The sequence below is a fragment of the Camellia sinensis genome, chromosome 2, assembly GCF_055761805.1.
Source record: "Camellia sinensis isolate YWXY chromosome 2, ASM5576180v1, whole genome shotgun sequence".
In the NCBI taxonomy this organism is placed as follows: Eukaryota; Viridiplantae; Streptophyta; class Magnoliopsida; order Ericales; family Theaceae; genus Camellia; species Camellia sinensis.
In genome coordinates, this window is record NC_138962.1 from 70,916,381 (window position 1) to 70,988,469 (window position 72,089).

Genomic DNA, 72,089 nt, shown 5'->3' on the forward strand with positions numbered 1-72,089 from the left:
TGCAGGCTCAACCACTAATGGTTGTTGCCTAACACTAGCCAGATACGACCTTTTATTATAAGCATTGGTTGGTTTGGAACGCCTCTGCACATCCCTGTAATATTGCTTCTCATCAACTGAAAGGCCTTTCAACCACTTATAACTCAGTCTGCACCAAGGACACATCCTCTGCATTACGGCTACCTCTAGGGAAACATCATCCAGTGCTTCTTCATTAGAGTCTTCCCTCTGGTGTAAGAAATCTTGTCCAATAGCTGGTAAATTTCTGATGTCCTTCTTGGTAGTTGTCTGATTGGCAATATGCATCTGCACATTGACCTCTTCCAATTCCTGCAGAGATAAATTCTTGAAGTTTGGTACAACAACATTAGCTGCGCTTTCTCCAACCTTTGGAAATGGATTACTGTTGATCCCCATGGTCTTTTCCTGTTTTGGCTGGGAATTTCAAACTTCCTTTCCGAATTTGTTCTTGGATCCTGTCTCTAAAAACAATGCAGTTTTTGGTCGAGTGAGACCAAGAGTTATGCCATTTACAATAGACTTTTCCCTTAAGTTCATCTGGAGATGGAAGTTTTACTCCTTTTGGTAACTTAAGGAAGTTGGCCGCAAGCAAATGATCAAAAATGTCATCTGCCTTAGTTAAATCGAAAGAGTACTTCCTATGAAGGTCTTTCTTTTTAAACTGTTGGTCAATTGTTGTATCCTTATGAATTAATGCTTCACAAATTACAGGTTCTTTCCCCACAATCTCTACTGCATCGATCTCATAATTAGGATCTCTATAGTATGTCTTGTACGATGCATTATTTCGATCATGTTCCTCCTCTAGCAATGCTTCATACCTAGACACCTTATAGGTTAGTTCCACCAGGTCTCTGAATTCAGTTGAGTCAAACTTCTTTCGAAGCCTGAACTCTAAGCCATTTTGGGCCAATCTTACGAATTATGGCTCTGGCAGGATAACTCTACATTTATTTCGAGCCCTTTTAAATCTGGCAATAAACTGAGTAGCCTTCTCTTCAGGCCTTTGACTCAATCTTGCCAAGTCTGCCATGGAAACTTCTGGCTCCGATTGGAAGAATTGGGCATGAAATGCCTTTTCCATTTGTTGCCAAGTCTGAATGGAGCCAAGTGTAAGGTTAATGTACCATACAAATGCTCCCCCAGCTAGAGAGATTAGGAATAGTCTCAACTTCATATAGTCATGATTAGTAAATTCACCACATTGAGCAGCAAACCTAGCAATATGCTCTACTGTTGATTGGTTTCCATTCCCATAAAAAAGGGCAAAATCTGGTATCCTGAAACCCCTTGGGTATTCATGTATGATGTCGACCCATTCTAGGTATGGTTTTCTGTACACAGGAGTTTGGACCCCTCGAGCCATTGGTCCACACATCTCCCTAACAATATCAGCAATTTGGTCCCTAAGGACCATATTTTGTGCCTGCTGAACCACTACTGGAGGGACAAACACAGGATTTGGTGGACAAACTTGTGCTTGTGGTCTTCTTGGTCCATAAGGTGGTACATTTGGGACTGGTTGTCCCTGTGGTGCAAGTTGCTGTTGGGGGTGTGGGTAACCCCTTTGAGCCTGTCCTGCGAAGGGACCTGCGAAAGGTGCTGGAACAGGTGTTGTGTCCCTTCCATTTGTGGGAAAACCTTCCAACCCCCGGGTATAAATTCGAATAAGGGATTATTGCACCCCCTAGTGCCAGGTATGGCTTCGAACATGAGATTTGGAACCATTCTCATGCCATTTTCTTGTACTAGGCCAGATCCACCAACTTGCATGGCTTCATTGTTAAATACTGAGGCATTTTGGCCTGCTCTAGGCCTCGAAATAGGTTTGTACCAAGACTAAGGTGATGGTCTTTCATAATTCTGATTACTAGTTTGACCATTAGAATGCCCATTAACTTGCATAGGTTGTTTATCTCTAACCAATCTTTGCTGAAGGACATTTGGAACTTCCTCTATGTGTCTTGCGTGTGTTGGTTGGTGGTTATTCATTCGATCCAGAAAGGATGTTGCCCACCTTTCCATTGTGTTCATTAATTGTTATCCCATGGCATCTACTACGCCATCCCATGGATTTGTTGGCTAAGTAGATGGAACAGTGGATGGTCCAATTCCTTGGTTTCGTCCAATATTATGAACATATGGTTCTTGTCCCGAAGTACTGGTCTGTTCGACCATAGGTTCTGAATAAATGGGCGTTTCCACATGATGTATTATCACATTATCCTCTAGATTAGGTATTTCTACCTCTCCTTCTACGCCTTCTACCAAGCGTTCATTTTCTCCTTGTCTCCTACGTCTAGCCATTTCAATTAGTCCCACTGGGCATGCCAAAAATATATGTTGGCTTTTTGGCTTTCGAAGGTTAATTTTGTAATTGCAAGTGTGCCAGCAAGGATCAATCAGTCCTTACAGAATTTTAATTGCCAACCAATTATTAGACGATTGTGTTGTAGTTCTTTCAGCCTCAATGAAGAGGACTTTTATTGGTGGCTTGATTTAGGAGAATTTAAGCACAATAACAGTTAAATAAAGAGCAATTGAAGTATTTCATTAGTATGAAAAACTTACAATGATCCAAACTCAGCCTCATAGAGGTTTACAGCGACAATCAACTTGAAACTACTCCTATGAATGAAGTGCAGTGCGGGAATTTAAAGTACATGAATTTAAAGAACAGGAAATGTAAAGACTGGAAATGTAAAACTAGAAAGAAAAATATGTAAAGTCAGACAGGTTTGTTGGATATGAGTCTGGGGGCTTTTTCTGGGGCCTTCCCTGCTATTTATACTCCTCAAAGATGACCATCGAACTGCACTTCAAACCGTCAAACTGCTCTTCCATGATCGCTGATCATGCTGCCTTATAAGTAGTTCCACTACGCCATCACTTGCAGTTGGGCTTCCCTCCTATATTTGAATTTGAATGTGAGTAACCGTTGAAGCTACGTCACCTTGCATCTCTTCGTTGATTCGCTGCTACTCAGACCTTGTAACAACCAATGCTAACTGCCATGTGTACGATCAGGATCGAAGATTTGAACAGTCCTCCCATATTACCCTTATTCTGCCACGTGTCGAATTGTAATTAACTTTTACAAAATATTTAGCCAACAAATATTAAGAATAAAAACTTAAATGTTCATTACAAAAAAATTTAACGTAAACTTTTACTAGCGATCCTAGAATTTTTTTTGTTTTTTGATATCATTATCAATTATGGTGAATTGATACAAAATTCAAAATTCAAGTGACCGACCTCATTGTGTAATTTGTTGTGCAATTATGGTGAATTAATGTGTATTGTATCTTTTATGTAATAACATTTTGGAGATGCGTTGGGGCACAACAACTACTGTTGTGCGGTCATATGAGCTCATTTTTTGACCCGTTTCGATTATTCAAATCATTCATATTTTAAAGTATATCGAATAAAATATACCTATAAAAAATCAAGCTGATTGGATATTGTTAACTCATTCATCCACTCACATTTTTATTCAATTTTATACTTTCAATCACAATTATTATTTATTTTTGTAGATACAAATTCAATTAGTTAAAATGGTTAACAATATCTGATCAAGTTAATTTTTTGGAGATATATTTTACTCTATGTACTCTAAAATGTGAATGGTTTCGATTAGTGAAACGGGCCCCGAAATGGGCCCATATCACCGCACAACAGTGACTGCTACAAATAAAAATAAAACTCATATTTAATTCTTTCAATATTTTGGTTGTTACAAATTTTATTATTAAAATAAATATATTTAAATATTACAAATTAATTCATTATTTAGACAGTTCATGACCATTATTCATGTCAGTCACAAAATTATTATCAATTTTTATATTTTAATTATTTAGTGATTAATATATATATATATATATATATATATATATATAATTGTTATGTATTATTTCCCATAAGTTTCTCATCTATATATATACTAATATATGAGTTCGAGAAGAAAGATACAGAGATTCTACCTGTCAACCCAAGTAAAAGAGTGCGAATTTTTTAAGGAGTTGTCTTTGTATATTTTATGTATTTTTACGTGAACACTGGACGAGAAAGATTGTGAGCACTTGAATTATATCTTGTAAAATGCTCCTCAATCTTACAGGTTAACTCTTTTATAGTTATCAATCTCTTGATCATTTTATTGAACAAAATTGTATTATTGAACAATATTTTTCTAACAGACTAATATCTCAATGGGTGATTCTACTTACACCACTACTTTACCTCTTTACATTCTCTATATGAGTTATCCCCCCCCCCCCAAATTTTATCCATGTGTGAAATTACCTTTAAATTAAATATATTTTGTTATCTCCTTACACCCCTTGGTCTTCAATCTCTACTCCTCTTTTTCCTTTCTTAATCTTTCTTTTCTCTTACACATTTCTTTTCAAAAAGTGAGAATCATAGTATTTTGATTAGTAAATAAAGCATTGGATGAAGAAATTGTGGTGAAGAACCATCAAAAAGTGAAATGGTGAGTTTTTTTTTTTTTTTATTTGGTAGGTTTTTGTTTCGTTTTTCTGGACTGGTGTTCGATTTTCATTTGGTTGTTTGAAATTGAACAAAATAAAATAGTCCGGAATCACATTGTTGAACAAAAAATATAAGTTTGGTAACCAACTATCGAATAAAAGATACATTTTTGATAACCTCAAACCAAATTTTTTTAATTTGTTTGGCTTCTCATTACCATGTACTTTCAGTTTCATTTATTTATATTTTTTATTTTTTTGCCTAGAAGGATTATACTTGTACGAGCACGAAATATTGTTCTCGTATAATCCTATTGGTCAAGATTGCGCTCATCCGTACGACATCGCTTTACTCCCTGAAAACACAAACCTGAGCTAGCCGGCGGGTGTGTGCCGAATACCTCTCTGATGCCTAAGTCAGCAAAAATAAACAAATAGACAAAAGCTCTGTGTATTTGGGAATCAAAGCTGTGTTACCTCTCCATAGGTGATGTTATGAGCTTTTATAGGTTTTGCGTGGTACAATCCTAGTAGGACTCTTACTCCTCCATGTAGAGTCCTTCTAGGAGTCACATTCCTGAAAGATAATGCTTATCCTTCAACACCCCCCTCACTGCGTAAACCAAGTGAGATGGTTCTACCACGGTTGGATGTCAATACGACCGAGATAACATGGCTATGCTAAAGCTGCAAACTAGACCGAGCTCCTACTAGCTCGGTTCTTCCTTTCACTGCGTGTACCTCGGCTTGACATATTCCAACTGGGTTATTTGAGACCATGCTAACCATGCCGAGCTAAGACCGAACTAACCCATAGCATGGTTCTGAGAAAAGCTCAACATTCTAGCTTTAGATGGTTTGACCGAACTAACTGTTGCCGCGTCGTCCGTGGTAACCGAACTAACCACCAAGCTCTTTCGGACCAGGCTAACTGTAGAGCTCTGTTTAGACCAAGCTAACACTTGCTAGGTCCCTTCCTCACTTGGACCGAGCTAACACTTGGACTATGGCCCACTTTACTAAGCCCTTTCACCATGGCCCATAAAACGGCCCATTATCCAGCTCGGTCCAATATACATATAAATTACCCTCTCAATACTTGTACTCATTGCAACAACGCAAGTATTGCAATATTAGTGGACTCTAGTCATGAATTCATTACAGATGAGGTTTGTTAAGTTTTTTTTATGAATATGATTTTTTCTTTTTTTTAATATGTATTGAGTTTTATTAATAATTTGACATATAAATTTATTTATTATCTTTAGTTTTTTAGTAGTCGTGAAGCATTAATTAAATGGACTTCTGACGTTGAGAAGAAGACTGGATTTGTCATTGTTATAAAAACATCAGATACGGAAGGTAATGGAAGAAAATCAAGACTTACACTTGCTTGTAAAAGAAGTGGTTACTATAGAGACAACATGAAGATCAAGGGGGAACAATTGAGGTTGATAAGCTCTAAAAAGTGTGAATGTCTATTTCTATTAAGGGGGAAAAAATTACCTACAAATTACCAAGACGAATTGTGATAACATGTTTGATTGATGGATGCAAACAATGACAAATTTTATGAATACTTTATGGATATTCGTACACTTAATGTTTTTATGAATAATTTTATAGATACTTTTTATGAATGATTTTATGGATGTGTGTTTGATTTATGAATTTTTTTTATGAATGCTTCAAGAAAAAAGTAAATCTTTCAATGTACAGCGACGAGGGCCTAGACAAATCTATTGTAGCTTAGCAACATGACATTAGAGTAATCCCATTTGTATAACAATGTATCACTAAACATGAACTTCACAAGTAGCCCAAATTAATTTCTTGTTATCATCTAATTGGACGGCAACATTATGCTAGGAAAAAAAATATTGTCCGATAACATGGTACTTGAGTAATTCAAATTAATTAGCGTTGTATTACTGAACATGCCCATCACAAATTAAAAAATCATTATTTGGAAGAAAGTCAATGTAAGTGTATAGCAACAAAATGCTGGAGAGATCTATTTTTTCCCGACAGCATAACACCGGAATAATGTACATTGTTTAGTACTGCGTTACCAAAATTAGTGGTGTAAAGAGATGTAGTTAATTTAGGGTTAGTTATGGTAATATATTAGGGGTGTAATGAGAACTACATTTTTTTTAGTGGTGTAATGAGATGGATGGTGTAAAGAGGTTAAATAGTGACGTAAGTAGAATCACCCATAATCAAACTAATGGTTGTTGTGAATTAGGATAAATTACAAATACACCCCTTAAAATTTATTTACCATTACCTTCATCTTCTTCTTCAAATTAAACCATATTCCTAACCAAACCCTGACCCTAATTTGGGTTTCTTTTGTAATAATATATATATATATATATGTTTAATTTATAATATGAATAAGAAATTGGGTTAAAAATTAAAAATAGATTAAGCTAATTTCTATGGTAATAATAAATATGGTGTTTAGCATAATTTATGGCTTAGTTTGTTATATATGTGATTAAGATAGGAACTTATGACATTCAAGTAATTTTTCCCCCTACCGTTAATAGAGTTAGCTTTGCTTTTTAATCCTAAATCAAGAGGATTCCCTGTTTATATTTTAATCATAAGAAGGTAAAGTGTTCCGAAACGGAAGCAGAGTAAAGTAGATGTTGCTCTTAAACTAATCAAGTAGTGTGCTTGGTTTACATACTACAAGGGTGGTTGATGTGCCTCTCACAGCAAGAGTTGTTATGCCATCAAGTGGGTCCGACTCCGGATCTATTATCATGATTTAAATTGTTCATTTTTTGGAAATGGTTGAGTAAATCCTTCATAAAATTAGTAACCACATGATCCAATCATATTTTTGTTTAAACAAAATGAATGTGATTTTAAAAATAAATTGGAATTTTTTAAAGACAAATATAACCAGATTATGTGACTATCGATATTCGATCAATCTAATTTTTTACGTCAATGATAAACTGAATGTGTCCTAAAAGATGAATAATTTGAACCATAATAATTGGTTTGGGATTGAGCCCACTTACTAGAGCATGGCTGGAGAGAGATAAAGAATTAATTACACATATGTCATGACCCACGGAGTTGGTTACACAAAATCTCCCCTAGGGGATGGCTGAAACATTAGAGGCTAAGGAAAGATTCTAGAAATTCCCAGAAGGTCTCAAGAACATTATATAATTCTATAGCTTGTAGATAGTTCTAAGGAGGGTGCCTATATAAAGTGGAGTATAGTTCTAAGAATGATGTCAAAGCCTCTATCTAGAATAAAAGATTCCAGAAACTCTCGGAAGGTTTGAGAGAATGCAAGAATGTTATATATAATTCTATATTTTGTAGATAGTTCTAAGAAGGGTGCCTATATAAAGGCAAGGATAGTTCTAAGAAGGATGTGGAAGCCTCTATCTAGAATAATATTTAAAAGCTAGAGTGCCTATATAAAAGGAAGGCCTCATTTGGCCAAACCATCCAAAGGTAATGTAATATAAGGAGAAAGGTGCCTATATAAAGGGAAGGATAGTTCTAAGAAGGATGTGGAAACCTCTATCTAGAATAATCCTTAAAAGCTAGAGTGCCTATATAAAAGGAAGACCTTATTTGGCCAAACCATTCAAAGGTAATGTAATGTAAAGATATCCGACAAGCTAAAGCAATCTTTAAATTAGATAATAAGACCCACACGCGTACAGGGAGATTTGAACTACTAGCATTCTTCAAATCAGATAATAAGACCTACACGCATATAGGAAGTTTGAACTACTGGACCACTGACCTCCTAGTCAAGTGTAAGAGTTATGACCAATCAGGTTAACTTCGTTGGTTGTGTTCTATTTGTGTTGTTAATATTTTTTTTTAGTACATCAAAGACAGAGTATGGAAAATTATGTACAATAGAAATTTTTTTTAAACAAAAATATGTACAACAAAAATTATGAATTTTTAAAAATTTAATATATAAAAAGTACAAAATAATTCAAAATAATGCACACCAAGTTGCTAAAGGTTTGTCTCTGTTTTATGTGTGTTTTGTAATAATGATTTGGAATCAGTATTTCATCTGTTTCTATGGTGTCCGTTTGCTTGGGGAGTATGGTCAAATATGATGCATTGGTGGGGGCTGATATTGGTGATTCTTGAAAATACAAAATACAAAATTTGTCAAAATAATCTTTTAGAAATTCACTAAAAAAAAAAAGTGTATTTTCATTTTTTTTATTAGATTTATTCATAAATATCTTAATTTTTAAGTACATTAAAATTAGGTATATTTAAAAAAATTTGACTAAAATTTAAAAAGTTCACTAAAAATAACAATATACATAAAATAAAAAACTCAAAAACTATTTTAATAACTCAAAACCAAAAACATTTTTAATTTTTAAATAAAAATTAAAAATGAGTCCAGAAAAAAATATTAAAAAGTCAATTCCAAACGTACAGAGACATTTTAACATCTAAGCAAAGATTCTGATGCATGTCTATATCTATACTATTAATAAAGGGAATACCTTAGTTGCCGTCCTAAAGCCATCCTCCAACATCTAAGCAAAGATTCTAATACATATCTATATCTATACTATTAATAAAGGGAACACCTGAGTTGGTGTCTTGAAACCATCCTCCACTTTAATGTCGAGTGTCCATTTTGTCATTGAAAAAAACAAACCATTAGACAAATAATAGGCACAAGACTCGAACTATAAACAAATAATATAATAAACAAGACTGTTACCACTTGAATTAAACATAATATCTGTAATAAATATTATATTTTATTTTTACTTATTTAAATTGGCCACACATTGAGTTGTGCTAGTATTATATACCTACGTACCATAACACTCGCAAAGTAATTGAAGGTAAACTGGGGCTGTTTGGGTTCTCTTTTTTTGAGTTCATCAGCTAAACATCCTAGGTTTTCTCTTCTTTCTCGCTTTTATTCTTTTCTTTTTTTTTATTTTTTTAAATTTTTTTATGGTCATCACTCATCAGTGTCAAAAGCTTTTAGCATCTGTCATGGTAGAACCCTAGGTTGTAGCATTTTGGAAAGATAGAATGAAAGGTGATGTAAAATACGAATTGATTTGGGTGGAGGATTTAAATAATCAAAATTGGAATTTTTTAAAGATAGAGTAGTACACATTAAAAAGGCACTTTTTGTAATCAAATTATTCAATGTAGTGTTAATTAAGTAATCGTTTTAATTATGATCTAAAGTGATATTGAGATACGCCTATGTAGTGTTTGATCATTTGCCAAAATGATTTTTGTGATGAACCCAAATGGTGAAATGAGTTTTTTTATTTTTTTATTTTAAGTTTTTCACTCTTTAATGCCTTTACTTATCTATGCAGCAATGGCATTATAATTTACATTTTTTGTTTTCTTTCCAGTACTTCATTTAAACCAAACAAAATAACAGAAATTATTTCCTTCAATTTATTTATTTCATTTCAAATCCTTTCCTTTTATTTCATTATAAAATTTTCCAAATGAATGTGATTCCAAACACAGTGCAAGTTATTCCCACTCTCCTTTCCAAACATGTCATCTCAATTCCTAAATTCTTTCTTAGGTTAAAAATGTTCAGTAGATCAGTTTATTACATTGGTCAACCTTCTCTCTTCAGTGGTGGCATGCATGCATGCCACATGCTGCAATCCAAACTAGATTATTTCTTCAACCTTCTCTCTTCAGTGGTGGCATGCATGCATGCCACATGCTGCAATCCAAACTAGATTATTTCTTCATACTATCTGTTTGTTTCGGTGAAAATTTTTTATGATGAAGAATATTTTCTCTGTTTGGTTGCGAAAGGAGGTGGTGGAGGTTATGATAGTGGTAGTTCCAATCATGCATTGTAGTCTCAGCAGCATGGCAGTTCCAATCATGCATTGCAGTCTGCAATTGTTTTAGGTACATTCCATTGACTTAGTGAATTTATTATTATGTTGTTATGACTTAAATTGATTAATAATTCTAGCCTAAAACACAATCTTGGAACACATCAGCTCTTTTTGATATCACTGAATGGATTGTATTGGATTACTTGCCACATTGTAATGCTCTTTATATTCTCTTAGCCTTTTGGTGATGTGCCAACAAGAGAGGGGGCATGGAACAAAAGATAAGACAAAGTGTGAGACAGATGATCCATACTTTGTGTTGTTGTAAAAATTGATGAATATAATCTTGATAGGGATGCGTCAAGAATTATAGAAGTTTGCATACTTAATTACCCTCCCTGCCTGCAACATGCATGAACCCAAAAAATAAACAATAATTTATTAATAAGGAGAACAGCATATTTAAGAAAGCGAAAATCATGGTGCAGTTAACACGACATATTGTTTAATTATCTATGTACTAAATCTAGACATTGAAGTTTGGATTTTTATGCTTAAATTTTGAACATTGATGGATTTTCGCATTTGTTTACCTAAAAAGTCACTACAAAAAATTAGACTTTCGCCGACCAAAATCTTAGTCGCCAAAACCAATTAGCGACTAAATTTTTTTGTCGCCAACTTAGTCGCCTAAACCCGCGACTAAACGCGAGTTTGGTCACTGAAAATGCAACATTTGGCTACTAATTTGTGTAGTCGGCAAATGTGACCCTTTGGCAACCAAAAAAATAGTCGCCGAAAAGGTAATTTTTAGCTACTAAATTATTGGTCGCCAAACGTCAACATTTGGCTACTAAAGTTGGGTTAGTCGGCAAAAGTTATATTTCTTGCGACCAAAATATTAGTCGCCGAAAGTTATAACAAAACTAATTTGAACTATTTAGAGACTAAAGTTTTAGTCGCTAATTGCACTATTTGCCGACCATGGCATTTAGTCGCCAAAGGATGCCAACTTTTATTCATTTTCCTACTACATTATTAGTGGCCAAAACATTTGAAAATAGTTTTTGGCTACCAAAATAGTTAGTAGCCAAATACTACATTAGAAATTTTTTTTTTTTTTTTAAATTTCTGAACCACCTGTATCCATTATTAGTACAACCTATACAATGTATAAACAATAAAATCCATCAATACTAAATATATATTATCAACCATTCGACAATGTGCATGCCAAAAATTCCATTCGACATCCAATTCCATTCCATTCCACATATGTAATACCAATTTCATACGACCCAAGTATATTCCAACCTCAATAATTTAGTAATACAAAATATGTAATACAAAATATATTCCCTCCATTCGACATATGTAATACAAAATATCAACCTGATAATCAATCCTAAAATTAGTAAATAAAATTGGAGTGTAAAATATACAATTCTGGTGTTGCATTCTTAAATATACATTCATTTCTGAGTTTCCGCAAGGACCAAAGAGTTATTGTTAGGATGGCTCCCCCTACCCAACACACATACACACACTACGGATGCCTGCAGTGGGAAGGGAAATAACAGGTGCACCTCACTCTCCAGATTCTCTTCTTGTCCTTTTTCCACACTATATGGGTCCTGACCAGAGCTTGTGAAGGAGAGTACAATTCATTGTTGCTAGAGCACAGCTGAAATGAGTAAAAACATAAAATGAATCCCACTAGGTTGAATTTGAAATTAGGTGATTATAAATATGATACATACACATTTATATATTTTTTTGATGGTGAATTAATTTAAATAAATCACATAAAAAACTAAATGCTCAAATACTTCCGAGATACTTGCCATCAACAATCCCCATTCTGTGTTGATTCTAAATAACTTACAATCTTGCTTTCCCCAGTCATGCTAGATTCATCGATGGCAAGAGAATGACCAGAAATTATGATTCCATCTGCTGGGACCTGGGAAAAATGGAAAGGTAACAACCTATTTTTTCTCGTGTTCATAAGCAGTAATATCTACAGTTGCAATAGTTGATTCAAATATTTTCTCTCCTACCACCTCTTACAACCTGCATAATAATTCATAAAAATAACAATTTAGCATCCTAAGGTTAATAGATTAAAAATAAAGTAAATGCTTCATGTTGTAATTGCACACCTCCAATTGTATATTTCTCTTTTTTTGTAATTGCACACCTCCAATAATGCAACCAGGTACTCATTAATTTTCCAAATTTCAGATTTGGTTTTTCCTCATGATGAACTAAATGTAGCCCCTGTGGTTTGGGCCATGTACACACAAGCCCCTGTCATTTGGAAATAAACACGTAACCTCTAATTGTTTGTGGATTAAAACACACCGCTAATATGTATTAACGGAACTTTGAATTGATGAAAATACCCCAATCTTCTTCCTCTCTTCTGAACTAAACCCCTATACACACACACACAAACACATGTATATCTATGTAAACCAACCACCAGCAATACCCTTCCCCACCACCCCTTCCTCCATTGCCACTATGGAACAATTTCCAACATATCAATACCCACAAAAAGTTGCACACATCTTGTTCGAACAAGGCATTCAGAATCATGTAATTATCGACCAAGGCATTCATCAGTACATTCATTCAAATGAACTTATCAGTAATAATTCTTGAGTAATTTATAATAAAAAGAAGTATTATTTCCCTTGAAAAGATATATAATTTTACTTTGGCCTTTAGCCATTACAAATTTAAATAATTTTACCTTAAGGCCCTACTTTAGACAATTTCTATGTTCGCTGCTGGTTTCATTGGCTCGCCCTCTTATCAAGTACATACATCTGAAATAATTCATTTTCTTACACATGCTATGAAATATGAAAATGTGAAAATATAAAAAGTACGTACACTTGCTATGAAATATGAAAATGCTCTCCACGAGGAAGAAATTCTGCGCATTATGAAAGTAGTGATAAGGAATGGAAACATCTATATAATTGATTCATTCAACCAATTTAATTTACCTCTGAGAATTGCAAAATTATCTGGGATAGCCTAAGGACCTTAAACCATCAATATGATAAGATAGCAACTCAAGCAGCTCCAGCAGCAGCTGCTCAAGCTCACAACAACAGCAGCAGCTCAGCCACGGCTACAGCAGCAAAGCAGCAGCATCTCAGCCATAGCAGAGCAGAACAGCAGCCAGCAGCTTCAAAGCAAAAGCTCCAGCAGTCATGTGTGTATTATCAAGGCTAGGTAGTTAGTTTGTTAGAATTTAACTATAGTTTAGTTAGACGGTTATGGTTAGGTTTGCTATAGTTAGTTTGTTAGAATTTAACTAAAGCTCCAACAGTCACGTATGTATACTAGAATCTTTATGAAATTTACAACAAACTCAAAATAGTGTTTTAACTGATAGGATCATGCAAAGAGATCATAAGTTGAGGAAAAGATATTATAGATTGAAGAACTTCAAGTATGTGAGTCTTATCAAGACATACAAACAGAAATCCCTGAATTAGTGAGCTCCCAAGAAGGAGGGGAGGGGGGGATGAAAAAAAAAAGTGTTAATTTCTAACAGCAAAATAACTAATGTTCATGTAAAAAACTAAACATTGCTCTTGCTAGCGAAGATGTAACAGGGTGACAGATGTTAACTAATGGCACATACCAACCCTGTGTTTGGATCTTGCGTTTGTAGAAGGAAAGTGAATATAAGATTCTACAACACTTATATACATTGTTAAGTGTATATAAGATTCTACAACACTTATATACATTGTTAAGTGTATATAAGATTCTACAACACGTATATATATATATATATATATATTTTCACACATATATATGACACAGTTTTAGATACCCAAATTACTCCTATACAGGACTTCAAATTTTTTATTCCAAGTTTAATTTTTTTCAATAATTTTCTTCCTATCTAGTATGTAATATGTTGAGTTTATGGAGCTTGATAAATACTGTACATCTCACCCCGAGTATATTAAGGTATATATTACTCGTATAGTAGAACTAGCGTAGTTAGAAATTTCATTGAATGGGATCATTCAAAAAGTAGAGTTGAGAATTTTATGACATAATTTTAATTCTACACAATCAATTAAAATTAACTTTGATTTTATCTATTCCCAACCATAACAATAGAGTGATTCAAATCAAATTACATATAAAAGTATGACAAGAGGACATGAATACTAGTCTTTTTTTAATTCATTCAACGGGACATTAATTCTTTTTTTTTTTTTTCAAAAAGAAGATAAAATTCTACATTTACTATAAGATAATTCAAAGCCCAGTGGTTTTGCCAACTGATACATAATGTGAGTTTTTACCATTATTTGTATGTGTGGTTTATGTATAAAGCAAAGATCAGAAGGAAAAATTTTAAGGAAGAGAGAGTTACCTGACAAAGGGTAGCAGGGGTGTAACGCCCTCAAAATAATAACATTAAACCCATCAGATAAGACATGCATTTACATATAAACTAACCACATTCCTTTATTTCATTGAGTTTCATTACATAAGTATTACATGTTAACATCAAAACAAAATGCCCTACGGGCTTACAGCTTTCCAAGTTAACACTTGGTTTCAACAAAAGAGTACTACTCGTTTACACATTAAGCCCTTGGCTTGAAGTTACATGTAATACATCAAAAGTAAAACAACTACACTATATCCGCCTCTAGCCTCCCAAGCTATGTCCTTGGAGGTGGCATGCTTCCTGTACCTGAAAATGATATTCCCATATAGGGTGAGCCACAGCCCAGTAGAAATACACTAAACCAACCATGGACAATGACTAAAACATTAGCAATTGATAGTTGGTCACCACTGATACAATCACATAAATTACATATTTATGTCAACGACTTACAAGTCCCAATTACTTTTCATTTTCCCTTTTTCAACAGATAAGCATGCTAGCTCTATCATCATTTCCATAGATATGTATAAAAACTATATCTCACATTCAGATAAGCATAAAAGCTATATCCACATTCTCAACAGATATGTATATCAACAATATCCACAGATAAGCATACAAGCTATATCCACACTTCACAAAGATAAGCATATGAGCTCTATCTTCACTTCTCTAGACAAGCATATGAGCTCTGTCTACGGAGTTCATCCCCTATCTCCTCCCAATACCTATCCGGTTTAGAGGTACATCCCCTATCTTCCCCTAAACCGCGGAGTACATCCCCTATCTCCTCCTCTACACATAACGTATATAAACACATCGGTTCTATATACAATCACACAATACACACAATTAATGTATTCTATCAACCGTCAAGTTCCATGACACATTCCATTGATTAGTTTCCGTTTACCTAATCATCATGCATTGTCTACAACAATCTCGACTATCCTCCACCGATAGCCCAAAGCAGTTATTTCTAAAACAGAAAATAAATGCACAAATGGATATTCAATCAACATTTCATTTCCTCATTTCTCACCAATTAATTATCCCAATTAATTAAACAATGTAATTAGGCCATTTTCCATAATTACCATTTCAACCCTTAGGTCCCATTTTCATCAATGATTCAACAATCATTCCACTTTTTTATGCCAAACATGCATCTAGGTTTATTATGAATAAAACCCCAACTTTTGTAAAATTACACAAAAGCCCCAAACTTTCACAAAATTACCAAACCAAGCCCAACATCTCAAAATACCAAAATTTAAAGACAAAACCCATAGAGAGGAGTAGGTTATCCCTACCTCAAATTCGGAGTCCCAAAGGAGAAGACGACAAAACCCAACGTGCTCCAAAACCCGAGATTTTCAGATTAAAATGAAGCCCTCGACGATCAACAACTTTTTTGTAAAGGCCAAAGGTAAGTAAATCACTCCTACTAGATCAAAACCTAGAGAGAAGGTAGAGTCTAGAGTGAGAGGCTCAACAATGGTGATTTTGGAAAAGTAAGAGAGAGAAGAGAAAGTGAAAAAGTGATTTGAAAAGTCACAATTTCGGGATTTAAACCCAGGTCTCCGCTCGAGCGTAAGACACCCCGCTCGAGCGGCCACTCACAGACTTCCGCTCGAGCGGCCAACCTCCCGCTCGAGCGCAGAATGCACTCGCCCAGCACTTTTGCAGAACCAGGACTCCGCTCGAGCTCCCAACCCTACGCTCGAGCTCACAACACTGCACAACAAGATACTGGATGGACGTAATCTACGCTCGAGCGCCAAAACCTCCGCTCGAGCTTACAGGCCAAAAATCTGGGCAACTAATTTTGGTTTCTAAACTCAACCAACCTGAAACAAACCCGCTCAACACATCCTATAACTCAAATACAAAGTAAGAAAGGATGCAAACAAGATAATAAACAACTACCAACATCCACGGACACATGTCCGGATCACTATACAACAAGGGTAAACCCGGGATCGCTATAACCTCCCCCCCTTAAAGAATTTCGTCCCCGAAATTAAACACAAGTTTTCAAAAACAAGTTTTCCTCCATTTTAAACAATGTTACATTTTAACATTCAACAATTCGACCCATTACCGGTCATCCCATCCCTTTAACAAGAGACATATCACAATATGTAAACAACATATGTATTATTAACATGCATTAACATTATGCACTATCTTTCCAATTTTAACAATATATTCAACACATATAGTGTCACATTCAACTTCCATATGAGGCAAGTTCCAAACATACTTCCAATAATCAAAACATTTTCAATGTTTCACAACTTAAGACATATATAAAAGCTCTTAAGTTCAATAAAAAGTAAAATTTAAATACAAGATTACATATCAACAAACAAGTCCGGATATTTCTCACGGACTCCCGACTCACGTTCCCAAGTGGCTTCCTCCACTCCATGATGTTTCCACAAGACTTTCACCAAAGGAATGGTCTTGCCACGCAGGACCTGATCCCGCCTATCCAAGACCCGTACCGGTCTCTCCTCATACGAGGCATCCTCATCTACCTCTAAATCAGTCCAATCCAACACATGTGATGGATCTGGCTCATACTTCCGAAGCATACTCACATGAAACACGTCATGCACTCCGGACAACTGCGGTGGTAAGGCTAATCGATAAGCAACCTCACCAATCCTCTCAAGGATCTCAAAAGGACCAATAAACCGAGGGGATAACTTCCCACTCTTCCCAAACCTCATCAGGCCTCGCCTAGGTGATATCTTCAGAAAGACATGATCACCTACCTCAAACGCCAAAGGCCTCCTCTTACGGTCGGCATAACTCTTTTGTCGACTCTGGGCTGTAACAAGCCTCCTACGGATAAGCTCAACTTTCTCCGTCGTCTCCCTAACCAACTCCGGACCCAACAAAGGTGCATCACCCACCTCGGCCCAACAAACTGGAGACCTACACGGTCGGCCATACAAGGCCTCAAACGGTGCCATACCGATGCTAGACTGAAAACTGTTGTTGTAGGCAAACTCTACCAATGGCAAGTGCCTCTCCCACGTCCCACTGAAGTCCAGGACACAACCCCGAAGCATATCCTCGAGGATCTGAATAGTACGCTCGGACTGCCTGTCAGTCTGAGGATGATAAGCCGTACTAAAGGTCAACTTAGTGCCCAAGGCACTCTGCAAACTCTGCCACAACCTAGCAGTAAAACGAGGATCTCTATCTGAGACAATCGTCACTGGGACCCCGTGCAATCTCACTACGTCCCGAATATACAAATCGGCAAGATGATCTACCGAATCTCTCACGCGCATAGGAATAAAGTGCGCCGACTTAGTCAACCGGTCTACAACCACCCAAATAGCATCACTACCCCGCTGAGTCCTCGGAAGACCCACAACGAAGTCCATAGTGACATGCTCCCACTTCCACTCGGCAATAGGCAAGGGTTGCAACAAACCCGCTGGCCTCTGATGCTCGGCCTTCACCTGCTGGCAAGTAAGGCATTTCGATACGAAAACAGCCACAGCTCTTTTCATACCCCGCCACCAAAACTGGCGACCCAAATCCTGATACATCTTAGTACCTCCCGGATGCACCGCAAGGCGCGAATGGTGAAACTCTCGGAGTACTTCCTCACGGCAAGCCTCCGGTACAAACAAACGGTCTCGGTATCTCACACTCAGGTCGGGATACACCGTCAAACCCTTCTCAACTTTCCCACTGGAGATCTTCTCTCGGAGGGATTCTACCTCAAGGTCACCTCTCTGTGCCTCTAACACTCTAGTCACAAGTGTAGGCTGCACCACGACAGAAAACAAGGCCGCAGCCTCAACAGATTCGCCCAGTAGCAAATCAAACTCGCCAAGTGCTCCCAACATCACCCATTCCCGGATGGCTATACAAGCTACATCACTAATGGTTTTCCTACTAAGGGCATCGGCCACAACATTGGCCTTTCCCGGATGATAATGCAACTCAAAATCATAATCCTCGATGAACTCCATCCATCTCCTCTGCCTCAGATTCAAGTCTCTCTGTGTAAATAGAAACTTCAAACTCTTATGATCCGAGAATACCTCGAACCTCTCACCATAAAGGTAGTGCCTCCAGATTTTCAAGGCAAAGATCACAGCTGCTAACTCTAGGTCGTGTGTGGGGTAATTCTTCTCGTGTATTTTCAACTGACGTGAGCCATAAGCTACCACTTTTCCCTCTTGCATCAACACACAATCCAAACCCTCTCGTGAAGCATCACAATAAACCGCATAACCCAACCCTCTCTCCGGAATAATCAACACCGGAGCGGTGGTCAATCTAACTTTCAGCTCTTGGAATGACTTTTCACAAGTCTCACTCCACACAAACTTGACTCCCTTCTGAGTCAGCCTAGTCAACGGTGACGCTAACCTGGAGAAATCTTTCACAAACCGACGGTAATACCCAGCCAATCCCAGAAAACTGCGGATCTCAAACACACTCTTAGGCTGTGCCCAATCTTGCACTGCCTCAACCTTGGATGTATCAACAGACACCCCTTCCCCGGATACCACGTGGCCTAAGAATTTGACTTCCCTCAGCCAGAACTCACACTTCCCAAACTTGGCATACAGCCTATGGGCTCTAAGTAACTCAAGCACCACTCTCAAGTGTGCCTCGTGCTCCTCCTCAGAAGACGAATAGATAAGGATATCGTCCACGAAAACAACCACAAATCGGTCTAAGAACTCCCGGAAAATCCGGTTCATCAAGTCCATAAAGACTGCCGGTGCATTGGTAAGTCCGAATGGCATCACCAAAAACTCATAATGGCCATACCGCGTACGGAATGCCGTCTTAGGAACATCTTCCTCCCTGACCCTCAACTGATGGTAACCCGATCTCAAGTCTATCTTAGAGAAACAACGGGAACCCTTCAACTGGTCAAACAAATCATCTATACGGGGCATAGGGTACTTATTTTTAACCGTAGCCCGATTCAACTTCCGGTAGTCTATACACAATCTCAAGGCACCATCTTTCTTTTTAACAAAGAGTGCCGGTGCTCCCCACGGTGAAACACTAGGGCGAACAAAGCCCTTATCGAGCAATTCCTGGAGCTGAACTTTCAACTCAACCAACTCTGCTGGAGCAAAACGGTAAGGTGCCATAGAAATCGGCGCCGTACCAGGCACTAAATCAATAGAGAACTCTATCTCTCGGTGAGGTGGCAAACTAACAAAATCTTCGGGAAAGACATCCGAATACTCACAAACCGCCCTCGGCAATACATGCTGGGTCTCACCACTCTCACCACTCTCAAAGCTAGCAAGTAGACTACTAAGTTCACTTCGCCCTCGCGAATCATACCCCGGTGGCAAAACACTACCAACCCGGTCTCCCAAGAAATGGAACCACTCCCCGCTCAAGGTACACAATGTAACCCTCTGGCGGTAGCAATCAATAACAGCCCGGTATGACGATAACCAGTCCATACCCAAAATAACATCAAAACCCTTCATGGGCATGACAACAAACGGAAAAGGAAGCCTATAGTCGGCGACCTCTATATCACATCTTCTAACACCCTGTTTCAGAATCAACTCACCACCCAAAGGCGATACCACACAAATAGGAGATGCTAACTGTGCTAACTCCAATTCCAAAACAGATGCAAATGCAGCAGATACAAAAGAATGAGATGCACCCGTGTCTATCAACACATTAGCAACTGAGTTGCAAAACAGAAAAGTACCACTCACTACTGATGGAGCCGGTACTAAATCCTGCGCGGTAACAGCATACACGCGCCCCGTAGGCCCCTGGTCTACCTGCTCACCTCTCGGAGCAAAAGACTGCTGCACAGACTGGGATGTCGAAGCTCCCGGATTGGCCCTCGAGGCCTGCACAGACTGAGCTGGCTGAAAACCCTGCGTCTGCCTAGAACCAGACGCTCCCGAAGTGGCACTCAACTGTGGGCAAAACCTCTTCATGTGCCCAGGTTGTCCACACTGATAACAAGTCAAGAGCTGCCCCCTGCCCAAACTCTGACTCTGCGGTCTAGCTGAAGAAGAAGCAGCTTTCTGACCCCCACCCTTCTGCGGGCAAACAGATACCTTGTGACCCAGCTGGCCACACTTGTAACAGGTGAAATCCCCCTGACCACCTCTCCCGGAGCCTGCACTCGGCACTGGGAAGGTCGATCTAGCAACACCACCCTGCGACTGCTGAGGGTTAGAACCCCTCTGCCTCCTGCCATCACCCTGACTATCCTGGCTCCTCTTGGAGCCTCTCTGGCCCTCATCCTCCTCCTGCATCATAAGCTCCATATGAGCTGCAGCGTCCACTAGGTGTCTATACTCTCGAATATAAGACCCACCAATTCTCAACTTGAGGCCCCGCCTCAACTTCCGCTCAAACTCATAGCAACGGCGTTCCTCAGACGCCACCAGTTCAGGTGCAAACCTAGACAGACTGGTAAAAGTAGCCTCAAACTCGGCCACTGACAAGCCCTGCTGATTAAGCCGGCTAAACTGATCCCTCAGCTTCTCCCTAGCTGCTGCTGATAAAAACCCCTCCTGAAAAGCATTTACAAACGCCTCCCAAGTACCACCAACACGAGCTTTCTCGTACTTCCACCATTGACCCGCATCTCCCTTCAGTTGGAAGGATGCCAAGGTCACTTTCAGTGCTCCGTCCTCGATGCCAAGCATCTCAAACGTCTTCGTTGTCTGTTCGAGCCATTCATCTGCCTTAAGCGGCTCTTTAGGATCCCCGATAAACTCGTCCGGATTACACCGGAAGAACTCCCTCTTCAAGAAGGAAGGCCCTGCCTCAGCTGCCTGATTCCCAGCTCTAAGAATACCCAAAGCTCCTGCTATCTCTCTGGCCAAGGCACCCATAGCCTGCTGACCTACTGGCTCGGCCACATTGGCCTGCCCAACTCCCTCCTGCACTGCCGGAATCTCACCCTGTAACGGTACTTCCTGCCTCGCAGGTCTACCACGCCTAGCACCTCTTCCTCGTCCTGACATCCTAATAAAGGCAACACAGAACGTTAGCACATTCATAAATGTGCCGAAACTAAACACTCACGTCCTAATGCCTGGACAACTGTAATTCACTCCACATAAGCACATAAACACATAAGCACCTATGAATTTCCTTTCCGGATAATAATAGTCCCGAGGCGTCACTAGAGTTCCGGTTAGAAACAGCATTGATCAAGTGCTTTTCCAACAAGACTCCCAGAAACTCAAGGATCCAATCAATATCCCAGAAATTAAATCCCATACACACATAGTCACATAAACATGTTATCACTTAAGCACATAACATATGATACCACATTTAAGTCTCTATCAAGCGAGACAAACCCATTGTGATACTAATCACTTCCCACGTACCCAAAGTATTCGAACCCGGTACGCTCGGATACCAAGTTGTAACGCCCTCAAAATAATAACATTAAACCCATCAGATAAGACATGCATTTACATATAAACTAACCACATTCCTTTATTTCATTGAGTTTCATTACATAAGTATTACATGTTAACATCGAAACAAAATGCCCTACGGGCTTACAGCTTTCCAAGTTAACACTTGGTTTCAACAAAAGAATACTAACTCGTTTACACATTAAGCCCTTGGCTTGAAGTTACATGTAATACATCAAAAGTAAAACAACTACACTATATCCGCCTCTAGCCTCCCAAGCTATGTCCTTGGAGGTGGCATGCTTCCTGTACCTGAAAATGATATTCCCATATAGGGTGAGCCACAGCCCAGTAGAAATACACTAAACCAACCATGGACAATGACTAAAACATTAGCAATTGATAGTTGGTCACCACTGATACAATCACATAAATTACATATTTATGTCAACGACTTACAAGTCCCAATTACTTTTCATTTTCCCTTTTTCAACAGATAAGCATGCTAGCTCTATCATCATTTCCATAGATATGTATAAAAACTATATCTCACATTCAGATAAGCATAAAAGCTATATCCACATTCTCAACAGATATGTATATCAACAATATCCACAGATAAGCATACAAGCTATATCCACACTTCACAAAGATAAGCATATGAGCTCTATCTTCACTTCTCTAGACAAGCATATGAGCTCTGTCTACGGAGTTCATCCCCTATCTCCTCCCAATACCTATCCGGTTTAGAGGTACATCCCCTATCTTCCCCTAAACCGCGGAGTACATCCCCTATCTCCTCCTCTACACATAACGTATATAAACACATTGGTTCTATATACAATCACACAATACACACAATTAATGTATTCTATCAACCGTCAAGTTCCATGACACATTCCATTGATTAGTTTCCGTTTACCTAATCATCATGCATTGTCTACAACAATCTCGACTATCCTCCACCGATAGCCCAAAGCAGTTATTTCTAAAACAGAAAATAAATGCACAAATGGATATTCAATCAACATTTCATTTCCTCATTTCTCACCAATTAATTATCCCAATTAATTAAACAATGTAATTAGGCCATTTTCCATAATTACCATTTCAACCCTTAGGTCCCATTTTCATCAATGATTCAACAATCATTCCACTTTTTTATGCCAAACATGCATCTAGGTTTATTATGAATAAAACCCCAACTTTTGTAAAATTACACAAAAGCCCCAAACTTTCACAAAATTACCAAACCAAGCCCAACATCTCAAAATACCAAAATTTAAAGACAAAACCCATAGAGAGGAGTAGGTTATCCCTACCTCAAATTCGGAGTCCCAAAGGAGAAGACGACAAAACCCAACGTGCTCCAAAACCCGAGATTTTCAGATTAAAATGAAGCCCTCGACGATCAACAACTTTTTTGTAAAGGCCAAAGGTGAGTAAATCACTCCTACTAGATCAAAACCTAGAGAGAAGGTAGAGTCTAGAGTGAGAGGCTCAACAATGGTGATTTTGGAAAGTAAGAGAGAGAAGAGAAAGTGAAAAAGTGATTTGAAAAGTCACAATTTCGGGATTTAAACCCAGGTCTCCGCTCGAGCGTAAGACACCCCGCTCGAGCGGCCACTCACAGACTTCCGCTCGAGCGGCCAACCTCCCGCTCGAGCGCAGAATGCACTCACCCAGCACTTTTGCAGAACCAGGACTCCGCTCGAGCTCCCAACCCTACGCTCGAGCTCACAACACTGCACAACAAGATACTGGATGGACGTAATCTACGCTCGAGCGCCAAAACCTCCGCTCGAGCTTACAGGCCAAAAATCTGGGCAACTAGTTTTGGTTTCTAAACTCAACCAACCTGAAACAAACCCGCTCAACACATCCTATAACTCAAATACAAAGTAAGAAAGGATGCAAACAAGATAATAAACAACTACCAACATCCACGGACACATGTCCGGATCACTATACAACAAGGGTAAACCCGGGATCGCTATAAGGGGAGAGAGTAATTTGATCATAATACCGTGGATTCATTGTGACAATGACGACAATCGAAGACTTCGTTGCAGCAGGGAGCTCTAATCTTTCATCTTCTCCTATAATGCTTGCATCTGTAGAGAAATTAAATAAACCAAAGCATCAAAATTCAAAGAAATCATCAAATAGAGCTCAACCCACCAACCAAAAACTATAAGATAATACAAGAAATAAATAAATACCCATAACCCATCTTCCCAAAATCAAGTCTTTCATTGGCAGAGCCTTCCATTGTTGAATTGGAGCAAATGGAAAGAGAGGTGAGAGGAATGGAAGGCACAGAATTAGATCATCAGTTTATCCCATTTTTCTTAGAAAGTATAGCATCATCAGTTTCCAAGGATTTGACGTCTGGAACACAGCAGATAGAATGACCATGTTCAGACTTCAAATAATATTACTTCAAATAATAGGAACCTTTCTATCAACCAAGAAACAATAATAGTCTATTCCCAAAAACTAAATTAGCTAATTGATAAAAAGAATATGTATCAACCAAGAAACAATATCTATCAACCAAGAAAGCATAAGGAAATAACATAAGTTACAACTTGGAACCAGATATTATTAGAAAAAGCAACAAACCTCCTTTATTGATTGAAGTGAGTTTCTCTTATTTATTCCCACTAAACCAAAACAAAGAATATGTTCTAATCTTCAAACCAGAATAACTTACCATAAGGATTTGTTTTAAAAGAAATTGCCTCAATTTTCTTAGCAGCCAAACAAAGAAAAGAACTGATAATTACTAGTATAAAGTCCACAACTTCTACCAGTTGAGCAACAACCTCACATTCTTAATCCCTTCTCTGTTTGGAAAGTAAGAAAATATAGCAATTTCAAAATTATTTATTCCCACAAATCCAAAACCTGCCCAGCAACTAATTGGGAACAATGTAAAAGAAATCAAGATCAAATTTGATTATCTATTCTTTTCCTAAATTTATTACCAACCAAAAATGTAAAGCAAAACCTGCCCACGAACAAGTTCAAAATTGATTCACTAATTTTTTTTCCCTAAAATTTTCTTAGCAACCAAACAAACAGAAGGAGCAGAAAAATTGAAACCTGGAGGAGCTTCGTGGCATAGTCCGAAACACCATCAGAGACAAGAACAGCCATGTCCTTAGTAGATCCTGTGACCCGAATTGACTTCCCGAGAACTCGAACACCCAGTAAGAACTCATTGCCGTATAGAAGAGTCACGTAAGCCTCGTCAGAAGACTGACGAACACAGATCGCATGCTGAAGCAGAGTGAATAGAAGCAAAAACCAACTGATAAAAAGAATATGCATCAACCAAGAAAAACAACTCACAAAATTAGGCATAATCATCACAAAGCATCACCAACAAGAGTTACAAACAAATATCATAGGGTTGTGTGTGTGTGAGAGAGGGAGAGAGAGACCGATTAGAGCCCCAAGAGCTCCTTGAAACCTGGGAGTTAAAAACTGAACCACCTGGAAGAATAAAGATGTGGTTCATAATGGAACTCTAGAACCCATGTCGAATTCTTATTCGTTCTACTACTCCTATCAAATGCTCCTTTCAAATATACCACCCAACTCTATAATGTGATGAAGGATAACCCAGTTATCAGATGCCTTCTTGGAACATCATCCCCATTAAAAAAATTCTATCTAGATAGACAAAATGATAATATTCTAATTTCTAATAAATATAACACATAATAAGAAAGCAAAAAAACAAAGGTGTTGTCAGCATGAACTCCATGAATAATACAAACATCAAGAAGGGATTGTTGAGATTCATATCCATATAATACAAACATCATGAATAATTCATCTTAATCTCATGTTCTCTTCTCTTTTCTTTTCTTCTTCTTCTTCTTTTTTTTTTTTTTTTTTTTTTGACCTTTTCTAGATTAGTGTAACAAATTGCATCAAGCTTTTGCATGATATGCAAGGATATATTACAGTATATGACCACAAAATCCATGCAGTTTCGGGCAAAAATTATTATTTAAGAGCTTGAAAATGATATCAGCAGAATTGAGGGACCTTTAAATTGTTCTTTCACCTTCATTGTTTACTGCTGTGGAACGAAATTCATGGCTCAAATCAGTGTAAATTCATCTTTTCACAAAAAATGCAGAGAAGCAGCCATTTTCTTATCAAAATTGCTAATCCTAACAAGAGAACTATCTGTATACTTCTATGGCTTTTCTTCTCTATTTGTATACTTCTCTTAATTTATTTCTCACTCTTTCATTATACACTAAATTCATATATATTAACATATTTATGTATACAAACAGAATTATACAACCAAATTTATATATACACACAAACAGATTTTATATATACAAACAGATTTTAAATCATACATACTACAAATTTATATATACACACTATGTATACACACCAACACAAACAGAGAAAACACCATTCCAAACCAATCCAATAAAAATCATATTAAAATAGAATGAATAACTAATAAAAAGCAGAGTCACAGCTACGAATCAAATCCAAACCGTTAATTTGACCTGCACATACAAAGATATTGAGAAAATATAAGAACCCATCTGGATTTGTGTGTTATGAGAGATACCCAGATGGTGTTCTGGACTGAGAGAGGCATTGTTTCAAACTGCTTTTGAGCCATCGTAGTTACGAAGAAAAGCATAAATTCAACAAATGGAAGAAGAAGAAACCCCATCGATTTGGGGTCGGGTATGTGTGAAGGTATGCAAATGGAAGAAGAAAACCCTAGAGGCTGAAATTAGGGGAAGAGAGACCGAAAGATAGAGAGAGGACATACCTGGGGATTGACGGTGGTGCTTGTGTGCGATGGCGGTGATGCTCCGGTAACGATGGAAACAAAAGCGAGAGAGAGAGAGAGAGAGAAAGACAGAGAGAGCGGGAGGAGAGCAGAGGAAGACAGAGATGTATGAGAGAGTTAGAGCATGTGGTATGGGAGTGTACTTCTTAAACCTAGTTTATTCTTTCCCGACTAACGTTTTTAGTCGCCCATAAGAAATAAAGCCTTTTCTCCGACGAAAATGTTTAGTAGCTAATTAATTTTGCCCCCCAAAATCTGAAGTCCAATTTTTAAAATTTTTAATTATAATTGCCGACTAAAATTTGGTCGCTAAAAGTAAATTAAATACCGACTAAATAATTTTTCGACTAAATATAAATTAAAAATATTAAATTATCTTAAATATTTGTCCTAATATGTTTTTTTACTGAAAAATAAAATAATATATTTTAAAATATTATATTCTTATATTTTCTTATATTTTAAAATTTTATAGCAGATAATAATATATTCTTATATATTTTAAAATTTTATAAGAATATATTTTAAAATATTATAAGAATATATTTTAAAATATTATAAGAATATATTTTAAAATATTATATTCTTATATTTTAAAAATTTTCTTATATTCTTATATTGTAAAATATAGTTAATTTTTTTTTTTGGAACTCCTGCATGACTAACTAGGCACTAATCAATTTGATTTAGAATTTTAGAACATGCAATATGTATATTTTGTCATAGATAAAGACAGATGAAGAAATCATGTGTCAAGTGGATTTAATTAATTTATTATTCAGTTGTAACTAGTTTATTATATTAAATTTTTAATCACAAAATACACCCAAAATAAATTTTTTAATTTTCATTCGGCTACCAAACAATTTAGTAGCCAAAAGTAGGTCTACAGCGACTAAATGTTATTTTGTCGCTGAAAATATATGTTTGGCGACCAAAATTTTGGTCGCCGAAGATCAAAAATAAATTTTTTAATTTTCATTCGGCTACCAAACAATTTAGTAGCCAAAAGTAAGTCTACAGCGACTAAACGTTATTTTGTCGCTGAAAATATATGTTTGGCGACCAAAATTTTGGTCGCCGAAGATCAAAAATAAATTTTTTAATTTTCATTCGGCTACCAAACAATTTAGTAGCTAAAGGTGCCCCTACGGCTACTAAAATTTATTTTAGTCGCCAATTGTGATATGTTTAGCTACTAAAAAATTTTTTAGTGGCCAATTGGAATATTTTTAGCTACTAAATTTATTTTAGCCGCCAATAATCAACATTCCCCTACAAAAAAAAATTAGTAGCTAAAAAGTTGACTTTTGCCGACTAAAATTAATTTTGGTAGCCAATTCCCACACTTTTGGCGACTAAATTTGTTTTGGTAGCCAAAAATGGTCGCCAAAAATGTGTTTTCTTGTAGTGAGTCAACTCTGTCTAGCATTGTAACTTGTGCTGGTGGAATAATTTTATCAAATTTTTTTCTTGGGGTCTGGGCATGAGCCTGCAACCCATAAGCTACTGAAACTCTCTCTCTCTCTCTCTCTCTCTCTCTCTCTCTCTCTCTCATTGTCTTACCTCATCAATCCATATAATACATAGAAACAAGCATGATGCATGGCCTTAATTCATCAATCTTTTTAATACATAGAAACATGCATTATGCATGGTCTTACCTCACCAATCTTTAGTCTAAAGCCAGGAGAAGACACCATGTTTATATATAGTTATATGCATCTACATTTGTAGCTTGTCTTACCATCCCACTTTAGTCTCTCCTGGGTGATCCAGTATGGCTCAATTGGTTGGTAATGATGAGATAGAGTCTCCGAGAGTTGAGCTAGCTGAGATAGGAAGAAGTTTGATTTGGGGTCATCGTTTCAGCGCCATAGCTCTAGTTTCAGAAGCATTTCAGGTTTGAGTTCTGTGAAGGATGATGTTGATGATGAATGTGCCTTACAGTGGGCTGCAATTGAGAGACTGCCTACATTTGAACGGTTGAGATCATCTTTGCCTGATGAAAATTGGTAGTATATAGTTGTTATAATAGCTGTTATAGCATTATAGCTTTAGCATTATATTATAGCTTTACCTTTTATATTTCTTAATGTAAAGTATACAGTTTTTCCTTTATGCTTTTTATACAGCTTTTCCTTTATGCTTTCGGTGCCTACAATTTGGCATCCAATGTATCATCTCCCCTCTATAAAGGGAGTGCATTCTCTTTGTAAATGGACACAACACAGATCAATATAGAGTTAATCATTCTCTCTCTCTCTCTCTCTCTCTCTCTCTCTCTCTCTCTCTCTATCAAACTATTGTTTCATGGTATCAGAGCCCAGTTATACAATTCTAACTTTTTTCAATTTTGGTGCTTAGTCCTATACACAGTGGCACTACACCAAACAGCTCGAAATCTCCTTACGATTCCAACGGCACCACACCTAGCGATCCCGATTTTTCTTTCCTTTGTATACTGTATTCTGGACTTGGTTCCGCAGACTTGTTTTTGTATCATTATCACTTCTAGCCTTTACTCTTTGTATTTGAGTCTTGGGTTGTGATGGGCAGGTTTAAAACGGGTTGGTTGCACTTTGAAACCAAAAGGTGATGCCCAGATTTTGGCCTTCACGCTCGAGCGGAATTCTTAACGCTCGAGCGGGCCCTTCGTTGTTGCTTCTCCGCTCGAGTGGGAGTTTTGACGCTCGAGCGTGGTTTTCCATCTTCCAGTACTTTACTCTGCAGTTCATCCGCTCGAGCGGTAGTTTTTACGCTCGAGCGTGATCCCTTGATTTTGTCCTTCCGCTCGAGCGGATAGTTTGACGCTCGAGCGAATGCCATCGCCTGCAAAACTTTTGGAAGTGTGCAATCGACGCTCGAGCGTATCTTTTCACGCTCGAGCGTGAGTCTGTGTCTGACGCTCGAGCGGGGTTTTCCACGCTCGAGCGGGGAATCGACTACATCAGTCCGTGATCTCACTTTTTGGATCACTTTTTGACCTATTTCTTTTCCCTAACTCTTTAAAAACCGCCATTTGAGAGTTTCTCTCTCTACTCTCACCTCTCTCTAAGATTTGATCTATTCCTTGTGGTCTTCTACCCTAGTTCCTTTGGAAGAAAGGTAGAGCTTCGTGAGAGCTTTCGTTTAATCTGAAAAAGAGAGAATTTGGGGCACTTTGGACTTTTGTCATCTCCTCCATTTGAGTTCTTCTCTTTGAGGTAGGGATTTCCTACTCCATTCTATAAGTTTTGTTCTAAGTTTTGGTATTTTGATATGTTGGGGTTACTTTGGTAATTTTGGGAAAAACCCTAGTTGTATTAATAAATTAATTTGTATGATTAATTTAAGGAAATTGGGGAATTTGGTTAAATTCATGAAATTGAGAAATTCATTGATTAAATGGTGTAGTTGGATAATTTAGATCACTCACCTATCGAATTGTTGATATATTTATTTCCAGTCTAGAAATAACTGTTTTGGGCTATCGGTGGAGGATAGTCGTGTTTGTTGTAGACATTGCATGTGGATTAGGGAAAATTGAAACTAATCAATTTGTTTAAGTCATAAAGTTGACTATTGAATTAATACAGAAAAATACATGTATTGTTTGAGCATTGCATTTGCATATTGTGTGGGAGGAGATAGGGGATGTACTCCACGGTTTAGGGGAAGATAGGGGATGGACCTCTAAACCGGATTATTGTTTGGGAGGAGATAGGGGATGGACTCCATTAGCATCACTATTATGTGTGCTTATTATATTGAAGTGTTTTTACATGATATTGATACAGCACTAAAATGTGTATCAAATGGGAAGTATGAAGTGTTTTGATATGAGCCTGAGTCTCGTCTGTGTTGTTGATATTGGAAGTAATGTGAATATGATATATAGTTCACTGTAGTAAGTTTGGCCAGGTTCTGAGCCATATTGATAATAATGGTAATTTAAACATGGCATAGACATTAGTGTCATAAGATAGTCACAAGTCATAATTGATTATCTTGGTTAACCATCTATTGAATGCTATAGCTTTATCCAATGCTTATATTTGGTTTAGTATTTTTCTACTGGGCTGTGGCTCACCCTTTATGGGAACATCATTTTCAGGTTCAGATGATAAGCTACCTCCAAGGACTTAGCTTGGAAGGAATTGGATTTGAAGACTCTGTTTAGTTTAGTTGTTATTTACTTATGTGATATTACATGTAAACATTCAAGCCTAGGGCTTTACTTGTATTTGAGTTAGAACTCATATTTTGTGTCCAAGTGTTGGCTTGGAAAGATGTTAGCCCGTAGGGCATTTAATTTGATGTTACATGTAATGCTTTAATTTAGTAATACTCTGATAAATGAATTAATGAATTGTTTTCTTTAATTATAGCATGTTAATGATATATATAATGGGTTTATTTTGAGGGCGTTACAGAAACGCCTTCACATACTCTCACACGGCACCAAACAGCTCGGAATCTCCTTACAATTCCAACGGCACCACGCCCGTCATAAAAAACGCCTTCACGCGCTCTCACGCGCCGCCTTTGTGCTCGGGGCGTCTCTGCTTCCGTTTCCACTCTCACGCGCGCCTTCACGCGCCTTCAGGTCTGCTCTTTCATGCGCCGCATCTACTACCGTGCACCCGCATGCGCCATCCCTCTACAGTGAGCCGCGCCTGCGCCGTTCCACTATCGTGTACCCGCGTGCGCCAGCCTGCTACCGTGAGTCGTGCATGCACCAGTCTGCTAACATGCGCCGCTGACATCATTTTTCATTCTGCTAACATCATCTCTGCACAACATACATTTCCTAGCTATTTTCGACCTTCCGAACTCACTGGTACACTCTGTTTTACCTAATTTTGCTCTTACAGGTCTATTCTACTCAACTATTATTATGGATCGCCATGATGCCTCCCATCCCAATTCCGTTATTCTGAATGGCTCCAACTATGTTTTGTGGGCCTAAGCCATGTCTTCCTTCCTCAAAGGAAAGAAGCTCTGGCGCATTATCATCGGGGATGTGACCCAACCGGTGAAAGACACTGACACTGATGATACTACTGCTATTGCTACTACTACTGCTACATATGAAGACCGACTTGAGAAATGGGACAGTAAGAATTACCAAATCATTACCTGGTTTCGCAATACCTCTGTTACCTCTATCAGTCTTCAGTTTGGTCGCTTTCAACTGGACTCTGTAACTTCTCCTACAAAAGACATTTGGGATTTTTTGAAAGACCGATACCAGACTACTGGTCTTGCCCATCAATATCAACTTCAGAGCCAACTTCACCGCATGCGCCAAGAATCCACTCAGTCCATTAATGACTTCCTTTCTCAAATGTACTCTGTTTGGGACCAGCTTGCTCTTTCAGAACCGACTTGGCCTCACCAAGAAGATGCTGTTTTATTTACTATCTATCGTAATCAGCAACGGTTAGTGCACTTTCTCATGGCTCTTACTTCCTCTTTTGAGCCCGTACGTGCCTCTCTGCTTCATCACCATCTATTGCCCACTCTTAAACAAGCTATTTCTGAGCTGCTATCAGAGGAAACTCGTCTCGGTACTCTTCAAACTCATCATGTGGACTCTGTTCTTGCCACTCTCCGTACCGTCCATTATTTACCCAGCGGACCACTGCCTGCCTCTATTGTCATAATCGGGGCCTTCCTTCAACACATCTCCTGGTCAATTGCCCCGTTAGATCTCGTCGATACTGCAACAAACTTGGTCCTGGTCATCTGCAACAGGATTGTTTTCGCAATCCATCCCGATCATCCTCCAATAGCCACTCCTCTCGTGGTGGTTCTTCTCGAGGAAGCTTTTATCGTTCCGGGAATCAGTCTCATCACACTGCTGCTGTTTATGGGAATCAGTCTCATCACACTGCTGCTGTTGCCTCTGAGGGTTTCTCTGAGTCACCTGCTCTGTCTACCTCTCTCTTTTCTCCAACGGATGTAGAGGCCACACTCAAACACCTTCTCTCCCCTTCTGGTACACCTCCTCCTACTGCTTTGTCTGTGATCCCAGGTAACTCTTCTTGGTATTTTGACTCTGCCTGTTGTAATCATATGACCTCCAATTCTACTATATTTTCTTCCAACTCTTCATCTCTTCATATTTCCTCAATTCATACTGCTGATGGTTCCCTCATGTCTGTCCGTCATGTTGGTACTATTTCCACATCTTCTTTATCTTTACCTCAAGTTTATCATATCCCTGCTCTCGCCTTAAACCTTATTTCTATTGGTCAATTATGTGAACTTGGTCTAACTGTCATATTTTCTGCTACTGATTGTTTGGTGCAGGACCCTCAAACGGGGCAGACTATTGGGATTGGCTGTAAGCACGGACGTCTCTATGAACTCATTCACCTTCATGTTCCTGACTCTCCTTAGATCGCTGCTCCTGCATCTGCTTCCTCATTATCTCCTTTTTATCTTTGGCATTGTCGCTTAGGGCATATTTCTATTAATCGCTTAAAGTCTTTGGTTTCTAGTGGACAATTGGGTCATGTAATTCCCAATAATTTCGATTGTATACCCTGTCAACTTGCCAAAGAACCTGCTTTATCATTCAATAAAAGTACTTCTGTTTCCCTTGCACCTTTTGATCTTATACATTCGGATATTTGGGGCCCCTCCCCCACTACTACTATAGGGGGATCTCGTTATTTTGTTGTTTTTATTGATGATTTTTCCCGGTTTACTTAGCTTTTTCTCATGAAAACTCGGTCTGAACTTTAACATCTTTATTATCGTTTTGCCCAAATGGTCCGCACCCAATTCTCCAAAACCATCAAACTTTTTCGCTCTGACAATGCTATGGAATATCGGGATTCAGATTTCTTTTCTTTTCTTCAGAGTCATGGTACACTGCCTCATCGTTCCTGTGCTGGCACGTCCCAGCAAAATGGCCATGCTGAACAGAAACATAAGCGTATTCTTGACACTACTCGCGCTCTCCTTCTATCTTCTTCCTGCCCTGAAAACTTTTGGGGGGAAGCTACCCTCACTGCTGTCTACACTATCAATTGTGCTCCTACCCCTATCATCCATAATCAAACTCCCTTTGAACGTCTGCATGGCACTCCCCCTCCATACACCAATCTTCGGGTTTTTGGCTCTGTTTGTTTTGTTCTGCTTCAATCCCATGAACACACCAAGCTTGAACCTCGTTCTCGTCTTTGTTGCTTTCTTAGGTATGGAATTGAACATAAAGGCTTTCGCTGTTGGGATCCACTCTCTAAATGTCTTCGTATCTCCCGCCATGTAGTTTTCTGGGAGCACCAAATGTTTTCCTCACTATCCTCCTTTCACTTACCCGTACTTTCCACTAATGTACTGTTTACTAATCCTTCCATAGATCTCTTCTCTGATGATTTTGATACAGGTTCCTCCTTTATCGAGACGCCCTTGTTCACTCCTGATCCCGTCCAACCTGCTCTCCCTGAAGGTCCACCTCTCATTGCACCACCTCCTTCTCCACAAGTTCTTCCTCCCACCGATCCTCCTACGGGTCGACCACGCCGGGTAACTCAACCTCCTATCCATCTTCGTGATTATATTGTTGGATCTGCTGCCTTTTCTGCTTATGAACCTACCTCCTATCGTGAGGCTTGTACTAATCCTCTTTGGCAGCAAGCTATGACTGATGAACTCCAGGCCTTGGACAAAACTCATACTTGGGATCTTGTTGCTCTTTCTCCTGGCAAGACTGCGATTGGCTGCAAATGGGTTTACAAAATCAGGACTCATTCTGATGGCTCTATTGAACGCTACAAAGCTCGTCATGTTGCCAAGGGTTTCAACCAGGAATATGGTATTGATTATGAGGAGACATTCTCCCCTGTTGCTCGGCTTACATCTGTTCGCAGTTTACTTGCTGTTGCTGCTGCTCGCCACTGGGAGCTTTTTCAAATAGATGTCAAAAATGCTTTCCTCAATGATAATCTTCTTGAGGAGGTCTACATGCAATCTCCACCTGGGTCCACTTTTCCACCTCATAAGGTTTGCAAACTACAGCGTGCCCTCTATGGCCTCAAGCAAGCGCCCCGTACTTGGTTTGCTAAGTTCTGTTCTACCATTCATGACTTCAGGTTCACCTCTAGCTCCTATGACTCTGCTCTTTTTATATGGACTACTCCTCATGGTACCACTCTTCTCTTTCTATATGTGGATGATATGATTATCACTGGTAATGATGAAGCTGGTATTCTCCGCCTTAAACGTTTTCTCCACCGTCAGTTTGAGATGAAGGACCTTGGTACTCTTAACTACTTCTTAGGCCTTGAAGTCTCTCATGATTCTACTGGTTCCTATTTGTCCCAAGCTAAATATGCATCCGATCTTCTGGCTCGTACTGGTCTTACCGATTGCAAAACTACCTCTACTCCAGTTGATCCTCAGATTCGTCTCACTCCTCTCGATGGGGATCTCCTCTCTGATGCTACTCTTTATCGCCAGCTCGTCGATAGTCTTGTCTATCTCACAATGACTTGTCCTGACATTGCCTATACTGTTCACATTGTCAATCAGTACATGTCGGCTCCTCGCACTCCCCACTACACTGCTCTACTCCGCATCCTTCGCTACCTCAAAGGCACTCTGTTCCATGGCCTTCACTACTCTGCTTTCTTCTCTCTTGAACTGCGTGCCTTTTCCAATGCTGATTGGGCTGGGGATCCTACGGATCGATGCTCTACCACGGGATTCTGTTTCTTTTTAGGGGATTCTCTTCTTACTTGGCGTAGCAAAAAACAATCCCTCACTGCCCGCTCTAGTACCGAAGCTGAATACCGAGCTCTTGCTGATACTACTCAAGAACTTCTCTGGCTTTGCTAGCTCCTTACTGATATGGGTGTTTCTTCTTCTGGTCCTACCTCTCTCTATTGTGACAATCAGAGTGCTATTCAGATTGCTCACAATGATGTTTTTCATGATCGCACCAAACATATTGAGATTGATTATCATTTCATTCGCCAGCATGTTACTCGTGGTACTGTTCATCTACTCCCTATTGCTTCTGCCAATCAACCTGCTGGTATCTTCACTAAGGCTCATCCTCTTGGACGCTTCAGTGATCTTGTCTCCAAACTTAACTTGGTTGATGCTTTCCTTCCTTGAGTTTGCGGGGGGATGTTAGTATATAGTTGTTATAATAGTTGTTATAGCATTATAGCTTTAGCATTATATTATAGCTTTATCTTTTATATTTCTTAATGTAAAGTATACATCTTTTCCTTTATGCTTTCAGTGCCTACAATTTGGCATCCAATGTATCATCTCTTCTCTATAAAGAGAGTGCATTCTCTTTGTAAATGGACACAACACAAATCAATATAGAGTTAATCATTCTCTCTCTATATATATATCAAAATATTGTTTCAAAAATGATGGAAGCAACGTTGATGCTCAAGGAAAAAGGGTAGTCGATGTTACTAAGCTTGGTGCTCTAGAACGAAATATGTTTATTGATAAGCTCATCAAACACATTGAGAATGACAACCTTCGCTTGTTGCATAAACTGAGAAAAAGAATAGACAAGTAAGTGTTATTTATTTGTATTCATTCAATACATTGTATGTATTTCACATCTATATACCATTCAATGGAATTAATGCTACAAGGTCTGTGTGTCAAGCAATGAAATTTGTAGTCTTAAATTTTAACTTGTTACAGTGCCATATCACCATTGTTTGTTCTTACCAAATTATTCAGTCCTGATCTGTGATGGTGGTTCTCGGTTTCATCTCTAATTGCATGTGTAGATATACTGTTAGATCGTTACCTTTCACAGATGTAAAGATGGATTATTGGGTTAAACTTTAAATTGATTGTTGTAGAGTTGGTGTAAAATTGTCGATAGTGGAAGTGAGATATAACAATCTGCGAGTGAAAGCAGAGTGTGAGGTGATTCATGGCAAACCCGTTCCAACACTATGGAATTTCTCAGGAGCATTCTTTTTGTAAGTATTTCACTTTCTTGGAGTAAAATTGTAGCTTATCATTAGTCCTGTGTAGGTATTTGCATTTGGGTAGGTTTTCTATACCTGCAAGTAATGTCCAGGTTAAGATTTAATGGATGAGTTGATTTTAGACCAATAAAACCATACTGTACCTGCCATCTAAATTTCAGTTGTATTCATGTTAATTAATTTTTTTTTCTTATGGTTAAGATTACTTTTAATAAAATTTTGTAATTTTGGATCATTTTTAACTTCAAATCTGCTGGCAGGTTGATATAAATGAGTAAGATTTAACCTGAACAATTTATTATTTCATCCCATCTTGTCCAACTCATTACATATGCTTCTGAATCTGCATTCACATTTATGTTTCCATTAAAGATTAGAAGGTCTAGTCCTTAACCCAAATATTCAGTGGTTCTTGTGTTCGTATTGTATAAGTCAAACATTTATGTGTGTATAACTCCACACACACAAACAAACAAAAAAAATTGATTCATGTCCTATCTGACTTGCTATTTTGTTGCAAAAACAAATGATTAGAGAATCCATGTTTTGGGTTTATCATGTCCAAAAGCAGGCTTTAATAAATTAGAACCGCTATTATCCATGTAAGTGCCTAAAAATTGATTAATTGGTGCAATTCACTTAATAAGATTGTACCAACCTTCCTGGTTTGAAGTCACAAGAGGCCAAGATTACTATCATTGATGATGTCAGTGGTATCATTAAGCCTGGAAGGTGTGTTCGAAGCTCAGTCTTAAGTTTTTTCACTAAAGGGTTATTCCGATCCTTTGGAATTCCCGATTTGCATTATCTTATCTTATTGTTTTCTCCCTATTTTTTATTAGTATCATTAGCTTGAGGCAAATTATTCTACGCAAGTGCAATGGTTGACTATTGAGATTAATTGCATATGTTCACACCTTCACAGACAACTTTCCTTATCATTATTCGAACAGTTACATTAATCAGTGGTTCCATCCTTTCTTGTCTGTGTCACTTACACCACTTGAATCTTGTTTCTGTGATACTCATTTATAGATAAGAAATCATGAAAAAGAAATCCATTTCACCATTTTTTTTGGTGGAAAATTTGCATGTTTTAATAGTTGACTCAAGTAGGCTTATCTTTGCTGCAGGACAACTTTGCTTCTTAGTCCTCCAGGATGTGGAAAGACTACTTTACTGAAAGCACTTTCTGGAAACCTAAGAAAATCTCTCAAGGTCTCTTAAACACACACACACACACACACACACACACACACATATATATATATATATATTTTAATGATTAGTATATGATCTTACAAAATAAATAGAAGTGCAAATCTGCATAGCTGACAATGTAGGAAAAGCTCATAGGGGCGCCTGCTTGGACTTTACAAACTCAGGTGTTTTGGGTTCTAATTGGTAATTTCTTCTTCTAAAGGTTGGTTTCAGCTATTTACCTTAAAAAATGGTTGGTTTTAACTGATTCTTATGTTTTCATACACTCCTAAGTACTGTCATTTAATCTTGAAAAGTCATCTCTCGATACATACATAACCAAACCAAACCAAACCAAGCCAAGCCTTAAGTCCCATCAAATGGGGTCGGCTACATGAATCTTTCTTTTCCACGCGGCCCTATCAAAGGCCATTTCGTTAGTCAAATTAAGTAGATTCATATATCTATTTACAACACTAACCAACGTTAATCTAGGCCTACCCCGTCCCCTAACACTTCCATCTACCGTTACAACATCGCATCTCTTCACTACTGTATTTGTTGGTCTCCGTTAAATATGACCAAACCATCTCAATCGATTCTCTCTCAACTTATCTTCTATCGGTGCCACTCCTACCCATTTCTGAATACACTCATTCCTAATTCTGTCTTGTCTAGTCTTGCCACACATCCACCTTAGCATTCTCATTTTAGCCACACTTATCTTATCTACATGTTGTTTCTTGGTTGCCCAACACTCCGTCCCACACAATATCTCTCAATACATGCATATATAGAAGAAAAAAACAATAGAAACTGTATAGCCTTACTCAATTTTGTTACTAGTTAGTAATATTCTCTTCCAAGAAAATTGCATGCCGATGGTCCCTTGCCTAGCATATATATGTTTTGAAGCACCACCCAGTTTATTATCTTGGTTACAAATTAGGGAATGAGAATCTAAGAAGCATGGACACAAACATGCGAAACGACATGGACACATCGACAAGTTAATTTTCAAAAATTAGCAGACACAACATGTGGGGCACACACAAATTTTAAGACTTATATATTTATTATCTGTGATATATAGGAATACTTCATTAAAAATAAATAAAAATGCAACATGACACTAATGTATAAAATTTAAAGAAAGAGGGATTAATAGGTATAAATTTATATAGCTTTTCTTTGTATCCTCTAAATTATTTTCTTAAAACTTATAATATGTTTCATGTGTGTCTAAGCAATGGACATGTGTGGTCTCCAAGTGTCTGGATCTAATTTAAAATATATACATGTTAGGTTTTTATTATTGGCAATCCCGTTTGACAAAACTCCTTTCAATTATAATTGTATTCGATCTTTTATTTCAGTGAGCCTACGAGTTTTAGATGCGAATCCAACCCGAATTGTGCCTATGCAAAGGATGTTTCAGAAGTTAATTCTTTCGGAGGTCCAGGGGGCAGTGCCCCTTGGTGGGTCCAGGGCAACGCCTAGGCGGGGTTGAGGGGCAACGGCCCCGAAGCAAAATGCAAAAATGCATTCGAAGTTGCTTGTCTGCTCGAGCGGCCGTTTATGCGCTCGAACGGAGAATGTTTGGTTCCAGAAGTTTGACCTGTCTACAAAAGTACTAGAAATTGGGATTTTACACTCAAGCGAGGTCCGCTCGAGCAGCCATTCTTGCGCTCGAGCAGAGATCTTGGATCAGTTTTCTATAAATATGTGGTTTTATCCGTCTTTAGGGTGACGGCTTCCAGATCTTCTTCTCGGATATTAGGGTTTATATCTGGAGCTTCTTTGTTAGTTTCTTTAATATTTGTTTGAGTTTAAATTTGGTTTGAAAAGTATACATCAAAGGATTGTTTGTTTTGTTCAATACAAAAGAGAGTGTTGTTCTTCGGCAGATTCCGTGGAATTCAGGCCTGAAGCTTTGCTGGATTCCGGAGTGGCTCATCGTCGTGATTCGACATCGGCGTTGTGGATTCAACGTTGGGTAAGACAATTCTGAGGTGAAGACAGGGCTGGAAAAGGCACATAGGGGTCGGTTCGATTCAGGCGTGGATTCGTAAGGTAATTGAGAGTACACTTGTGTAATTCCTTTATGTCTTCTTAGTGGATTGTTTTGTAACTTTTGCCCGTGATTTTTTATCACAATTGGAGGTGCTCCAATTGTGGTTTTTCCACGTTAAATCGTTGTGTCAATTTGTCTTTGATTGTTTGATTGGGATTGCTATTTACTCATTAAAATTGATATATAATCACAAATCAATATCTAGGGGATTTCTAGATTTTTCAATTGGTATCAGAGCAGGTCGCTCTATTTTTTTAAAAAAAATTATTAGAGCGAGATCTTGTTTGATTTGTGATAATGAATTCAATTCGTGAAGGAAATTCTATGGTTTGACCACCCCTACTAGCTGGATCCAATTATTCTTTTTGGAAAGCTCGAATGAGATCATTTTTAAAATCTATTGGTGAAAAAGTTTGGCAATCTCTCATGTATGGGTGGACCGAACCAACGATTACCGTTGATGGAGTAACCTTCCCCAAACCAATTGATAAGTGGGACACAATTGATTACCAAAATAGTAGCTGGAATAGTAACGCTATCAATTCTCTCTTTTGCGCTGTGACACTTGAAGAGTTTAGTCGTATTTGCAATTGTGAAGTCGCAAAAGAGGCTTGGGATATCTTACAAACTATTCATGAGGGCACTTCTTCGGTTAAACACTCAAAACTTCAAAGGCTCACGTCTAGTTTCGAAAATCTTTCAATGAAAGATAGTGAGACCTTTGATGAATTTTATGCGAAGTTGAGTGACATTGTAAATTCTAGCTTCAATTTAGGTGAAAAAAATACCGAAATCCAAGATTGTGGGGAAAATTTTGAGGTCCTTGGCCGATCGGTTTCAACCAAAAGTTACGGCTATTGAGGAGGCTCAAGATGTTGACAACCTCAAGCTAGATCATTTGGTTGGAAATCTCCAAACTTATGAGACACATAGGAATTTCAAAAAGAAATAAAAAAAATGATATTGCCTTTAGTAGTGCTCATAAAGTTGGAAAGGATTCTGATGAGGATTGTGAGATAGATTCCAAAGATTACGGATGCTTTTGTAAAACAATTTAAAAAATCTTTTTTGAAAAAGAATCATAATCTTTTGGAATCAACTCACAAATCCAAAGGCAAAGATAAATTCAAAATTAATTCTATAACCAAGAAGGATAAAGGAAAGATACAAGGGAACTCTGAAAGAGTCCAATGCTATGAATGCCAAGGATTTGGCCACTTTGTTCAAGAATGCCCTACTCGTTTGAGGAAGAAGAAAGCCTTCGCTATCACGTGGGATGATGAATCCGAGTCTGATAAAGATAAAAGTGACAAGGAAGCACAAGGTGAAGAGGGGCATAAACAATTCCTTGCTTTCATGGCGGCTTCTGAAACTGAAGGACAAATGGAGTATCCAAAGAGGCCGGTTGAGAATATCACTGATGATGAATCCTCAGGGAGTGATGATGAAGAGCTTCAGCAAGCTTATGAAAAGTTATATAAGGAATCTCTTAACTTATCTAAATTGAATGACAAACTCACTATCAAGCTCAAAGCCTATGAAAGTGAGAATGTCAAATTAAAGAAGGAGATTTCTGAGGCTAAGAATGATGCCATTAAGATTTCTAGTGATCGACAAGCTCTTTGTGCAAAACTCTTGACTTGTGAGACAGAGAGGAATGAGCTACAACTAATCTATGCAACGTATGAAGAAAAGATTGAAATTCTCGAGATGTCTCAAGTTGCCTTGGAAGAACTAATGGTCAAGAAAGAGGAAGAGCACAAGTGTGCTATGGCTACCATTAGTCTTTGGAACAGAGGATCAAAAACTTTGGACAATATCATCGGGTCTCAACAAATGTGTTATGACAAGAGTGGCATTGGCTTTGGTGATAACAAAGAGCAAAAAGGGAGTGCATCTACATCTCATGAAACAAGAACTCAAGGAAAGGGTGAACAAAAAATTCAACATGAGGGTGGACTTCTCAAACTTCCTAAAGTTGGTAAGGCCAAAGAAAAGAAGGTATACTCTGTTTGCACTTGTTATCATTATGGTATGTATGGTCATATTTGCCCTTATTGCTATGAGTTGCATGTCTCATAGAGTTTGAAGAAATTCCAACATCTCGTGGGGTAGTAGACACTTCAATGGTGGTAATGAGGTTAAGAGTAATATTAGACCTCGTTATTTTGATTTGCTTGAGACCAAACATGAACAGAGGTTGTGTTTGCCTAGACCTATGAATAGGAAGTTGGAAACCAAGTCAAGATGGGTTCCCATTGAAGGGGAAGGGAACCACATTGTTAAGACACCACCCAAGAACCGCATCTCACAACTTTGTTCATATTAAAGCGGTTTGGATGAGAAAGCTTAACTTGTGTTAATTTGCTTTTTTGTTTTAGTTTTTTTTCCTTTTGCTATTGGTTTTTTTTTTTTTTCCTTTTTGGGTCTTTTAGTGTGTGCTTGTTCATTTTCTGTTTTTCTTTGTTTTTAAAATAATAATAAATAAAAAAATCTAAAAAGATTTTCTTAGTGTGGTTTTGCAAGCTTGAAATTTTTGAGAAGTTCTTGTTGCATATTGGAATTGACGAGAATATCCATTACATGTTAATATGTGTGTGCTTTTTGTAGTCATTACTCATTTTGGAGTGTATGTTCTTTGATTAGTATGTCTCATTTTGTATACACTCTTAGATTAGCAAATATCGGAGTCTTCCGCTTTAGTGATCATTTTTCTCTATGGACTTCTGGCGTTGTATCTTTTGCTTTTCTGGAGGAATTGACCAATATTAGCATATCATGGGTGATGTTAAGTCTCTTAACCACCTTCCATCTTTTTGCATCTCCACGGCTTTCCCCTCTGTTCTTTGTAGTCTAGCCATGAGGAAAAAGCTACCTCAGAGTCACTAACCAGGCTATCCTTATTATATCCATGCTTCTCTGGTTCGATTTCCATACTCTTGAGCGTGTCAGCCGCTAATGTAACGCCCTCAAAATTCTCCCATTATATATATCATTGACATGCATTATTTAAAGAAGACAATTTATTAATTCATTCATCAGAGTATTACTAAATAAAGTATTACATGCAACATTGAATAAAATGCCTTACAGGCTTACATCTTTCCAAGCCAACACTTAGATACAAAAAAATGAGTCCTAACTCAATACAAGAAAAGCCCTAGGCTTGAATGTTTACATGTACTAATAAATAATGACAATTATCTAAAGGTAGTCTTCTTCAAACCAGAAGCCAAATCCTCCCAAGCTAAGTCCTTGGAGGTAGTTTATCACCTGAACCTGAAAATGATGTTCCCATAAAGGGTGAGCCACAGCCCAGTAGAAATATTCTAAACCACATATAAGCAATGAATAAAGCAATAGCATTCAACAGATGGTTAACCAAGATAATCAATTACTTCATTTTATAGCCTCATGACACTATTGTCTAAAATACATTTTTTACTTTCCAACTTAATCAACATGGCTCAGAACCTGGCCGAACTTACAACAGTGAATTATATATATCATATTCACATTCTTCCAATATCAACAAACAAATGAGACTCAAGCTCAATTCAAAACACTTCATACTTCCAGATTGATACACATTTTAGTGCTGTATCAATAAAACACTTCTATATAAATAAGCACACATAAAAGTGATGCTAATGGAGTCCATCCCCTATCTCCTCCCAAACAAAAATCCGATTTAGAGGTCCATCCCCTATCTTCCCCTAAACCGTGGAGTACATCCCCTATCTCCTCCCACACAAAACAATGTATGCAAATGCAATGCTCAATCAATACACGTATTTTCTGTATCAATGCAATAGTCAAAATTAATGACTCAACCAATGTGATTAGTTTCAATTATTCCTAATCCCCATGCAATGTCTACAACAATCACGACTATCCTCCACCGATAGCCCAAAACAGTTATTTCTAAACTGAAAATAACTATGTCAACAATTCAATAGACAAATAATTCAAATTATCCAACTACGCCATTTAATCAATGAATTCCCCAATTCCATGAATTAAACCATCTTTTCCCAACTCCATGAATTAATTATACAAATTAATTTAATAATACAACTAGGGTTTTTCCCAGAATTTACCAAGGTATCCCCAACATATCAAAATACCAAAACTTAGAACAAAACCTATAAAATGGAGTAGGAAATCCCTACCTCAAAGAAAACAACCCAAATGGTGAAGACAGAGATGAGTGCCCAAATACCAAAGTGCTCCAAATCGCCAAATGTTCAGATTAAATGGAAGCCCTCGACTCACTCTATCTTTTTAATAAAGGATCTAGGGTAGAAACACTCCCTAAGTGGATCAAATCTAAGAGAGAAGGTGAGTAGGGAGAGAGAGAAGTCGGACCTAGGGTTTGGAATCAAAAAGAAGATGAAAAGGACTGATCAAAACCCGCTGCTGTGTATATAAACTGGACAGGCTCGCTCGAGCGAAGACTTTGTCGCTCGAGCGACCAGACACAGAAAAGCTACGCTCGAGCCAAGGAAACCTTGCTCGAGCCAACAACCCAAAAGCTCGCTCGAGCGAAAGAAAACTCGATCGAGCGAAGAACTCAAATCCTCAGGTCTGTAATCAGACTCACGCTCGAGCGAAGGAACCATCGCTCGAGCGAAGGACAAACTAACTCGCTCGAGCGAAGAAAATCTCGCTCGAGCCAAGAATGCAGAGCTACAGGTCAATACTGGACGCCATCTCTCGCTCGAGCGACCAACTCCTCGCTCGAGCGAAGAACCAAAATCCTGGACAGCAACACTTGGTTTCTAAACCCAACCAACCTGAAACAAACCTGCCCAACACATCCTATAATTCCAAATGAGAAAATAAAGGACAACAACAACAATTATACAATGACAGAATCTACGGAACCTGAGTCCGGATACAATAATCAAATGGGAAAAGACCGAGGTCGCTATAGCTAATGAGTGTGCAAAAGAAAGAAAAAAATGTGCAAAAGAAGAAAAAAAATGTGTAAAAGAAAGAAAAGAAAAAAAAAAGAAAAAAAAAAGATTCATTGATTGAGGGGGAGCCTCCGCTTTTACTCAACAAATACCGCTTGATTCCTAGTGGTTTGACTTTCTTTAGTTGTGCTTAGAATCTCTTGCCGAAGCCCTAGCTTTCTGATCACTACTAGGATTTGAATCTAGTGTTTGTCGAACTCCAAGATTCACACGCACACTTTTTTCATGGGATCTATGCTTTTCACATAATGCATCACTTTCTTTCATGAGGAATCTTCTAGAGGCTGTGCACATTGTGTTTTCAAGTAATTGTGCTTAATCTTGTGTGTTTTAAGGTACAAATCTGAAATTCCTTGCTTACTCCACCATATTATTTTTGTCGTTTTTCTTCTTATTCACTATTTTCAGTGTTTGTGGTTGCTTTTAGTGAGGGGGAGTTTGGTTCATCTTGGATTGGTTTGGTAAGGGAGTTTGACATTAGTTGATTTGTGTGTTGCTATCCATTGCTTGTTTATTGCTTACTTCTCGCAGGTTACTAATTTTTCCATCATCTTGTCCCTGCTTGTGTGGTTTTTGATCTTGCTTTCATTGTTTAAGCTTCCTTTGTCAATTCGTGTCACAAAGGGGGAGAAATGTTGTCGGGTGCATGTGTTTTAGGATTTCATGTATTCATGCCATGTGTCGGGTGCATGTGTCTTAGTTTTTATCTATTCATGCTACATGTTCTTAAAGTCTTAGGATTTTCATCTATTCTTGCTACATGTTCTTAAAATCTCCAATTTATATCTATTCATATTTCCATCTCATGCTTCAAGATAATCTTGTCATATGTCTATTGCTTTTTCATTGGCACTAATAATTGTTTTGGAGATTGTGGCACTAATAGCTGTTTTGTAGATCATGACCTTGAGAAAGAAGTCCTCTTTTGTTGGCTGTAATGGGTTGGGGTGATTAGGATTTTATTTGTTAGGTGTGTTTTTTCACGGCGTTACCAAAGGAGGAGATTGTTAGGTTTTTATTCTTGGCAATCTCGTTGACAAAACTCCTTTCAGTTATAATTGTATTCGATCTTTTATTTCAGTGAGGCTATGAGTTTTAGATGCGAATCCAACCTGAATTGTGCCTATGCAGAGGATGCTTCAGAAGTTTCTTGTTTACCACATCGTTGACTATGTCGAGGATCGAGTTGCCCAGTCAACTTGCGGAGGTCCAGGGGGCAGCACCCCTTGGCTGGTCCAGGGCAGCGCCCAGGTAGGGCCGAGGGGTAGTGCCCCTAAAGCAAAATGCAAAAATGCATTCGAAGTTGCTTGTCTACTCGAGCAGCTGTTTGTGCGCTCAAGTGGAGAATGTTTGGTTCTAGAATTTTGACCTGTCTACAAAAGTATTGAAAGTTGGGATTTTACGCTCGAGCGAACTTTTCTGCGCTCGAGCGAGGTCCGTTTGAGCAGCCATTCTTGCGCTCGAGCGGAGATTATGGATCAATTTTCTATAAATATGTGGTTTCATCCGTTTTTAGGGTTACGGCTTCCAGATCTTCTTCTTTGATATTAGGGTTTATATCTGGAGCTTCTTTGCTAGTTTCTTTGATGTTTGTTTGAATTTAAATCTGGTTTGAAAAGTATACTTCAAAGGATTGTTTGTTTCATTCAATACAAAAGAGAGTGTTGTTCTTCGGCAGATCCTGTGGAATTCGAGCCTGAAGCTTTGGTGGATTTCGGAGTGGCTCATCGTCGTGATTCGACATCAGCGTTGTGGATTTAACGTTGGGTAAAACAATTTCGAGGTGAAGACGGGTTGGAAGAGGCACATAAGGGTCAGTTCGATTCGGGCGTGGATTATAAGGTAATTGAGAGTATACTTGTGTAATTCCTTTATGTCTTCTTAGTGGATTGTTTTGTGGCTTTTGCCCGTGATTTTTTATCACAATTGGAGGCGTTCCAATTGTGGTTTTTCCACGTTAAATTGTTGTGTCGATTTGTCTTTGATTGTTTGATTGGGATTGCTATTTACTCATTAAAATTGATACATAATCACAAATCAATATCTAGGGGATTTCTTGATTTTTCAATATATAATATGACACGTGAATATGTCTGACACATGATGGGAAGTTTCCGATAAATGATGGTGCCAGACATGCACAAGACACAAACACTCACCTTCTTAGAAGTATCCAGGCTTCTTAGGGGAAAACTTTAAACTTTGAGAGTTGATTAACAATGCAAAAAAATTGCCCTCCTGAATTTCCTATGTAGAAAGTGGATGTGGAAGATGAATTGCATTCATGATATGCTCAATTACCCACAATTTACCTGCTACCCATAAGAAACAGGATATAGCCACCGTTGTTCAATTGATTACTTAGTTCATTGTGTATGATGCGTGTATGTTACCATTGTGCACAATTACTGCTTTATGGGTTGAACTTTAATTTTGTTGCCTATGAAGCACCGACACTTCAAAACAAGTGTCATATCCGTGTCAGAAACACTAACACGGTGGGGACACGTACGGGACACGCCATCTTATTTAATTGATTTATTTTCAGGGGACACTTCGGGGAGACACTAGGGACATGCCAACTTATTTTTTCTCCAATTTTCTTTAGTGCTTTTAATGAATATTGGATGTTGAATGTTTATTATTATTATTTTCTTATATTTAAATACTTAATGGATCATCCATAAAAAAAGATATAAACTGTAAGCATTAATTTAAAAGTATTTAAAATATAGAATTAGAGTTAGTTTTTGTTAATATTGATTATTTGTGAATGTAATATTGATCTAGATAACAAATAAAAATATATAAAAACATATTTTATTGCCGTGTCTGTATCCCGTGTCCACATCCGTGCCCCCATCCGTATATATGTCTATGCTTCATACGTTGCCTTCGAGAGTTATTTTCGTACACATTTCCTCCATTTTAACATAGTTTTCGTATGTTCGTCTCTTTTTTTTCTGCAACAGGTTGCAGGAGAAGTTTCTTACAATGGATACAAATTGGAGGAATTTATTCCCCAGAAAACTTCTGCTTATATAAGTCAAAATGACCTACACATCCCTGAAATGACTGAGGGAAACATTTGGGGTGTGTTTGGTTTGGTTTTGAAAGATAAATTTTCAAAAAAAAATTTAGAGAAAGAGTTTAGAAATTTTTTTGGTTTGTTTGGTTGTATATTTTGGAAATAATTTTGGAGTATGGGAGTTTGGGATGATTTGATATTTTGTTGTAGTTGAGTAGATGTATATGAGAAAAAAAGTGGTTGAAAAGGAGAGAGGAGAGAGAAAAAGTGATTGATTGATATATGAGAGAGAGAAAGTAATTTTGGAATTTTTTTTTCCAAAATCACTAAACCAAATAAAATTTAAAAAAAAAAAATTCTTCAAAATTTGTTTCTCAAAAACAAACCAAACAAGGCCTTGATTTTTCAGCTCGCTTTCAGGGCAATGGAAGCCGAGCAGGTATGGGTGCTTCGAACACACAACAAGGTTCATTTTATTTGTAAATTCCTTATTGACTAATGGTACTAATGGTAATTGAAGTAATTTGTTTCTTGCTTGTGCAGAGATTATGATTGAGGTTAGCAGAAAAGAGAAGCAGTCAGGAATTGTTCCAAACCCTGACGCAGATATTTACATGAAGGTACTTTTAGTTTCTTTGATCTTGTGTGTGTGTGTGTGTTTTCTCTCTCATGAGCTTATCTATTGTAATGTTTTAACTATATTTCTTTTCACAGGCAATTTCTGCTGAAGGACAAAAGACAACCCTTCAGACTGACTACATTTTGAAGTACTCCTTTATCATATTTGACATTGATCTTCCTCGTTATAATTCCTACAAAAAAATTTAACTTTTGATGATTTGGCCATCATTGCCTTGGTTTCTCAGATTCTAGGGCTTGATATCTGTGCCTATACATTGATTGGAGATGCCATGAGAAGAGTTATCTCAGATGGTCAGAGAAGAGATTGACTACCGGTAGTCTTTCTGATTTTCTTTTCTTGATCTGGCCTAGGTACAGTTTGAATGCTTGAGTTTGACGGCTTCAATTGATAATTTGGTAAACTACCAATAGACCTTAATAGTTGAACTTAATTGCCATCAAATCCCATTGAAAATAATTTTTTGTGACGATATTTTTGCATATGTTGCTAAAAATTGACAATTCGTGACTTTTTTTTGTCATGGTTTTTATGAATTGTTGCTAAAACGTAACGTTTTTCTGTGATAAATTTTTCAAACTGTCATTGAAAATTGAAAATTAGTGATGCTTTTTGTGACTTTTTTGTTAAACTGTCACTAAAACTTATAATTAGTGACATTTTTTGTAACAAAATTTTCAACTGTTGTTGAAAATTAACAATTAGTGACGTTTTTTAATAGTGTTTGATGAAAAAAGTCATTAATTATCATAGGACCTATTAGACAATAAGTCCACCTATTATGACTTATACGTATGTCCCCCTAAATAATGCAACTCATACCTAGCATAACATAATATAAAATAAAAAAAGAGTAAATTTCAGCTCACGACTGCATCATATTTGGCATTGGTGATAGTCTTTGGAAAAATTACATTATCATTATCAAGAAAACTTTCAACTTCAAGGACATGAGTTGAATGTTACTGCTATGTGCATGCTTTTATTTTCTCGAACAGTAATTTGTATTGGTATTTCACAGGCGAACTGATTGTAGGTCCCACAAAATCTCTATTTATGGATGAAATATCAAATGGCTTAGATAGTTCCACCACATATCAGATTGTTGCTTGTCTTCAACAGCTAGCACATATCACAGATGCTACCATAGTTGTGGCACTTCTTCAGCCCGCCCCAGAAACCTTTGATCTCTTTGATGACATTATCTTGATGGCAGAAGGGAAGATTGTGTATCATGGATCCTGTAGTCATGTTCTAGAATTTTTCGAGGATTGTGGGTTTAGGTGTTCTGAAAGGAAAGGGGTAGCTGACTTCCTCCAAGAGGTAAGTTTTTCGTGGTCGTGGATCATATATATGCTCTTATATTCTTCTAGGGTACTTTAAAAATGGTGAAAAGACTTGCTTTTTTAGACAAGCTGATTTAATATGATATCGGAACAAACAATGGATCCAATATTTAAACTTTTACCACCTACTCGATGACCCGTATGATACGTGAATTTGTTTGACTCTTTTATAAAAAAGTGCCTGGCGGCACATGAAGTTTTGAGATGAGTTATTGGTTAACAATAACAACTGCATTGTAGGTTATCTCAAAGAAAGATCTAGCACAATACTGGCACCAAACCAAACAATCTTGCAATTACATTTCTGCTGACATGTTTTCCAAGAAATTCAAGGAATCGTCTTTTGGTAAGAAGCTAGATGAGGAACTATCGAAGCCATTTTCGAAGCCTCATAGCCACAAGAATGCAATTTCTTTTAGCAAGTATTCTCTTTCTAAATAGGCACTCATTCAAGCTTGCATGTCAAGGGACCTTCTTCTCATGAGGAGGAATTCTTTTATTTATGTGTTCAAATCAACTCAGGTTGTGACCAATACTTTCTTATTCTTCCACCCTTTATTTGTTTTTGAAATTCAACATTTAGTCATTCATGTTTTTGTGTTATTGTTAAATTGTTAATCTGTGTTCAATTGTTATTCTTTGCAGCTTGTTATCATTGCACCTTCAATTATTATTCTTTGCAGCTTGTTATCATTGCATCTGTCGCAATGACTGTATTTTTGCAAACTAGAATGAATGTTGATGCCATTCATGCAAATTATTATCTGGGTGCTTTGTTCTATGCTCTCAACATTCTTTTTTTTGATGGATTTCCGGAGTTGTCCCTGACTGTTGGAAGACTTGCAGTTTTCTACAAACAGAGAGATTTGTACTTCTATCCAGCTTAGGCATATGCAATCCCAACCACCATTCTGAAGGTTCCTATTTCATTGTTTTCAGCTCTAATTTGGACATCTCTGGCTTATTATGTCGTTGGATACAGTCCTGAGGCTGGGAGGTTAGTGTCACTTGACAAGGCTTGCATTTTATTCTTCGTTGTATATATATATTTTGTTTTTCTCCAAATATGTCTTTGATTTGAGCAAGTTGTCACTGTTTTACCAATATTTGAATCAACTACTCAGATTAGTCATTTAGCAACCTGAAGCTTTACTGGTGCTTTCAAATAAACATTCACACCATACACAAACACACCCTTCTGAAACTGAATGGGAATTTTGAATTAATTTCTATCATTGCCTTGTATCTTAGGTTCTTTCTCCAGTTCATTCTATTTTTATCTCTACACTTAGCAGCTGCATCCATGTTTCGTTTTGTGGCATTTGTCTTCCGCACCGCAGTTGCTTCTATAACAGCTGGTAGTTTGTTTGTATTGTTTGTCTTATTATTTAGTGGCTTCATCATCCCAAAATGTAAGATTTTGATCACTCTTCCAATTTGATTTTTGGATGATTATTTAAGAAGATGAACTTAAGCTAAGCTATCTTGTTGCTTGCAGCCTCTATGCCAACATGGTTGTAAGTGGGGATTTCGGGTTTCCCCGTTGACATATGGCGAGGTTGGACTTGCTTTGAATGAATTTCTAGCTCCAAGATGGCAAAAGGTGAGCATCTGAAAACAAAATTTCTCAATTTATTGGATAGACAACTCTAATCCCATCCACTTGACCTTCCTAGCCCTATCCACATTTACTTTGGCTTGACCTCCATCACTTTTCTCCATTGCCCTAATTCTTATAATGTGTAGAATAAACATATCAATTTGCCAATACCTCATTGGTCATGTTTTGATTTGCCCAAACTTGACTGTTGCATTATGTACCTTCTCTTCTAATTATCAGGGGATATTTTGAGTTCAAATTAAGTTGTCTAGTACTTTTTCATCCATAAAAGTAACTTCATTTGTGCAGCAGATCATATTATTATGTCAATCCTTGATGGCAACATTATTTGTTTTAGTTGGAGTTAGGTGTTTATTTCTGTTATTTTTCTTTCTTCTCCCAGTAATATGATATTCTACACTTTTATGCAAAATCATAATTTGTAGATTAGATGCTTATGATGATCTTGTAAGATATACAAGTTGGTACACTTTTTGATCTATGATATTAGCAAAGGTTTTTAGTCTGCTATTATTTGGCCAATGATGTTACTTACAGCTTATTTGCAAGTAAAATAGATTGCCAAACCTTCTTATTCATTCTATGCTCTTCATTATTTTGTGTGGACATTGGCGGTGAACACAACCATAGGGTAAGAAACTCTTGAAAGCCATGGATTATACTTTCACGGATATTTCTTTTGGATATCACTTGGTGCCTTATTTGGATTTATAATAATTTTCAACATTGGATTTACCTTGGTCTCAACCTTCTTAAACTTTAAGTTTGTCTTTTGACGACATGAAGTCAACATAAGAATTGCATAATGATATGTGTTTATTTCATTTCAAAATGAATTCAACTCCTGGTTCTCGTGCTATTCTGCTAACACTACTACAAACCTCTTATAGGTTGTGTATTTTTAGATTTTTCTTTATTCTCTTATAATTATTGGAACCATTCCTTCACATGATTCTTTTCCTTTATTTATCGTCTTATAAGTTTATTCCTGTTTCACTTAATAAGGGTGGGTAATCTCATTTTACAGGTCGAGTGGTTTTACCTTTTGAACCCCTCACTCTGGTGTTTCAAGATGTGCAATAATAAGTTGACACCGCTGCGGTAATCATATAAACAAATCTCTTATAAATCTTATGTACCTGTTAAATATTTAGAACTAATTGGATCAAAGTACATTGATTAATTCTGTCATTTTTCTTTGATTTCAGGCAGTGACAGAAACGGGGTTCACTCAGAAAAAACTCCAACTTATTTGTGATATTACAGGTGCATTTAGGCCTAGTGTTCTTACAGCATTGATGGGTGTCAGTGGAGCTGGGAAAACAACTCTTATGGATATTCTTGTTGGAAGAAAAACTAGTGGCACTATTGAAGGAGATATTAGAATTGGAGGGTTTCCTAAGGTTTAGGAGACGTTTGCTAGGATTTCGGGTTACTATGAGCAAACCGACATACATTCTCCACAAATTACAGTTGAAGAATCAGTGGTTTATTCTACTTGGCTGCATCTGCGTCCTGTAATTGATTCAAAAACTAAATTTGTATGACCTATATATAAGAAGTTTAATTTACTCTTTAATTCTACAACAATGTTTAAACATTATTTTACTTCTGTTGGTGCTGCACATCTTTGCAGGAATTTGTGAAAGAAGTCCTTGAGATCATTGAGTTTGATGAAATGAAAGATTGCTTGGTTGGCATGCCCAGTGTTAGTGGTTTATCAACTGAGCAGAGAAAGTTTCTTACAATAGACGTGGAGCTTGTTGCTAACCCCTCTATTATGTTCATGGATGAGCCTACAACTGGATTGGATGCAAGAGCAGCTGCAATTGTTATGCAAGCTGTCAAGAACGTGGCTGAAACAGGAAGAACAATTATTTGCACCATTCACCAACCAAGCATTGACATTTTTGAAGCATTTGATGAGGTAGGAAAACAATTAATGAACTATTTTAAGAGAGAGCTTGGAACATAATGTCAATTTGGATACTGAAATGGAATTAATTATGCAAGTTTTAAAGCTGTTTGATTGCAACTAAAGCATTTTTTAACCCAATAGTGTAAGCTTGACTCAGAAAATGATGCATTAATGTGACAAGCTTCAAGGCCTACCATACCTCCTGATTTGAAGAGTTTGGAATATTGAGTCTTTCCGTCTATTGCATTACATTACTGTTACATTTTGTTTCTTTTTGAATAAGCAGGACATTTTTTACATTAGTTTCTAGAGAACATCCACTTTTTAAAAATGGTCTTTTAATCTAATTCCATATTTTTTATTCAATGTAGATTAAGTCTAATGCCTCCTTTACATTGTAGTTAATTCTGTTGAAAGCTGGCGGATAGGTTATTTACTCTGGACCATTGGGTCAACATTCAAGCAGTGTCATAGAATATTTTGAGGTCAGTTTGCTACAAGAATACATAAAAGAGCAGAAATTGAAGTATTGATCATATTAGTTACAACCATTTCTCTCCAACAGGCTATCTCAGGGGTGCAAAAGATCAGAAATAATTACAATCCAATAACATGGATGTTAGAGATCACTTCTAGATCAGCAGAAGCTCAACTTTGCATTGATTTAGCCCAAGTTTATAAGAACTGTGTCTTGTATCAGTGAGTTCAACTGCTCACCACTTCTTTCTCTTTTGAGTTAGGATGGTCATTACAAACTTGCTTGCTGTGATACAATAATGATTGTTTTATGATAACAATTTTCATTTTTGTGATTAATTTTTGTTCATTGTGATTGTAGGAACAATAGAGAGCATGTAAATAGGTGGAGTACTCCACCTCCTAGTTCAAAAGAATTGTATTTTGCAACTCGCTTTTCACAAAATGGTTGGGGACAGTTCAAATCCTACCTCTGGAAACAGCACCTATCTTATTGGAGAAGTCCTTCATACAACTTGCTGTGTTTCACATACATGCTAATTGCATCTTTGTTTTTTGGGATACAATTTTGGGATCAAGGGAGGAAAATGTAAGTAAATCAAATTGAATGAGGGTGTCAATGCGTTTCACGGACATTTTTTTTCTTCTTTTCAAGTATGTATTGTGTTACTTTTCAAGTATGCATTGGCCTTGTTCGGGAACCCAAGTTTGAGGCTAAAATAGCCTCAAACACCAAAAAAGCCAAATAGTCTCAAATAGTACCCTAAACCAATGATTTTTATTTATATATAAAAAAATAAAAATAAAAAAAGCAGCTCGGCAGTAGGGCATCCTACACTGTCACGTTGACAGTGTAGGCACAGGCTGTCCCATTGTTGGTAAATGACAATTTTGCCCCTTTAAACCAATTTTGGAAAAAGTGAGATTAGGAACAAATTTGTCATTTCAGCATCAAACATCATTTCAAACACATTTCTTAATATAATAATCAATCAAAAAATTCAATCCAACTTCCCAAACATAAAAACTAAAATAGCCTACTAAAATAGCCAAATAGCTAAAAAGCCAAAATAGTAGTCACTTCCCAAACAAGGCCATTATGTATTTCATAGACAGGAAAAAAAAAAACCATCAAATGCAGTTCTAGGATTCATGTGAACTCTAATTACTACATTATTAGATCTGGGATTCCATTATTATTTTATTGGATAGACTTCTGTACGTTTCTAACATAAATAATCCTTTTATTTGATAGAAATAGCCAACAGGGTGTCTTCAATCCACTTTCTTCAATATTCTCTGCTACGATCTTCTTGGGCATAAATAATTCCTCATCAGTTTCACCATATGCCGCAACGGAGCGATCTAGATGTATGCTTCGTGGGCTTATGCACTTGCTCAGGTATAAATTTCTTAAATACTTGATTTTCTCAAAATGGGATCAAAGTTTTAACCTCTTAGTACCTAAAGCTTCGAAGAGTCAGTTGAGCTAGTTCAATGTTTTTGGCATTTTTCGTAGAGCTCCTGGAAATCAATAATGCTTTATGCAGCGGGCTTCTTTATCACTGTCTTGTCCTCCAAAATGCTAGCTTATTGCACTATGATTTTTTCAATCGAATACTAGAGCTAACCAAATCCACCTTGTCCAAATTTAAATGCACGTGCTAATTTTGCAGGTCACGGTTGAGGTTCTGTATCTCCTAGTCCAAGTGATTGCATTTGTGATCATTACATACCCAATGATTGGGTATTATTAGTTAGCTTGTAAGGTTTTCTGGTACTTTTATGCCATGTTTTGTACATTTCTTTACTTCACTTATCTTGGAATGCTGTATGTTGCATTGACACCGACCTTTCTAGTGGCTGCAATTTTACAGTCAGCCTTCTACACAATGTTGAGCCTGTTCTCTGGTATCTGATTCCTCAACTGGTAAGCTACTAACCTTTACTCAGTGTGGTATCTGCATTGGTTTTAGTTAACATTCCATTGCACTTTAGATTATTAATTGGGAATAAACTCTATGCTATGGTGATAATAGAATTTGCTAGGACAGTCAACTTGTACAAACCTAAATTATAACTTTATTCGCATGATACCTCAGTCTCTCCTCTAAAACTTGAATCTTTCGTTTCACACTCAATGGTCCCTGCCTTTACTATTGCAGTCATCAATGGATGAAAATCGCTAAGTCAGGTTGGAGGAAACTTATATGCTCGAAGAAAAGCTCAGAAAATCTCCTCAGAATTGTAGTCCTAGTTTATTTATACCCAATCCAAACCAATTTTCTTCCCATTAGTCCTATTACATTTGTACCCAATCCAAACCCTCCCAAATGGGTACTGCCTCGTTTGGCAAGTTAACATTTTAGCCAAAAAGTCAAAAAGTTACTAAAAAAGTCAAAAAGCCTGTAACATATATCAAAAAGTCAAAGATTCCCTTTTCTCTCTACTTTTTACACATCTTTTCGTAAAAAGCCAAAAGTCATCCCAAACATATTAGTTTTTTTTACCTCATATTTTAGCCAAAAAGTCAAAAAGTTACTAAAATAGTCTGTTCCCAAACGAGTCTTATTTTACAACTCTTTGCTCACAGTAATTTGCTTGAAATTTGGGAGTTTTCAGTCCCAACTCCCTAGCAGTAGGTACTCTGTTGCTTTTTGTAGTTTATTAAAATTCGAGGTTCCCAAGGTTTTGTGCCAATCACCTGTTTTGTTGTGTTTTCATTTTTTGTATTTTTGGGAACAAAACAATGAAAAGTTCGAAACACTCGTTATTTTAATTTTTTGTGAGAAAAACAATTGCTGAAAATTTGAAAAAGAACTTTTTGATGTCTTCTAAAAAATGCGTTATTTGCATAAACTCTAGAGATGTTGACCTAAGTTGCATTTTATATTGCTTCTTGCAGCAAATTCCCAAGTGGTGGATATGGATGTATTATCCAACTCCGAGCCCTGCGCATTGAACGGTTCGGATCATCGATGTGGATTATGTGGTGAGCCCATAAAAGTCTAACATAGTCCAATCCAAGTTTAGGCTATAGAGAAGCCTGATACTTAAAAATATTTGTGCAATAGATTATTAGCAAATCAAACCTTGTAAGTTGTATTATTGATTTCTAAAAGAAAGATCAAAGCTTGTGTCATTAATATATATCCTGTCTTGCCTCTACATTAGAGACCTCAAGGCATTCCCATTCCGATTTCATTGCTTCGTTCTCCATTTCTCTCTCCTTCTCACCATGCCCGCAATTAATTAAATCTTGTTTATTATAAAATATTTTTAAAAAGTTTGTTCTTATATCTTATCTGCATTTGAGGTGACTGCTTTGCAGCAAAATGAGCTTATTTTGGGGTCTATTGTGACGACCCAAACCATTCGTATTTAAGAGTGCATCGAGTAAGTATGTTCTACTCAATATAATTTAAAATGTGAACGATTTGGATTATCAAAATGGGTCTTGAAATGAACCCATGGGGCAACACAATAATGGTTGTTGTGCCCTCAACACAGCAACCACCCCAAAATCCATCTTATCCCAATTTTACCATTTTCTTTTAATATGAATAATAATTTTATAAATAGTTTTAACTTAATTAAAATTAAAAAATTTAATTGTAAAAATTATTATTATTATATTGAAAAATTATAAATAACAATTGGATCGAAACAATTATGGTGTAAAATGCAACATTTTTTTTGTTATTTTAAATTATGATTTTTTTTTTAAGTGTAAACAATTTAAAAGGGTCAAATTTTATTAAAATTTAAAAAGGTTATGAAAATAATACTTTGACAAATTTATATATTTATCAATGCATGAAATAGTTGATGAATCTTATATTTATAGTTTTGTTTATGAAAATTTATTTAATTTCAACAATTAAAAATAGTTTTATTACAAAATTTTAAATAATATAAATTTTTTATGAAAATTTTGGTTCATATTTTAATGAAAAAATATAAAAATTAAACAAAATATACTATTATGAATAATTAAAACTTTTTATAACAATTTATAAAATAAAATAAAAATAGAACTTGTTAATTAATATTGAAATTTGATATAACTCAATAGTAATTTTTAAAACAAAATAGAACTTATTGGTAATTTTATTATTGTGATTTATGATTTTTTTTAATATAATACAATAATTTTTACAATTAAAAAATATAATTTTACTTATATGAAAAATATTTATGATTTTTTTTATATTAAATGAGGGGTAAAATTAGGATAAAATATATCATTATAGAGGAATAAACTTTTTGAGAATATTTTATGGCAAATAGGACTTAATTGTTTATATTGAAATTTGATAAGACTCAATAGTAATCTTAAATCTTAAGAGTAAAATATGACTTATTGGTAATTTTTCCTTATTTTTAATTAACTTTTTTTTTGAAAATAATCTTTAAAAGTATGTTTTGGATTCTACTCAACGAGGCAAAATGAAAAATTAAACCTTGTTTGTTTAACTCATTTTTTTAAAAATTAAATTTCTTATTTTTAGTAAACTTTTTAAGGAATTTTTATTGATAAATCTCATTTAAAAGTGTTCCAACCCAAAAAGTCTATGAAAATTTTTTTTAACCCACCTAGTCCCATGTATTTATACTTTTATTCCATAAAGTCTTTTTTTCTTGATTTACACTATTTTCTTAGACTCTTATGCCATTATATTTAATATTGATATTTAATGTTGGGGGAGGAGAGAGAAGGAAGAGGACCAAGCCATAGGAAATTTCACATACGAATTAAATAACATTGATATTATTATTTTATATTATTATATAATAATGTGAATATATTTTTAATTGACAATACATTAAAAATAATGTGAACATTCTCTCTCATCTAATATGAATATATTTTTAATTGACAACACTTCAAAAATAATGTGAATATTCTCTCTCATCTTATGTGAACGTTCATAACACATTTTCGAAAAATTATCTCTCATCTAATGTAGTAATGTGAACCTTCATGACATGTGAACCTTCTTATTCTTAATTAACAACACATTCTTATTCACAACATGTAGTGATGTGAACATTCACATTCGTAAGTTTTAGTATGAATACTTATATCATGTAATTGATAACGCAATGACAAAAATTCATTTGAAATTAATATGAATATAATGACAATCAACATCCTGATGCATGGTATAGCGATTCAAGTTTTGACCCGTCACTCGTTATATTCCGGACTCAGGTCTTGTGGTTTAATATTGTTATTGATGTCTTTTCCTCCTTTTCCTCTTTGAATTTGAGTTTTGGAATGCCTTAGGCGAGTTTAGAACAGGTTGGTTGCTAGTTGGTCTTGATTGTTGTTGCCCAGAATTTTGGTCTTCTGCTCAAGCGGGCCTTCTTGCGCTCAAGCGAGGTTTGCAAACACTCAGTACTTCGCACGTCTACAAAATACTAGAGTGGTGTTTTCCACGCTCGAGCGGCATTTCCTACGCTCGAGTGGTTTGTCTGTTGTCTGCCAAAGTACTAGTAGTGTGCATTCTGCGCTCAAGTAGAACAAAACTTTGTGTCTGACACTCGAGCATCAACTTTTTCACTCGAGCGGACTGTGCGTTTATCAAATCGCGAAAATCACTTTTTACCCCACTTTTTCAGATCTATTCTTCTAAAAAACCTAAAGTGAGACCCTCTCTCCCTAAATACTGTCTCTCTTTAAATTTCCACCTAGTTCTAGTGGTTTCCCAACCCATGTACCTTTATTAAAAAGGTGGAGCTTCTCAAGATCTTCACTTTGATCCGAATAGAGTTGGATTTCGACATCTTTGAGGTTTCTTTCTCTCTTGGCTCATCTTCTCTCTTTGAAGTAGGGATATTCTACACTTTGTTATGATCTTTAACCTAGTTATTTGTTGTTACGTATAAATTGTGAGATTTGAGGTGTTTTGAGAAAACCTAGGGTTTGGGATTGCAATGACTCAGATTCTAATTCATATCAGATTGGTATTGATGGGTTGGTAAGTGAACTTTAAATATTATAATTGAAGATTCTTGGGTGATGTTTGGAATCTTGATTGAAGCCTTAACAAAGTGTTTAGGCAAGATTAGATCAAAAATTTGAGTTTTTGTTTTTGACCAGCATTCACTCTTTTGCCCTTTTCTTTTTCTATACTTTGAATTTGAATGTAAGGCTAAAACCATTGGAAGGCTTGTTTTCGAGGCTTCGATTTGGACACAAGAACGACCTAAAACGAAGTCTGAACGAGAGAGTTATACCTGTTTGAATTCTCAGTGCCTCTGTTGGTTTTCTATAGGGTCGACACCAATCTGGGAAGAGTCGACCCTCTTATGTTGCAAAATTTTTTGTGTTGGTTGCTGGAAAATAGGGTCGACCCCCCTTGCTTGTGCCAAATTGTCTTTTCTACCTAAAAGGTCGACCCCCCTGCTTGAAGGTTTGACCCCTGCGTGTTTTTTTTTCTTCAGATTTTAGGGTTCAAATAGGCCCTACCTTTGGGAGGTTTTGGGCCTATTATTTTATTGACCTTAGGGCTACTTCTCTACTACTATAAATAGGCTTCAAGCATGGTTTCATTTCACTTTTCTCCTCTTTCCTCTCTCTCAAACCATGAGCCTCTCTCATGTCTCTCTAAACCAAACTTTTTCCCACTTAGATTGCTAGATCTACTCATCTAGAAGCATCTTCTCACCTAGGTCCCTTAAGGAAGGTTGTAGAGCGCGCCAAGGGCTTTCAATCCATCCAAGCAGATCGTGTTTTCGTTGAAGTCGAAACTTCTGGTTTCTCTCTCTCCTTGCTTAAGGTAGGGATTTTCCTTGCTTCTCTTCAATAATATTTTGTGGATAGATGAGTAATAATTTCTATTGCATAAAACCCTCATTTTGATGAGATTTTTTATAAAAGATATGTGAAGGAAGCTAGGGTTTTTAATTTATGGAAGTTGAATTGATGATTTAAGTGAAATATAAAATGTTTGGGTTATGAGAATGTGGTTTTGTGTCAAATAGTAAAAAGCCCTAATTTATGTTTAACCCTAGTTATGAAATCTATATTGAAAATGAAGAAAGCTTCAATTGACATTTGATTTATGAAATTAAGGTTATGTTTTGTAGAGATGAGAATAGATAATGATGACTAATGGTTGAAAAATAACTATTGTATAGAAAGGTTATTTTGAAGAAATTAAGATGAGTATTTAAATCAATTAATTGGGGATAATTTATGATGATTATTGTGTTATGAAATTGAGTATGAAGATTTGATAATTTTGTGAAAAAGTTAAAAGACCATTGAAATATAAGAATTGAGAATGCTTCTAAAAATGAGTCAAATGCTCTTAGTGCATGAATTTTGTGGTAAAAATAATGAATGGTATTGTTGGTTTTGTTGGGATTATAACAACGAATGACTTGATGAATACTAGAGAATGGTGGAAAAATAATGAGTACGTGTTCTTGAGCTAATAAGTAATAGAAATGATGAATGAATGTTTTGACTCTGCCCACAATTCATAACGAGCAATGACTTAAGAAATTGATGGATTGTAATGTTGCCTTAGGATTCGTTTCCCGTCGTATTTGAGCCGACAAAGTGTGGCGCTTAATAAAGGTTACTTCTTCCTTCCGGAGTAGCGCCCGGTAAAGCGTGTGGTTTGATGAAATGTGTAAAGGTTCCGCGTTTCTTCTGGCTTGTGACCGGTAAAGCGTGAGGTTCTGCATTCCTTCCAGCTTGTGATCGGTAAAGCATGAGGTTCCGTGTTCCTTCCGACTTGTGACCGGTAAAGCATGTGGTATGATGTTACGGCTTGGTAATGGAGCCGGTGTCCAATTTGGATTGTATGGAATGATTATAACGAGATTTGTATTTGTGTTTGAGATAATAGAAAGTGAATAATCTTGATTGAGTAAAGTCGAATATATGGAATTGCATGGGTTTTTTTTTTTATGTGGATTATAATGGGCTGTAATGTGTTGTGATATGTAGGAAAATAACTCGTGGATATGTTTATACTTTTAGGTAAAGTTAATAAGGGATTCTTGAGAAGACTTTTTTTAAAAAAAATATATATTTGACTGATACAGAAACAAATGAAAGGGGTTTTTCTTTGAAAAGCTTTCATGAATTTCTTTATGAGAATGGTATTACCCATATGTATTGCAATTTGTGTATGAAAAGAACACAACGAATTTATGTTTATATCACTCTTTAGCATTTCATGATCACATGTATCTAGGGATCTTATTGTTCAGAATCAGGGAAGATTCCTACTGGACTTTGTGTTCATCCTAATTATTTTAACCATTTTTCAGGAACGAAGTTTGAAACGCCGGATTGAGGATTGAAGAGTTTATTCTCTCTTATTTGTCATAGCGTAAATGAGAGATGTTTGTTGTAATGAGGGATTCTTGTGTAATTCAATGGGAACCTTGACTTGCATTATTGTTGTATTTATTCAAGAAGGAATAATATTATTGTTACTCCATATAATGAGTAGTCGTAATTATAATTGTAGTTAATAAAATGGACTTGTACGGAAGGTTTTGGTTATATTTTCGAGTACTAAAACTTGGGGCGTGACAGGGTTCAAGTCTAGAAAGAGGGGTTTATATATGGGGTTACATAATTGATCATGGGGTTTGGTTATGTGCCTATCTTATGTTAAAATAGTTGATTTTAACCTTTGGGTCAATATTTGAAAAAATGGAGAGTTTGCCCTAAAATGTTTGGAATAATTATTTTGTATAAATAATGAAATTGGTGTGAGAAATGTGAAATTGGGAAAAGGTATAAATGAATGGTGTAGTTGGATTTGTTTAATCATTCACCGATGGAAGTTTAATGAATTATCTGTTATAAAGATTGTACATCTATATTGGGCTACAGGTAGAGGATAGTTATGATTGTTGTAGAAATTGTATGAGGATTATATGAATTGAAACTAATCACTTAAATTGTGTCATTGAATATGATAGTATGATAAGGCATTGAATGTGCATAGTTGATAGTCATTGAATATGGCGATGTTTTTAAATACATTGTATATGTAAAACATTTTGGGAGGAGAAAGGGGATATACTCCATTGTTTGGGAGGACATAGGGGATGGACTCCATTGAAAATTAAGTTGGCCGGAGTATCCAAGGTGAAAGTTTCGAAATTTATGTATGTACATAGGGCTGCAAATGAATAGAGCCGTTCGTGAACAGGCTCGAGCTCGACTCGGTAAGAGCTCGTTCAAACTCGGTTCGTTAAATTTTTTCTGCGTTCGAGCTCGAGCTCGAGCTCGTTAAATTTTTAATAAATAAGCCCAAACATTCTAAAGCTCGGCTCGTAAGCTCGGCTCGTTAGGTGGCTCATTTAATATTTATTATTTATATATTAAATAATATAAAAATATGTATAAAAAATAAGAGAAATATGCTATTTATATATTTAAAAAATATAAATGTAAATAATAGTTAACTATAGATAGTACATTTATATAATAGTGATAGTAGATATTATTATTTTAATAAAATATGGACTTTTTTTTAGTATGTTTATATATATTGTATATATAATTGTATAATCAAAGTTTTAATTGTAACTTTAGTCTCACATGTAGGTGTGAATTTATAATTTTTTTGGCTCGTTAAGGCTCGTGAACAGGCTCGAGCTCGAGTCGAGACTAAGCCAACTCAGCTCGAGCTCGGTTCGTTAATTTTTTATTGAGCTCGAGCTCGAGCTCGAGCTCGAGCTCGAGCTTGTGCAAATCTTAATAAACAAGCCCAAACATACTAAAGCTCGGCTCGTCTCGGCTCAGCTCGTTTGCAGCCCTATGTACATAGGTGCCAATCCCGAGGATGAAATTTTTGTAAAATGACAAGATTGAAGTGCTTGTGTGATAGTTATATTGATTGAGAACCACTAAGTTGTAATCTCGGTTGGCTTATTTTGAAAATTAACTTGGCATATGAATCGAAATAATACGAATTAACTTGGAATGATTGAATGGAAATTGATTGGGATGTGAACGTCAGTATTGAATGGTCAGAGAAAAATTGTACGTTGGTCATAAATGTTAGATGTCTAGCTGACACTTATATCTTAGTTAAACCTCATATATTGTGATAGACTGTTTCTACTAGGCTTTGGCTCACCCTACTTGAGAAACCATTTTCAGGTACCAGTGACTTGCTTCCTCCAAGGACGTAGCTTAGGAGGACTTAGGAGCTAGAGGCTCTATTTTGTTATTTTGTGTTTAAATGTTTATTCAAGCCGAGGGCTTTATATGTATAGAACTTATGACTCTCTTTTGTTGTAACCAAGTAATGTTAGGGAAAGATGTAAGCCCATAGGGCATTCATTTTCTTGTTATTAACTTGTGTTACATGCTGTAGATTTAGAATGAATATTTATGAATGTATAATGCATGTAACATTTTTTGTAATATAAACTCTGATATATGAAAGTGTACCAATTCTATTATATTCATTTCTCTTATGAGTTGCATTATTTGTATTATTTTTGGGGCGTGACACATGAGAACTACCAAAACATAATGACAATCAACATTTACCAACATTAATAAGGGATAGGAGAGATTAAGGGTATTTTGGTTATAGCGATCCTGGGTTTACCCTTGTCGTACAGTGATCCGGACATGTGTCCGTGGATGTTGGTAGTTGATTAGTATCTTGTTTACATCCTTTTTACTTCGTATTTGAGTTATAGGATGTGTTGGGCAGGGTTGTTATGTAGAGACCCTAATTTTAGTAATTACCATTAAATCCCTAACCTTCAGTTTATTTCAATAAAGCCCTTGAATTTTTATTTAATTGCGTTTTAAACCCTAGAATCAGAAAGCATCGCAGATTAATTCAAGTAAACCCTAATCGATCCCGGTAGATTAATAATCACCTTTAAAACCATATTATTAATTATTAGACCCTATAATTATAGATTCATCACTTTAAAATCTTAATTCCCGGTAACGTCGTTTTTGCTTGGTTTCTCGCCTTTGTTTGCGCTTTAATTTAACAGGATCCAAATTTATTATTTTAACTATTTTCTATTGTTAGTATATTAATAACATATATCAAGGTTTCATAAATTTAGACTTGGTCCCTATACACTTTTATTTTATTACATTCCAACCCCTAATTGTAATATTTTATTAATTAGTGTACTTGTATTATATTATGTTTATAAATACAAATATCTCATACAAATATCATATATATACATATATATATGTCTTGGAGCCCAAGTTGTTGACCATGTGATGGAAAAAGGGCCATAATTGCAACTTTGACAATTTGCACTTAGGGAACTTAGCCCCCAAGAAACCTTTCCAATCTTTTCTCTATATATATATATATATGCACACTTCTCCCCCCTCATTATATACATTTTCAGCCATCCACTAGAGGAGTGAGAGGGAGTGATCTTGGAAAAAAAAAAAAAAAGAGAGAGGGAGAGAGTGAGAGAGAAGAAGAGGAGAAGAAAAGGAAGAATTGTGTTAGTCTTGTACAACAAAGGTAAGCATACAACACCTCTTCTCTCAAGTTCTCTTACCACTTGTTTTTCCCCTCCTAATACATGTTATTTATATATATTTGTTGTAGTCTAGGCCCACACTCTTGTATAAAGGTGTATTAATCAGGAAATGGTGTGCTTCTCTTTCTTTCTTAATTTTCCAGCAGCAAATCTTTTCCCTCTCTTGAATTTATTTTCCTATCAAAACTCCATAAACTCAAAATCTGTTTTCATGGTACAATATTTGGTATGTCTAGCGTATGTGGTAATTTTTGTAGGTCCTAAGGATGTGTTTTTATAACCTAAACAATTTTTCTAAGTTTGTTACTCACAGAACCAGAAAAACAGTCAACTTTATCTATTTTTAGAAAATTCCAGAAAAATAATCTTGAGTCCAATTTTATGTCAAAATCTTAATCTTGGTGTTATATTTTAAATAAAATTTGTTTGAACTCAAGAGAGTGAGGGGTTTAAGAGAAAAACCGATTTGCGTAACGGTCAACAAATCTGGACAGATCTTGGTAATTCTGAATTATCTTAAAATCTAAGCTACCTATCCTACTTTCGTAAATTGAGTTTAAAACTAGACTTATTTATTTACAAACTCACATGAGGCCAGGTACTTAGGGCCAATAAAAGTATTTTTTCAAAATTATTTTCAAACTGGTTCAAAATCTGGAAATTTGTGTTAATATGCTCTTAGTTGGTTTGCAACTCTTATGTTCAATGTTTCTTGAATGTCTTAGTCTTGATATGTAATCTGTGATAAATTGTAAATTTGCTTTACCATGAATAAATTACTTGTTGTTTAGTTTGGATTCGTAATTATACTGACCATGCTTTGCTATAACTGATAACATAATGCACTTAATAAAGGAGAAATCAAAGGGGATAGTAATGGGTTGTGATCATTGTATTAAATTTTATGAGATAATGAACGATGGATTCAAGAGTATGATATAGTGGAATGTATTCCATTTTTGTGAAGTCTTGCGCAAGTGTGTTTTCGAACCCTAACATGGCACGGGAGGTATTCTGGCTGCTTAACGGAAATGGGAGGCATAAGGGTGGCAGTGAGGGTCTCACACAGGGAGAGTATCCCTGGAAGCCCGTTTCCTTGGGGCAGACCGTGATGTCACCACTTGGGTAGGTAACCTAGGTGCGTGGGCATCATTGGTAATTGTGCGGTAAGCGACGTATTGGTATTGTATTAACCAAGGGGGAGTCAGAATTGCCCGTGGCCAGAGTTAGTGGTTGGGTAGGAACGGCATTCCGCGGGGAGTTGCCTAGAACTAACTAAAATTGACTATTATTCATGAGAACTGAAATTTAATTATAATCTCTGCTTGATTATTACTTTCGTTGTATGTTATGACCATGTCATTATGTTAATTGTGTATTTGGAATGGGAAAAGGGTTGGGGTGTGTGTGTTTACTGGGCATTCCAAGCTCATGGCGTTTTATGCCAGGTGAAGGCGAGTTTTACACCAAGAACAGAATCCCTAAAAGCTTTGTGGAACCGTGGCTGTCTTAGAAATTAGATTGCATATTTCCTGTATTTTGGATAATCTTTTTGTATCAAGGAACCGAGATGTATTTAAAGACTTGAAGAATTTTATCTGTAACTATTATTAATATTTTATTTTAGTGTAATTATTTGCATTTTGTGCTTAAAAATGATGTATACCCTCTAGTTAAACCCCGGTGCATCGTTGTATTATATTATCAAAATTTGGGGCGTCACAACTTGGTATCAGAGCTGAGGTTCAACCCTTACCCACGCGTTCGACTTGCGATTAGAAACAACCTTGCCACCAACTATATTACATTATGATAACACTACTTAGTCTAGAGACAAGAAGATGTCAAAAATTAAAATTTTCCTGACCAACCCTAGGACGTTTCTTCGAATTTCGAGCATGGCAATGTCGATTTGTGAAAGTATATTGACATGAGCAGACGATTTTAGTATCGGTACCAAGTGCTAAAGAAAGCCTTTTAGACAAGGGTAGTGGAACTAGTATTTCATAATAAAGAAAGGGAAGGTTAGATTCAATCAGCGAACCGAAACATGAAGTTGCCTAGAGCGAATGAGAGTGGTAATGGAGTCGATGGTTAAGTAAGACTACCTTAGGTGCTTATTAAGTGTTACTTGGATTATGTTTCGAGTAGAGCATTTCACTTTAGTAGAGCATTTCACTTTAGTAATTTCCTTGACTAACTGCGTTAACAAAACCCTAACCTGCACTTAACTGCGCATTTGGCAGATGGTGAACCATACAAGAACAAACAAATACGTAGGCAACAAAAACACTACCAACCACAACGATGACACCAATATAAACAGGAATGCGGCACCTAGGGTCAACAATCACGATCACGCGCCTACATCCGCTGCCAACTTACCTGAGAATGTTGGAAATCAAATTTTGGAAGAATTAGGAAGGCTGAGGAAAACGCGTCAGAATGAGAGGACACATCTATTCTTCGAGTTTCGCAAACAGAGGCCGCCGATCTTCACTGGTGAACCTGATCCAAAAATTGCTGAAAACTGGATCCGACAAATTGAAAAGATATTCAACACAATGGGAATAACTGAACACATTGATAGGATTGATCTAGCAGTTTACCAACTTGAAGGGGAAGCAGATCATTGGTGGGCTCTGATTCGGGAATCTAGGGACATCGCCGCAATGACGTGGGCGCAGTTTAAGGAGTTATTTTTGAGGAAGTACTTTCCAAACACAGTCAAACAAGAAAGAATTCGTGAATTTCTGAACCTAGAACAAGGCACGATGACGGTGACCCAATACGTGGCAAAGTTCGAGGAGTTAGCGCGTTATGCGACTCGATATGTAGAAAACGATGAAGACAAAGCACGAAAATTTGAATGGGGTCTAGACCCTACAATTCGAGGAAGAGTTTTGCCCATGCGACTTCCCACTTTTGCAGATGTGGTTGACACAGCACTGGATTCAGAACGGGAGGTGGCAGATTCCAAGAGGATTTGGAGTTTAAAGAAAGAAAACAATCAATCCAATGTGGGACCAGAAAGAAATAGTCAAAAACATGCAGCACATAAGCCGTATTCTAGGGAACCCCAACAATCGCAGCAACAAAATCTGAAGGAGAGTTTTCAAACAAGACCAGCTGGGTTGATCAAGTGCTATCATTGTCAACAGATTGGACATAGGAGGTTTGAATGCCCCCAACTGGCCGAAAATCGAGGAGAGCGATCGGGAACAAATACGCAGGTTATTGGCGGGCAGCAACTATGGGTAACTAACTCGGGAGCTACTAGGCAACAAAATTACAAGGCGGAGAGCAATCAGAAATCTGGACCAGTTAACAATCAAAGGCCAACAGGCAGAATATTTGCGCTGCAAGGAGAAGAAAATGAACATCTCACTAAGTAGTATCTTGAGGAAGAGCAGTGCACCACATATGAACCCAAGGGACCGCAGTACGAGCCATGGCTAACTTAGAAAAAATATAATTAGGATATTAGTTATAACTCTTTTGGATGACCTTTTGTAAAATATATATATAGACGATGTAAATTTCCTTTTGTGAATATAGTTTTAGAACTCTTGAGTACATGCTTTATTCATCGTATTCTTTCGTCTTTACTATGTGGATGCAAACCTTTAAGAATTGTTTATGCATTTGATTTTCAATCTCCAAGGCATTAATAGCTCCAACTCTAAAATCATCTTGGAAGCACAATGAGGCAATGCGGGTAAATTATCCACAACTTTTCGATGGCTTAAAATTTCGAGGACGAAATTTGTTTAAGGGGGATAGGTTGTAGAGACCCTAATTTTAGTAATTACCATTAAATCCCTAACCTTCAGTTTATTTCAATAAAGCCCTTGAATTTTTATTTAATTGCGTTTTAAACCCTAGAATCAGAAAGCATCGCAGATTAATTCAAGTAAACCCTAATCGATCCCGGTAGATTAATAATCACCTTTAAAACCATATTATTAATTATTAGACCCTATAATTATAGATTCATCACTTTAAAATCTTAATTCCCGGTAACGTCGTTTTTGCTTGGTTTCTCGCCTTTGTTTGCGCTTTAATTTAACAGGATCCAAATTTATTATTTTAACTATTTTCTATTGTTAGTATATTAATAACATATATCAAGGTTTCATAAATTTAGACTTGGTCCCTATACACTTTTATTTTATTACATTCCAACCCCTAATTGTAATATTTTATTAATTAGTGTACTTGTATTATATTATGTTTATAAATACAAATATCTCATACAAATATCATATATATACATATATATATATATGTCTTGGAGCCCAAGTTGTTGACCATGTGATGGAAAAAGGGCCATAATTGCAACTTTGACAATTTGCACTTAGGGAACTTAGCCCCCAAGAAACCTTCCCAATCTTTTCTCTATATATATATATATATATATGCACACTTCTCCCCCCTCATTATATACATTTTCAGCCATCCACTAGAGGAGTGAGAGGGAGTGATCTTGGAAAAAAAAAAAAAAGAGAGAGGGAGAGAGTGAGAGAGAAGAAGAGGAGAAGAAAAGGAAGAATTGTGTTAGTCTTGTACAACAAAGGTAAGCATACAACACCTCTTCTCTCAAGTTCTCTTACCACTTGTTTTTCCCCTCCTAATACATGTTATTTATATATATTTGTTGTAGTCTAGGCCCACACTCTTGTATAAAGGTGTATTAATCAGGAAATGGTGTGCTTCTCTTTCTTTCTTAATTTTCCAGCAGCAAATCTTTTCCCTCTCTTGAATTTATTTTCCTATCAAAACTCCATAAACTCAAAATCGGTTTTCATGGTACAATATTTGGTATGTCTAGCGTATGTGGTAATTTTTGTAGGTCCTAAGGATGTGTTTTTATAACCTAAACAATTTTTCTAAGTTTGTTACTCACAGAACCAGAAAAACAGTCAACTTTATCTATTTTTAGAAAATTCCAGAAAAATAATCTTGAGTCCAATTTTATGTCAAAATCTTAATCTTGGTGTTATATTTTAAATAAAATTTGTTTGAACTCAAGAGAGTGAGGGGTTTAAGAGAAAAACCGATTTGCGTAACGGTCAACAAATCTGGACAGATCTTGGTAATTCTGAATTATCTTAAAATCTAAGCTACCTATCCTACTTTCGTAAATTGAGTTTAAAACTAGACTTATTTATTTACAAACTCACATGAGGCCAGGTACTTAGGGCCAATAAAAGTATTTTTTCAAAATTATTTTCAAACTGGTTCAAAATCTGGAAATTTGTGTTAATATGCTCTTAGTTGGTTTGCAACTCTTATGTTCAATGTTTCTTGAATGTCTTAGTCTTGATATGTAATCTGTGATAAATTGTAAATTTGCTTTACCATGAATAAATTACTTGTTGTTTAGTTTGGATTCGTAATTATACTGACCATGCTTTGCTATAACTGATAACATAATGCACTTAATAAAGGAGAAATCAAAGGGGATAGTAATGGGTTGTGATCATTGTATTAAATTTTATGAGATAATGAACGATGGATTCAAGAGTATGATATAGTGGAATGTATTCCATTTTTGTGAAGTCTTGCGCAAGTGTGTTTTCGAACCCTAACATGGCACGGGAGGTATTCTGGCTGCTTAACGGAAATGGGAGGCATAAGGGTGGCAGTGAGGGTCTCACACAGGGAGAGTATCCCTGGAAGCCCGTTTCCTTGGGGCAGACCGTGATGTCACCACTTGGGTAGGTAACCTAGGTGCGTGGGCATCATTGGTAATTGTGCGGTAAGCGACGTATTGGTATTGTATTAACCAAGGGGGAGTCAGAATTGCCCGTGGCCAGAGTTAGTGGTTGGGTAGGAACGGCATTCCGCGGGGAGTTGCCTAGAACTAACTAAAATTGACTATTATTCATGAGAACTGAAATTTAATTATAATCTCTGCTTGATTATTACTTTCGTTGTATGTTATGACCATGTCATTATGTTAATTGTGTATTTGGAATGGGAAAAGGGTTGGGGTGTGTGTGTTTACTGGGCATTCCAAGCTCATGGCGTTTTATGCCAGGTGAAGGCGAGTTTTACACCAAGAACAGAATCCCTAAAAGCTTTGTGGAACCGTGGCTGTCTTAGAAATTAGATTGCATATTTCCTGTATTTTGGATAATCTTTTTGTATCAAGGAACCGAGATGTATTTAAAGACTTGAAGAATTTTATCTGTAACTATTATTAATATTTTATTTTAGTGTAATTATTTGCATTTTGTGCTTA

General features: G+C 36.7%; 1 pseudogene across 1 annotated transcript; it reads left to right on the top strand.

Annotated features, from left to right (window-relative positions):
- The first annotated feature begins 28,613 nt into the window (after window positions 1–28,613).
- LOC114280082 (pleiotropic drug resistance protein 3-like) lies at window positions 28,614–57,389 on the top strand (annotated as a pseudogene). Its single transcript, XR_014361075.1, has 25 exons — window positions 28,614–29,089; window positions 36,465–36,608; window positions 36,908–37,060; window positions 37,713–37,771; window positions 38,173–38,257; window positions 48,265–48,368; window positions 48,704–48,759; window positions 48,864–48,940; window positions 49,035–49,086; window positions 49,185–49,276; window positions 49,982–50,283; window positions 50,547–50,828; window positions 50,990–51,303; window positions 51,558–51,718; window positions 51,805–51,916; window positions 52,537–52,739; window positions 52,909–53,028; window positions 53,136–53,468; window positions 53,564–53,854; window positions 54,247–54,330; window positions 54,411–54,544; window positions 54,684–54,911; window positions 55,578–55,724; window positions 55,999–56,252; window positions 57,228–57,389. The product of XR_014361075.1 is annotated as a pleiotropic drug resistance protein 3-like (transcript).
- Window positions 57,390–72,089: the final 14,700 nt, after the last annotated feature.